Genomic DNA, 72,089 nt, shown 5'->3' with positions numbered 1-72,089 from the left:
ACGAGTGTATGTTTTGCTCGCTCGTTCAGACTTAGAGGTGTGAACAGACTGCAATGTGCGAACGGATCATTTGAATAGCCACCCCTTGTTGTTGAATGAACGACCGCAAATAGCGAACGGCTCTGAATAAGGGCCCATGTCTTTATAGTCCTTGCTTTGTGCACTGGGGCACAGTCATGTTCGAATAAAAAAGGGTCTTCTCCAAACTGTTGCCACAAAGTTGGAAGCATAGCATTGCCCAAAATTTACTGGTATGCATTAAGATTGCCATTCACTGGAGATAAGGGGCCTAACCCAAACCCTGAAAACCAGCTCCGTACCATTACTCCTCCCCCACCAAACATCACAGTTGCCACAATGCAGTCAGGTAGGTAACGTTCTCCCAGCATCTGCCAAACCCAGGTTTGCCCAATCTGACTGCAAAACAAAGAAGCGTGATTCATCATTCCACTGCTCCATGGTCCAGTGTCGGTGTGCTTTACATCACTCCATCCGACGCTTGGTATTGGACTTGGTGATGTAAGGCTTGCATGCAGCTGCTCGGCCATGGAAACCCATTCCAATAAGCTCCTGCCGCACAATTTTTATGCTTACCTTAATGCCAGTGGTAGTTTGGAACTGTTCAGCTATGGAATCAGCAGAACATTGGTGACTTTTGCGCACCATGCGCCATAGCAGTCGTTGACCCCGCTCTGTGATTTTACATGGTCTTCCACTTTCTGGCTGAGTTGCTGTTCTATCTAAACACTTCAACTTTCCAATAATATCACTTACAATTGACTGTGGAATATCCAGCAGGGATGAAATTTCACTAACTGTCTTATTGCAAAGGTGGCATCCTATCACAGTACCACGCTTGAAGTCACTGAGCTCTTCAGAAAGGCCCTTTTTGTATAACAAATGTTTGCAAATGGAGACTGCATTGCTAGGTGCTTGATTTTATACACCTGTGGCAATGGATCTGATTGAAACATCTAAATTCAATAGTTAACAGGTGTGGCCAAACATTTTTGTCCACATTGTATATTATGATGGGACCCAAAAAAAGTGAGGTAGGACCCCAAATGTTTTATTGATAGGTCCTTGGGATCCACATCATTATAAACTTAGGATGTCATGACCAGGGTCTCGCGGCATGGAGGTTTGCGGTCCTTACCGGTGAGGGTGTTGTGGTGCGGTCCTTATGGTGGGGGAGCTGGCATGTAGAGACTGGCATTACGTGTATGCAGATGATGGCCAGCATTGGGCCATCTTGGCAAGGGTAAGTCTAGTGGTGTCTCCGCATCACGGCTGTCTGGGCGCCACTATGTTGTCTTTGGCCATGTGACATAGCAGGCCAATCGTCTGTGGGTCATCTGCTCTCTCTGGCCTATCACGTTCCATTACTGGGTACTTAAGGGTGTTTGGAAAGCCCTGTAGTTGCCAATGCAACGTGTTCACAGCGTCAGATGTGAGCGAGAGTTCTCTGCGCTCCTGAACCTTAGACTTGTGCTCCGGTGCTTGCCCTTGCTCCTTGTCAGCCTCCGGCTTCCTGCATAGCTTGCACCGCTCTGCCTTGCCTCACACTCCACTGGGATCAGCCCTGCACCTTCCACCAGACCCACTCCTGCCTGAACCTGTCTCCTCAGTTAACCCATTCCTGCACAGCCATCATCACAGCATTACCGGATTCTCCTTTCAGCCTTCATCACAGCATTACTGTATTCTCCTTTCAGCCATCATGACAGCATTTCTGGATATCCCTCTCAGCCACTATTCAGCATACCAGGATTTCCACTCACTCTTACAGTCTATCTGGATTCACCTAATTCATATCTGTCACTGATCTGGACATTCGTTTATTCCCACTCACTACAGTTCCCTCCTGCCACATATATTAGTTGTTATTATTGGACATTAATGAATGTTGGTAGACATGAGCAATAAGATAAACTAAACAACCCACCTTGCAGTTTAAACCTGTTCTGGTGTCTACTCCTGTTACCATTCTGGGTCCACAACAAACACAGGCCCTAACATGATGACTGTCTCTCACCCTGCTTATTGCATCTATATTCTGCATATAACTTCATGCAATCATGTGCGGATTTAAATGTATGTGACTGTCTCTCATCCTGCTTATTGCATCTATATTCTGCATAGAACTTCATGAAATCATGTGCGAATTTAAATGTATGTGACTGTCTCTCATCCAGCTTATTGCGTCTATATTCTGCATATAACTTCATGCAATCATGTGCGGATTTAAATGTATGTGACTGTCTCTCATCCAGCTTATTGCGTCTATATTCTGCATATAACTTCATGCAATCATGTGCGGATTTAAATGTATGTGACTGTCTCTCATCCTGCTTATTGCATCTATATTCTGCATATAACTTCATGCAATCATGTGCGGATTTAAATGTATGTGACTGTCTCTCATCCTGCTTATTGCATCTATATTCTGCATATAACTTCATGCAATCATGTGCGGATTTAAATGTATGTGACTGTCTCTCATCCTGCATATTGCATCTATATTCTGCATAGAACTTCATGCAATCATGTGTGAATTTAAATGTATGTGACTGTCTCTCTTGCATAGATTTGTTTTTTTTTTTTCCTGTATAGTCTGTATTGGTCAGTGAGGCATAGTTATGGTATATATCTGGCCTGGTTTTTGTTCCAACTCAAAGCAAGTTATCTCCTTTGATCAGCAAACCAATTGAGTCAGTTGTAGCCTGTCTTAGTCAAGGATACCACTCCTTTATATTCAGTCTAGGGGCAGCTGGGGTTAAATGCACCAAGTGTTAAATTGTGCTAACATAACAGTTAATCAACCAGTTGAACAAACAATGGCCAACATCTAAGGTAATTTCAGATTAAGAAACTAATTGCTTTAAAATTTGTCTAAAAATAACAAACCTAAAACTCACCATGTACTACACATTTCTTTTTATCAACACCCTCCTTTGTATTTTCTCTAAGGATATAACATCCTTAACTCTCCCTGCATCTCACCTCTCTGGGCACATTGCCGCCCTATTGAGTCACTCACCTCCTCTAAAAACTAATGAGCTTTCTTTTCATCGAAAATCGACTATTACAGCCTCATTGTGTCACTATAAAAAACTTTTACACACCTACAACTATATCTACTTCTCCATCCTTCTGCTTTTATTATCTGGTGACATATCACCAAATCCAGGCCCCACACACACAGCGGATTTACTATGGAATAAATATCCTGCAAACCTCACGTCTCCCATCACCCTCCAAATTAATAAATGTGCCTTATAGAATTCACACTTGATCACAAGTTATTATTTTACATCTGAACATCTCTTTACAATAACTACTTTCACCATTTTCTACATTTACCTGAGACTGCTGGTTCACACGTTAACCAAACTCTCTAAATAGCCCTTCATGAAGTGGCTTCAGCTACCCGTCAAACTTCACATAAACTGATATAACAACCATGGCTTTCCACAGACACCTACAAAAACTGCCTCTTAAAGTAGAATGTCAGTGGCGTAAATCTTAATTCAAATGACTTCCACACATACTGTAAAATAGGAATCCACCCATTGGTCATCCTAACCTTCTGTCCCATGCTCACTGTCTACCCCATCCGTGTCACCCGTCTGTGTGCCCATCCCCTCTAGAATGTAAGCTCTCACGAGCAGGGCCCTCTTTCCTCTTGTGCTTATCCTTTCTTTACTTATATTATCAGCTCTATACTCAAAAGCACCTAACCTGTGACTTTTGCCATCCTGCTACTGTTGCAGTAATGTTTATATACCATGTACTTGTCTTGCAGTGTCTTAAACTGTATGTTTTCTTGTTCTGCTCAACTGTTTATGTACTGTATTTATGTACTATGTAAGGCGCTGCGGAACCCTTGTGGCGCCATATAAATAAAGGATAATAATAATAATAATGGTGCAATCATTGCAGACTGTATGAAATGGCTCAATATAAAAATTATTAATCTTCAAAATTTGTGCAAAGCAGCATTAATAAGTATCTGTCAGTGTCACCACACCCAAAAGTATTTAAATGTAGCTGATTAACACAAAACTAGACACTATAAATAAATTAGGGATGCAAGGAAAATCTATACAATACATTTCTTTTCATAAAGGTATAAAGGTGATAGATGTTTGTAGTCTTATTCTTGTGCTTCTTGAATTCATTTAGCTATTGTTTCCATAGAACATGTGAAATAAGAATTAAAATATACAATGTGCAGTATTGTCTTTCAAATGTCCGTTAATATAAAGGAGAAGTATAGGTATTCAATGTAGCTCTTGAGGTATCACACAAATGATGGTAATAGCGTACTGTACCCAAACTCACAATTAGATAACTGATGTGAAGCTCATAAAGGTTTTTTGCTTGTTTTTACATCATGTGCAGCCTTCACCCAGAAGAAATATAAAAAGGGTAGCACACCCTGACTCACACATTAACAGGTAGAAACAGGTGTATAAAGGTTTCTTTATTTGCAGAAAAGGATGCTATGATGACGTACCACACTCACGGCTAAAAATGTGTAAGCCCTTCTATCTCGGTTTCTTTTTAATCCAGTCAGTGTTAATTATGTCTTTCCACCATATTCAGTTTGATATTTAAAAGCAAGCCAACATAAATGGGGATGTAATCCAATGTGTATAATAAAAAAAATTATTTTATACATATTCCCACATACAGTAGTTGGGGTAACATATACAAAATTGACAAAGGCTCCCATTGAGCCGAAACTGGTCGACAAAACATCTGAGCCACTGTGAAACATTTTAACAAATGGAATTCCTGAGGTAAACTTGCATCCACTTATATTTTATGGTCCGAGTTCCATTTTTTAATAGTGGGTGTACTTCTGTTGCAGCTTTATTATGTTGTCAAAGAACATACCTTTTATATTTTTTTATTTTGTAGAGCCATCTACAATTTGTGCATGCACTAAGTTTTGCACATTTTAATTGTAACAAGTATTTCGTTTGCACTATTTTGGACAGACTTGATACTCATCTCAATTACATATACCATACTGTTAAATAAAAGACTCAACTACATTTCACACTTATCTTCAAGAAAGTAAATTACATTTTTCCAGGGTTTAACAGCTAAATGCAATTGCCATTTAGTGGGTTAACTTAAAATACGATTGAGTTTCTCTGTGATGATAAATTGTGAATATAAATGCACTGAACTGTAAAATAAGTAGATTGAACTGGAAAAGCAGTAATAAAATACTTTACAAAGATGTAACAGTGTTTCTTCTTCAAAGTCTCTGTCTTTTGCTGACTCGAATGATAATGGGATGGTAAAAAAATCACTTTTACATACTTTGAGTATCTGTGCTGCAAAACTATAGTTAAGTTATTGTTTTACTGCTATATTTGAAATAGTCAGCATAATGTAATACTAATGATACTAACAGGTGATGAGTGGATCTGGATTGTAGATATAGCTGACTGATCTATGCACACACTATTCTGTTTCCTCATATTGCAGCTGATGAAATGTATAGTATTCAGGAAATATGGATCTTAAGGAATTTAATACATCTAATGCTGGGCATAAACTATACAATTCAGGGGCATTTCTAGAGAGGAGGGGGCCCGTGTGCAGTCTCCGACACGGGCCCCCTCCTCTCTGTTCGGCGGCCCGCCGTGCACTGAGCTGTTTGCGGCCAGTGCAGGAGTTATAGACTCTGGGCACTAGAGTGCACCCAGAGTCTATAGAGTATGCGCAGGTCACCTGGAAAATGGCCACAGCAGCCATTTGCCTGTACTGTGCATGTGCAAACGGCGGGAAAATGGCCTCGGCGGCGGACAGCGCCGGACCCCTGCGCCGACGTCGACTCCGGAGAGGTAAGTAATACTATGGGTGCAGGGTGTGCGTTGCAGTGCCCCCCTGGACCCAGGGGCCCGTGTGCCCCGCAAACCCTGCACCCATTATAGATACGCCCCTGATACAATTATCTGTTAGATATCTGTTAAATCTGGCTGGTTGAAATGAAAACCTGGTAATGTATGTGAGCAAATGACAATCGGCCATTTTCTCACTAACACTGGAAAACAGACAAAAATGGTCGTTCAGACAAATTGGTTAAAACTAGAGATGTGCGCCGACCCTCGTGTTTTGGTTTTGGATCTGGATCTCCCCTGGTTTTAGATCTGAATCTGGTTTAGGATTTTTTTCCTTAGTGTTTTGTTTCCGTGTTTTGGTTTTGGATCTGGATTTTTTTCTTAACAAATCAAAAAACAGCTAAAATCACATAAAATGTGCCTTTTTTGTTCCTACATTATTAATAAACTCCAATAACATTTATTTCCACTTGTTTCCAGTCAATTTTGGTTACCTCACTGCTCACAATATTGATTTTTTTTTCATATAGTTAAAGGGTCAAAAGGTTGCATCCAGCTTGCTGGCTCAAAACTGATTGATAAAATTATTGAATTGAGGACTGTGCAAAGATGATGGTTGGGATACCCTTGAGGATTGAAGGCATGAGCCTTCATAGAGGACAAGGAATTTGATGGCCTTGCATTATCATGATGACTGCTTGCGGCAGCTACAACATGTGGTTTTTGGCCTTGCTCTCCTGTCATGTGACAGCCCTCCATATTTTCTGCAGTCTTGAAGCAGTGTCACAAGCACCAATAGTGTAGCCAAGGTTCGGTCACAAAATTCACACATATGCAGTCGTGCGCACACAGAAAAAAATATACAACACACACAATTTTTTTTTCAGGTTCAGAACTTGGGCCCATTGTACAGACTGGTGACAACTGGAGTCAGGCAGCACTAGGTTGCATTGCTGTATCTTGTGTGGCTAAGGCTAACACGAACACACACACAGAAAATAAATAGACAAAAGACACTATTTTTGGGGGGGGTGTTTGGGTCCAGAACTTGGGCCCAGAGTACAGATTGATGACAACTGGAGTCTGGCAGCACTAAGTTGCGTTGCCGACTTGCTAGATCTTGTGCGGCTAAGCCTAACATGCACAGACACACAGACAATTTTTAGAAAAAAAGACAGTTGATTTTAATTTTTTTTATGCTCCAGAACTTGGGCCCGCAGCACAGATTGATCACGACTGGAGTCAGGCAGCACTAGCTTGCAACTTGCGTTGCTGGTTGTATTTTGTGTGGTACTGTGGTTAAGCCTAACACACACACACTCACACAGAAAAATATAAAAGACACTTTGATTTATTTTTCTTAGCACGACTGGAGTCGGGCAGCACTAGCTTGCAACTTGCGTTGCTGGCTGGATCTTGTGCGGTAATGCAGCTACGCCTAACACACATGCACACACACAGAAAAATATAAAAGAAACTCTGATTTTTTTATTTTTTTTAGCACGACTGGAGTCAAGCAGCACTAAGTTGCAACTTGCGTTGCTGGCTGGATCTTGTGCGGTACTGTGGTTAAGCCTAACACGCATGCACACACACAGAAAAATATAAAAGACACTTTGATTTTTTTGGGGGGACTAATATATATATATATATATATATTTATTTATTTATTTTCTTTTGGGTCCAGAATTTGGGCCCAGATGGACACAGCACCAGCCCAGATGTATCTACAGTTCTGCTCCAGCCCAGATGGACACAGCAGAAATGAAAAACACCAGCCCAGGACACAGCACAGACAGCCCAGATGGATCAGCAACAGCCCAGATGGACACAGCAGACAGCACAGTGACAGCTATCACAGGCACCAGCTCAGAATGGATCAGCAGTCACAAGCCCAGGATACAGCAGACAGCACCTCTCCCAGCCCTACACTACCTACCCTCCCTGTTCAGTCTCTACAGTCGAAGTGAAATGGTGTTCATCGCGTTGTCCCTTACATACTACATTGATCATAGAGACGAAAGCTCGCGAACCGCGAGATTTCAGACTCTATCGGTTTGCCTCAGTTTCGATATCCAAGTCAGGCGGGAAACTCCGAGCCTGCTTGGATCCGACTTGGTTCTGAAAAAATTCGGGTGGGTTCTGATCTCTGGAAACTGAACCCATTCATCTCTAGTTAAAACACACGAATTTAACCCATTTGAACAATTGTTTTTTTGTCCGTTTTCCAGTGTTTCAAACCATATGATCGACTGTCATTGGCTCCCATGCATTATCAGGTTCTCATTCCAACCAGCCAGATTGGACAGATGTCTGACAGATAATTGTATAGTGTATGCCCAGCATTAGTTGTGAGTATATCTGCCAAGATTCCGATCACCGAACCATTTTGTCCTCTGGTCAGAAAATTCTGTAAAACAATGTCTTCAGAGAATAATTTTGTCTTCAGCAAATATAAGCAGGGAGTGCTTAGAAACTGTGAACTAATTAATATGCAAAAATATTTCTTCACCTTCTTCATTATACACATTCTTCTCTGTAATAATAACTGAATTATTGCATGTTTCCAATATGTATTATTTTTAAAGAGTGTTTTGCATATGCCCAATACATTTATAAAACAACATGCATTAGGAAGTTACTATAAATATAAGTGAACTTCTTTAGTTAATTTAAATGATAGTTTTCAGTGATTGAGAAAATATAAGTATCAAAACATGTAACTAATTGTAAATACTTTAGTAAATATCAAAACATTTTTGGACAAAGTTACAACAGTAAAGGAAGTTAGGCAAGGTTTAACAAAGTATAGTATGGTGCTCACATTTACCTGAGCTTCCGCAGTCATTTCTATAACTAGCAGTTTGGATTTTTCATTTAGCAACAGTGCTTTAGTTTGTGTTAGTGTTTTTGTCCTCTGCATAACAAGTGTGTCTGGTTCCTGCGCTGTGGGAAAAAAGACTGAAATAGCTCCAGCTACCCATCACACACCACGTAGAGTTAGACGTCAACCGTGGCATTCTAGCTTAACAAGACATCTACAAAAACTCTCATGTAAAGTTGAACGTCAGTGGCGAAAGTCTCATACTCCAAGTGACTTCCTCACATATAAGACTATCTACAACTCTTATCGTACTGCTGTGGACACTGCCAAACAAACATATTTCCAATCTCTAATCTCTGCTCAAGCTTCTCACCCCAAGCGACTTTTTAATACATTTAAACTGCTTCTTACCCCTCCATCACCCATACCACCTGCCACTATCTGTGCACAAGATCTTGCTTCCTATTTTAGGGACAAGATTGATAAGATCCGAAATGAAATGGTAGACTCTTCCTCAGCTAGTGACCTGCTCAATTCCCTACCTGAACCCTCTGGCACATTCTCTTCATTTGATCTCACAAACGAAGATGAAGTATCTACACTCTTCTCATCCTCCTACTCTATTACCTCTCCTTTAGATCCTATACCCTCAAAAATCAGTAAAGCTCTGTCTCCTGTGCTTATCCCAACCCTAACTAAAATCCAGTGGCGTAACTAGGGCAGGGCAAGCGGGGTGCTTGCCCTGGGTGCCGTGGGACCGGCGGTGCGGGGGGGGCGCCGCCGGCCACGGAACCGGCCCGCTCGCCCTAGTTAGCCAGTGTAGCGCCGACCGCAGTGAGTGCGGTCAGCGCTATACATTTACACAGGACCGGCACTAGGCTTCCAGCGCTGGTCCTGTGCTGCACGCCTGAGCCCGTTCCCTGCCCCTGAGCGCTTGCCCAATAGCGCCAGGAGGCGGGCTCAGGCTGTGCATAACACACGCATCGCCGCCAGTGCTGGCGGCGATGCGTGTGTTAAACAGCAGCCAATGAGAGTCAGATAGACTCTCATTGACTGCTGCAGCACCCACTGCAAGAGCCGGACTTCCGTCCGGCTCCTGCAGTGGGTAATGGGACTGACGTCATGATGTCATGACGTCATGACGTCTGTCCCATTATGCTGACCGCGCCAGCCCGGGAGGGCTGGAGGGCGGGAGCGGCGTCGCAGACTGGAGGAGCATCAGCAGCAGCGAGGATTCAGGTAAGTAAGTTTTTATATATGTATTTTTAAAAACCTGTCAGCACTACTGGGGGCACAACGGGGGTGGCTACCACTGGGGGCACCATTATTAGGAGGACCTCTACTGGGGGCACCATTATTAGGAGGACCTCTACTGGGGGGGGCTAATACAGGGGGCACTTAATTGGGAGGTGGAACCTCTGCTGGGGACCACTACTGGGGGGGGGGACTACTACTGGGGGCATTATAAAAGGGGCCTACTGCTAGGGGCACTGCACTGGGGGGACCACAACTGGGGGCAATAAGAGGAAGGACCACTACAGGGACCACTGGATAGGGGGGGGTCACTACTGGGAGCCTGCATCAGGGGGACCACTACTGGGGGCACTGCATGGGAGGGGGGGGACTACTGCTGGGGGCACTATATAAGGGACTTACTGCTAGGGGCACTGCGGGGACCATTACAGGGGGCACTAGATAGGGGGGATCACTACTGGGTGCCTGCATAAGGGGGACCACTACTGGGAAACCTGCATGGGGGGGACTACTGCTGGGGGCACTATATAAAGGGCACTGCATAGGGGGTGGGGACTACTACTGGGGGCACTATATAAAGGGCACTGCATTAGGGGATACCACTACTGGGTGCACTGCATTGTGGGGACTGCTACTGGGGGCACTGCATAAGGGGGAACACTACATAGGGCACTGCATTTGGGGGGACCACTACTGGGGCACTGAGTAAGGGGGACCACTACTGGGGATACTGTATAAGGGGCACAACTATGGGCCTGCATAAGAGGGACCACAACTGCATACTGGGGGTACTGTATAAGGGGTACTACTGGGGTTAAGGTGCATATGGATGGGAATGTTCAGCGTGAAAATAATCATTTTTAAGTGACCACACCCATTTTTTGCCGCGCGCGCCTTAGGTGCGCGCACATATCGGGATTTGGGGGGGGGGGCTCTGTTTTAAAATTTGCCCTGGGCTCCAAATACCCTAGTTACGCCATTGCTAAAATCTGTAATCTCTCTCTCTCTACTGGCAACTTTCCATCACTGTTCAAGCACGCAGTGCTTATATAGCACAATATATAGCACCTATCCTTGTGTATCAATGCCTATTTCCCTATAGATTGTAAGCTTGCGAGCAGGGCCTTCCTACCTATATATCTGTTTGCTATTACCGAGTTTTGTTCTGTTAATGTTCCAATTGTAAAGCACAACGGAATATGCTGCGCTATATAGGAAACTGTTAATAAATAAATAAATAATAAATAACCAATTCCTCGGGGTAAATTTACTAAAGTGAGAGTTTTTAGAAGGGAGTTTTGTTGCCCATAGCAACCAATCAGATTCTAGCTATTATCTTCTAGAAGGTGCTAGTTAAATGTTAAGTAGAAACTGATAGGTTGCCATGGGCAACATCTCTTCTAAAACTCACTTTTATAATCTCTCACTTTACTAAATTTACCCCCTCATCTGTCATTCATTCAGTCCATTATTTATCTTCATTTCAAACAATCTCAACTGTGGCTGTTTAATAATAGAACTGAGTGATCTAGTAAGAATTAATTTCAACATTGTTACAAAACAAAATTTGTTTATAGACTGACTGATTTGTTGAAATAGTGATTGAAACAGCATTTCCTAAAGGAAGTCTTAAGCGGGGCATATATATGGTGCGATAGCCACCATACGACGTGATGGGGATCCATCCTCCGACATATCGGGCAGTCCCCACATGATCAGGTGGCCGACCACTCGATATGCCGGCTCCCCCCTCCTTTACCTGCATAGTGCTGCATGGGATCGCACATTGTATCCCCTGATCAACTGAACCTGCAGTAAGATCTGGGGGTGCGATGTACGACCCTGGGAGTGCGTACTCAGTCCGACATCATGCCCATACACGGTGCGATATAGCAGCCAAATCGTACCAATCTGTACAATCGGCTGCTTTATCGCACTGTGTATGGCCCGCATTAGTAAATTTATGTCTCTAGCCCCAGAAACATATATTATTTATCTTAAATGTCACTTTTGTGAATAAAAGTAAGGGGTAGTGTGAAATAATGGACTTAATCTACCACTTTGTCAATCTCTTTAACAATTTATTTTATATAATTAACCCGTCAGTGTGGACTATGTCTACTTAGTCTGATGTCATTCGTCCAGACATCCAGACACTCGCCAACTGTGTGTCCCAACAGTGCACTAATATTGGGAGAAGAGTTTTTAACACCACCAGGCTTCTTCATTGGCACCTGGAACCACACTTTTGGGTGTTTGTTGGTGACTGACTGGTAATTCCTGATTGCTTATTTTGGATTAGAATTGCTGGGTAGGAGGCAGAACGTTGACTCTAGATGCCATATTAAACAAAAGACAAGCAACAGATTAGAATTTAGCTCTTCTCTGTACATCACATAAGTACAGCAGGCACTACTGCAGGTGTCATCCTGAATCTTGTAAGCAAAACAGTGTTTATTTCTCATAACAGCCCAGACAAGAGCTGTTACATGGCAGCCTGTGGAACTGATGATCATCCAAAAGTGCAAGATACTGTAGTATACACACTTCACATGGGGCTATAATGCCCATATTATCTAGGCTCAATACATAGGTTATCAGGGAGTAATTTATATTCCTGTCCATTTAATCAATCCAGATTGATTGACAATCTTGAATTTGAATCCTCTTGAAGCTTTTCACACATTGTAAATTTGCCTTCAGTGTCAGTCTTCTCAGGCCACTCTCCACCTTGGTAATGTCTGGTGTGATATTTTACATATTTATATTATTTATGCATCAGGAGGCAGCTGTAGTCACAGGAAGCAATGCATTAACTGCAACTATAAAAATGAGGTGCAAGGCAGGTACTATATCTGGATGAGATGTGTTTGAATTGCAGTTTCCATTAAAGACATACAGCTTTTCAAAGTTACCTATTTAGGTTTGAGGGGTGTGTTTTTGTTTACTTATAAGCAACTGTTTGTTGGTAGCTCCCCCTCTTTTCTTCTGGAAATGTCCCCAGTAAGAGGGGTGCTGCCTTAATATCATATTGACTTTTTTATTACTGTTTTTCTTACAGTATCCGTCTCCAGGCTGTTTCGGCAGGCTGCTGTGGGGCTCTGGAATGAGGTGGATATTGATGCATCTGCTTCTTCCAAGATGGTGGTAATTGTGGGAGCTGCAGTCTCAGTTACTCTGGTTCACGCCGCACAGACTGGAGGTATTTTCTGTTATGCCAACGCGCTCCTCTGCAACTACTAACATGGCCGCAATAGAGTTGAAAGTCTCGGCTGAGACTTTTATTGATGCTGCCAGCAATGACATCACTGACAGCTCTTGGTGATCCTGGGTGCAGCCTCCATCAGTCTCAATCGGCTCTGATCCCTCATCTGCAAGCTGGCAGCAGGACTCCCTGGAAAGACAAATCAAGGAGAGTTTTAATAAGACTTTATTAATTTTAAATGAAGCAGGTGCTGGGGCACCTGTTAATTGTAGGGGCAGGGCGACTCCTTTAAAGTCAATTGGAGGCTGGGATACTGAGTGTGATGTCTGCACCAACACAGACTACACAGGTGCAATTTTGTTGACCCATTGTCGCAGAGAGCTTGTTGTGCCTGGTTGCTGTAGGCAAGTGTGCTTCCAGTGGAGCATGTTGCTGCCCCCTCTCAGGCAAGAGTAAACATTAGCCCAGTGGATCTATCCTTGCATTTGGTTACAGTGCTCAACCCACTGGCTGCAACTAATGTTTTAGCCTCTTTGGCAGTTGCACTGGCCCTCTTGTTATCTATGCAGGCATCTGCATTAGTTGAACCAGCTGGCTTGGCTTCCATGGCATGAATACAAGAGCAGCTGTTCCCCTTTGCAAGCTTTAGGCTTTTTATTTATATTTATTTTTATTTTTATCTTTAATATTTTTAATTTTAATTTTTATTTATTTTTATTTTGGTATCATTCTCTTTATTCTAATCACTTTATACACACTTATTTATATCTACTATTTATATATCTGTATGTTTGGTATTAGCATTTTTGCATAACTATTTTTGCTGCAAGACAGACACTTCAGCTACTAGTCAGGTTTTCCACCTTAGCCTGTTAGCCTGATCGTTATGAGCTTCATCTAACCCAAACACTCCCCCCTCTTATGACTCACTCCCTCCTGTTGCTGTGGACCAATAGAGGGAGTTAACACTTGGACCTATTGACAAGGGTATTGCATCTGCAACACACAGCAGCTGCTCTCCCATTGGTCATAACGCAGGTTAAAGATCACCTGTGTATCACAGTCCACATGCATCTGACTGAGGAAGTGACATTTTCTTTATTCTAATCACTTTATACACACTTATTTATATCTACTATTTATATATCTGTATGTTTGGTATTAGCATTTTTGCATAACTATTTTTGCTGCAAGACAGACACTTCAGCTACTAGTCAGGTTTTCCACCTTAGCCTGTTAGCCTGATCGTTATGAGCTTCATCTAACCCAAACACTCCCCCCTCTTATGACTCACTCCCTCCTGTTGCTGTGGACCAATAGAGGGAGTTAACACTTGGACCTATTGACAAGGGTATTGCATCTGCAACACACAGCAGCTGCTCTCCCATTGGTCATAACGCAGGTTAAAGATCACCTGTGTATCACAGTCCACATGCATCTGACTGAGGAAGTGACATTTTCTTTATTCTAATCACTTTATACACACTTATTTATATCTACTATTTATATATCTGTATGTTTGGTATTAGCATTTTTGCATAACTATTTTTGCTGCAAGACAGACACTTTAGCTACTAGTCAGGTTTTCCACCTTAGCCTGTTAGCCTGATCGTTATGAGCTTCATCTAACCCAAACACTCCCCCCTCCTATGACTCACTCCCTCCTGTTGCTGTGGACCAATAGAGGGAGTTAACACTTGGACCTATTGACAAGGGTATTGCATCTGCAACACACAGCACCTGCTCTCCCATTGGTCACAACGCAGGTTAAAGATCACCTGTGTATCACAGTCCACATGCATCTGACTGAGGAAGCGACAGTGAAACGCGCCTCTCAGACCCGCGAATCCGGCTGTGTACAGGCGGGATTCGTCATGGCAGCATACTGACAGGCTCTTCTAGTGGCAGATTTTCTATACTACACACCGGCTCCCTGGAGGTGAGCGCTCAGGTACTTTTCATACTACACTTTCTTTAGCGCACTGAGTGGCTTTATTTAACAGAGACAAGTTTGTGACCCTGCAATACCTTTAGGGCAACAGAGCTCCACTTGTCCTGTACTAGCCATAGTGCAGCTACACTCATACTCTTTCTTCCTATCACTGCATATGCGATCTGGGTTTCCCACCACTCACCACTACCTTTGGTATATGACTGGCAGCAGCACAGATCGCAAACCTATGCTGTGTTATTTCATTACGATAACTATTGTCTCTATGAGTACTCTCATTGGGGTGCGCCTATTAGAGGTTCCTGCAATGTTTACACCAGGACCTTCTTTTTAACGCAGTCCAACAGCAGATACTCATTGTACTTATTCCCTACCCTGGGAGTACCTTTATAGTACGCTCACATGCCATTCAATGGTTATACAATGGCATGCAGCAGCTGCTATTTTGTAAACTCCACATAAAGGAGTAGCTTTACTTTTTCCTATAATCTTACTGTCTACAAGTACCTGGGTGGCATCACAGGCGACCTACGTGTGATCTGCCTCTCATTACAACCTGTGATTTACTTATATTCATTTTGATATTTGCAGGGTCAGCTATTATTTCATCTGACTCCCTTATCATTGTATTTCTCTGATTACTGTTCAGTGTTATTGTGCTGTGATATCTCACGTAACCTATATTGAATATTGTATGGTTATTATCACATTCTTTTCTAGAAGATTTCCTTGTATGCTTCTGCCGTAATTCTGATTAGCCATTGTGCTATGACGACATTATGAGGTCATTGAACTAGTATATGTTTTATATAGGTCTCAATATTGTATGAGACAGAGAATTATAGACCTATTTGTAATATTTCACTTAGCTTCACATAATTGTGATAAGTATTGTATTATATGTTGTCTTATGTTCTATGTATGTTCGTGTTCTGCTTGTGATAATTTATAGCTGTTATTCCAACAGTAATGCCAATAAGTAACAGGCTCAGACTTGTTTTTGGTATTTTAAAATATATCTAATAAAAGTTATTTTTTATATATTATTCTTATTATAACCTTTACATTCGAGTGCCCCCAACAAGAGAGTTTTCTTCTTCTCCCCCATACTATGTTTATCTATACTCTCATGGGGAGCACCTCCACACTTTACAATATTTTTGCTTGACACCTATACTAGGGTTTGATATTTATAATTGTGGATTTTCATTATTCTTTTGACTAATTATATCCAATATATTATATCCTGTGCTCAAACTATATCCCCCTATTCCCCCCTTCCCTGGTCATTTATGTTTAAACTTTTTCTGGGTTATCCCAGCCTTCAGTTTTTGATGCACGGATGTTTATCTAAATCTTAGCGATATACTATGCAAGTAACATTTAACAACCTTATAACACGATCTGACTCATCATTGGCTCTGAATTATTACTCTCTATACGGAGAGAATAATATGGCATTCAGCCTTAAAAATGAATTAAGTTCCAAACGGAAAACCATCGAGGAACTAAATAACATATTTCCCAGTGAACTAGCAGGTTTACCACACGAATCCAATTGGGATGATAAATTTTTACTCCAAAAACAAACAAGATCTAATTGGGAGTTAGCTACAATAGAAAACTATTTGAAGCAAAAAATTGTTCCCCGTGGTTTGAGACCAAAGATCTTTCCCACCTTTGAAATTGCCACCAACTCTCTCAAAACTGACTGGGAAGCCTGCCTCCTCAAGTGCTCTCAAGAATTGATGAATATTCTACTCAAACACAATCTCCTTGTATTAGAAGAACTAGATAAAGAAGTTGATACCCTGGGCAAAACACTTGAACAGTGGGAAAAAGACGCTAGATTTCAAAGAGCCTTTGAAAAAATTAAAGAGGATCTCAATACCTATGAAGAAACTCTGATAGAAAGAAAAAGGAATAAATTTATCAGAGACATATTCAAGTGGAAACACAACACCACCACTAAAGAATACAAATATCCCGCTGGTTATAGCTCCTCCGAAACAGAGTCCTCTGGTACGGAAGATCTTGTATCACCACCTCGCAGGAACACACTCACTTTTTTAGAAGAAAGCAGGAGTATGCGTGGTTTCCGTACAAAAAGAGGAGGACGAGGAGAAGTATCAAGAAGGGGAAGAGACCCAAGGACTTGGGACTCTCCCATACCCCAGAGAACATCGTCCAGAATCCGCAACAAGAATTAGAGGTGACATTCAATTTGAAGGTTATCAATCTGTCACCTAGGTGCCTTACGACTACTGAGATGGAGGTACTAAGTAAGGGACTGTCGTTCTCTCCCAGCAAAACATTTAACAGATTTACATGGGAAAAGGACTTACGTCTCTTCGGACGCAAATTACTTTAAAAAATTTTTTTTTCAAATAAAGACAAAAGTGATTTGACGGTTATTGATACACAAACTCAAGGGCTATTTTCTGGAGATACTCTCCCACCCTTTCATACAGAGGAAGAAGTACAAGCTTTGATAGACTTAGAGGAACTTATGGAAGTAAATGAATCTACCAATAGCCCTCCAGAAGTGTTATCTACACGCAGAAACATCTGTAAAAAGAAGAGCACGTTCACACCATCAGAGATGATATGTCCTGAAGTTAAGATCTTTTTGGACCTAATCTCCCGCGACATGGACAAAGCACACAGTAACAAAGATACCTCTCATTCGAGCGACAATCTTAATCAGGATGAAAGACAAGCACTTATGGTGATAAATCAATGGGACGATGTAATTATCAAACCCTCAGATAAAGGGGGTAACATAGTCCTTTGGCCAAAGGATATGTATTTAAAGGAAGCATATAGGCAATTATATGATAAAACCTGCTATAAACAAATGATTTTCAATCCCACAGAACTATATAATTTACTATATCATAAACTTGTCAATGATGTTTTCACAAAAGGCGTCATTACCAAACAAGAACACGCCTTTTTAATTGTGGACAAACCTAAAACACCCACTTTTTACATGCTACCCAAAGTGCATAAAAACATTCACAACCCTCCAGGATGACCAATTGTCTCGGGAATTGGGGGACTATCTGAACAAGCCAGTATCTTTTTAGACCAACACTTACGACATCACGTCGATACCTTACCATCCTATGTCCAAGATACTAGGGATGTCCTCAAAAAGATACATGATGTACAACTTGAAGAAAACCAATTATTGGTCACTTTAGATGTGGAATCTTTGTACACGAGTATCCAACATGACATCGGCATCTCAGCAATTCGATATTTCCTACAGATGGAGGGGATGGACGAGTTTAAAGAGTTCTTACTGGATTTATTGGAGTTCATCCTTTACAAAAATTTCTTTACATTTGATGACAAATTCTTCCTCCAAATCCGAGGAACGGCGATGGGTGCAGCATGTGCACCGACATATGCCAACCTGTTCCTCGGTTGGTGGGAGAGGGAAATTGTCTTCAAAGAGTCGAATGAACGATTTACCAGCCATATAACCACCTGGCTAAGATATATTGATGATATCTTTATGATATCGCAGGGAGATGTGAACGACCTACTTACCTTTATCCAGGAGTTGAACAAATACTCAATAAATTTGAAACTTACATATACCTTTAGCAGAGATAATGCCACCTTTCTTGATCTTCACCTCTTTACTAATGAGAATGGATACCTACAAACAGAACTATTCAGAAAAGAAACAGCTACGAATAGTCTTCTTCATTGCAGTAGTGCTCACTTTCCGCCTACTATCAAAAACTTACCTAAGGGTGAGTTTCTGAGACTCAGAAGAAATTGCACAACTGATGAGACCTTTCTGCGCAAAAGTCAAGATTTTTCTGAACGCCTCCTAAGCAGAGGTTATAGTAGGAAAATGATTAAGAGTGCCCAATACCAGGCTCTCAAAATGGATAGACAGACTCTGATCTTCTCCAACAACAAATCTAGTGAAACTAAAAACCAAGTACGTTTCATTACAAATTACTGTAATGAGTGGCGAGAATTGCAGGAAATCGTCACACGACATTGGCATGTCTTACTCATGGATGATGATCTGAGAAATTCTCTGGAGAGTAAACCCACCTTTAGCTGGCGAAGATCCCCAAATCTCAGGGATAGACTGGTAAAGAGCCATTTTGTAGGAAATCCCAGAAGGCAGATGAAATTAAAAGGTACTTACCCATGTGGTAAGTGTAAAGCCTGTGGCTATATCACCAAAAAAGATAATGTTATCGATAGATATGGCCAGACTATCATGCTAACACAATTTATCAACTGTGATGCTATGGGGGTTATATACTGCTTGGAGTGCAGTTGCAACCTTAGGTACATAGGCATGACAAGTCGCATCTTTAAACAGAGAATCTTAGAACACGTGGGGAATATCAAAAATGCAAGAAGCGACCTCACTAAAATGAAGAAACTGACATCTGTCGCCAGACACTTCTTAAAATACCACAATGGAACAACACAAGATCTGAAAGCCTTTGGGCTAGAACATATTAGATTGGGCATAAGAGGTGGCAACCTGACAAAAATATTACTACAGAGGGAAAGCAACTGGACCTTTAGACTCAATACTGTGAGCCCTAATGGACTCAATGAAATGATCAACTACAGTATCTTTCTCTGAGAGGTCTTTTTTCATTAAAACTTATGTCATGTCTGACTAATTTTTATATGCAAGCCGCAATGGACGATCATTGGAAGCTTAACTCCAACACAGACATCATTTTAGTATTTTAGTGACCAATTCTTAAACTTGATATTTCACATATTTCTTAATATATATTTTTTTTACATTTTTTTACACTTTTTTCTCTCCCACCATCTCCACATACACTTATTCTCTATGTATAAATACATATCTCAGCATTATTATTGAATACTCATTACCCCACACTGTTTTCATTTGTCTTCTCATTTGTTTATCTTAGCCATGTTCTCATCACTTTGATGTTTCATCAATTTTATAACCTTAATTCCTGATCACTCTATACATCCAACATATCCTTTTGGTATTTACCTTATACTTCATGTCAACTTATGTCAAGGTATTTCTGCACACAATCTGTATTCACATTTGTATACACTTTTCTAGAATATATAACTGTCATCACATCACCATTCATATTCATATATTTATTAATTATTTATTATCTACTCATTATTATTATTATTATTATTATTATTATTATTATTTTTTTTTTTATTATCTTTATATTTATTTTTATTTTTATTTATATTTATTTTTATTTTTATCTTTAATATTTTTAATTTTTATTTTTATTTATTTTTATTTTGGTATCATTCTCTTTATTCTAATCACTTTATACACACTTATTTATATCTACTATTTATATATCTGTATGTTTGGTATTAGCATTTTTGCATAACTATTTTTGCTGCAAGACAGACACTTCAGCTACTAGTCAGGTTTTCCACCTTAGCCTGTTAGCCTGATCGTTATGAGCTTCATCTAACCCAAACACTCCCCCCTCCTATGACTCACTCCCTCCTGTTGCTGTGGACCAATAGAGGGAGTTAACACTTGGACCTATTGACAAGGGTATTGCATCTGCAACACACAGCAGCTGCTCTCCCATTGGTTATAACGCAGGTTAAAGATCACCTGTGTATCACAGTCCACATGCATCTGACTGAGGAAGTGACATTTTCTTTATTCTAATCACTTTATACACACTTATTTATATCTACTATTTATATATCTGTATGTTTGGTATTAGCATTTTTGCATAACTATTTTTGCTGCAAGACAGACACTTCAGCTACTAGTCAGGTTTTCCACCTTAGCCTGTTAGCCTGATCGTTATGAGCTTCATCTAACCCAAACACTCCCCCCTCTTATGACTCACTCCCTCCTGTTGCTGTGGACCAATAGAGGGAGTTAACACTTGGACCTATTGACAAGGGTATTGCATCTGCAACACACAGCAGCTGCTCTCCCATTGGTCATAACGCAGGTTAAAGATCACCTGTGTATCACAGTCCACATGCATCTGACTGAGGAAGTGACATTTTCTTTATTCTAATCACTTTATACACACTTATTTATATCTACTATTTATATATCTGTATGTTTGGTATTAGCATGTTTGCATAACTATTTTTGCTGCAAGACAGACACTTTAGCTACTAGTCAGGTTTTCCACCTTAGCCTGTTAGCCTGATCGTTATGAGCTTCATCTAACCCAAACACTCCCCCCTCCTATGACTCACTCCCTCCTGTTGCTGTGGACCAATAGAGGGAGTTAACACTTGGACCTATTGACAAGGGTATTGCATCTGCAACACACAGCACCTGCTCTCCCATTGGTCACAACGCAGGTTAAAGATCACCTGTGTATCACAGTCCACATGCATCTGACTGAGGAAGCGACAGTGAAATGCGCGTCTCAGACCCGCGAATCCGGCTGTGTACAGGCGGGATTCGTCATGGCAGCATACTGACAGGCTCTTCTAGTGGCAGATTTTCTATACTACACACCGGCTCCCTGGAGGTGAGCGCTCAGGTACTTTTCATACTACACTTTCTTTAGCGCACTGAGTGGCTTTATTTAACAGAGACAAGTTTGTGACCCTGCAATACCTTTAGGGCAACAGAGCTCCACTTGTCCTGTACTAGCCATAGTGCAGCTACACTCATACTCTTTCTTCCTATCACTGCATATGCGATCTGGGTTTCCCACCACTCACCACTACCTTTGGTATATGACTGGCAGCAGCACAGATCGCAAACCTATGCTGTGTTATTTCATTACGATAACTATTGTCTCTATGAGTACTCTCATTGGGGTGCGCCTATTAGAGGTTCCTGCAATGTTTACACCAGGACCTTCTTTTTAACGCAGTCCAACAGCAGATACTCATTGTACTTATTCCCTACCCTGGGAGTACCTTTATAGTACGCTCACATGCCATTCAATGGTTATACAATGGCATGCAGCAGCTGCTATTTTGTAAACTCCACATAAAGGAGTAGCTTTACTTTTTCCTATAACCTTACTGTCTACAAGTACCTGGGTGGCATCACAGGCGACCTACGTGTGATCTGCCTCTCATTACAACCTGTGATTTACTTATATTCATTTTGATATTTGCAGGGTCAGCTATTATTTCATCTGACCCCCTTATCATTGTATTTCTCTGATTACTGTTCAGTGTTATTGTGCTGTGATATCTCACGTAACCTATATTGAATATTGTATGGTTATTATCACATTCTTTTCTAGAAGATTTCCTTGTATGCTTCTGCCGTAATTCTGATTAGCCATTGTGCTATGACGACATTATGAGGTCTTTGAACTAGTATATGTTTTATATAGGTCTCAATATTGTATGAGACAGAGAATTATAGACCTATTTGTAATATTTCACTTAGCTTCACATAATTGTGATAAGTATTGTATTATATGTTGTCTTATGTTCTATGTATGTTCGTGTTCTGCTTGTGATAATTTATAGCTGTTATTCCAACAGTAATGCCAATAAGTAACAGGCTCAGACTTGTTTTTGGTATTTTAAAATATAGCTAATAAAAGTTATTTTTTATATATTATTCTTATTATAACCTTTACATTCGAGTGCCCCCAACAAGAGAGTTTTCTTCTTCTCCCCCATACTAAGCTTTAGGCTTGGCAGCACCTCTTTTAACTGTATCACAATTGTCTGGTACTTCACTGTCCCCGGTCATTTGTCCCCCTCTCATGATGGCCTGGGGGTGTTATTTCTGCTTCAACATCTATAGATTAGTCAGATATAGCTTTGTCGGACATCAATCCTGGTCCGATGGCTGAGGTTTGCGAGGGTGGTGTTGCCCATGGTCCATCCAGTGAGTTGGAGCAGCAGTGAGTTGGACAGTCTAGTCACCGGCTCCTCCGTTTCTTTCTCTAGTATCAACTCAGTGGAGTTAGAGGAGCCCATGAAGAAACCGGCTAGGCGCATGGGTAAAAACATAGGGATTGGGAGAGTAAATCACAGTCTTCCAGTACAAGCAGTTCTGGATCTGCGGTCATGCTTAGAGGTGGTGTTTCCCATTGTGACAACACAGCCGTACGATGAGGTCTTTGGCCATGTCTGAGTGATCGAGGAAATGGCAAATATGTAAATGGTTGTGCCCATACACGAAATTCTTGAGTGGACTTGGCAGCTGTGAAGCATAAAGTGGGCTTGGGTGAGGAGGTATATGGGTCTCATCCACATTAGTTGGCTGAAATGTATGTTCACACTGCACTGGTGTGAAACAAATGACACTAATAAATTGTGTTAAAATTAAGTATTTAATAAAAACATGCACATATAGCCATAAACTTAGCACATTCTATATCCTTACTACCTAAAAGTTCAACAATTAGAAAGTATTTATATTGCAGCATCAATACCAGCCTTCAATTGGATACAAAGTTATATAGTAAAAATTCAATTCTGATACAATTTTTATTACACTTATATCCTAATATTGTAACTAATAGAAAATTAGTCAATTATTAGCAATTCAGATAAATAAAAATAAAATATAAATAAAAATGCTTCTTGTTTAAAGTAATGGTAATTATTTAGAGTCCTGTAGCTTTTAAAAACACTGCTAGTACAGAAGGGCTAAGGTAAATATTGTCAATTGCTGCAGCAGTTTTTCAGTCCTTAATTCCAGCCAGCAGGAATGCTATTAATACTTTCAAATATAGGCCCTGATTCAGAGCCGGACGCTCTGACAGAGAGCTCGCTCTGAATCAGGGCCGTCCTTCTTAATTTTAGAGCTGCCTCCTGGCCACTCATATAGCTGTGGGTGTCCACCCACAGCTATAGCGAGCGGCCAGGAAGATGGTCGCTATGGTCAAGACCATCGTGACCATTGGGCTTGCGACGAGACCCTTGTGGTAGGGTCTCGTTGCCACAAGCCCTGGAGTGCTTTTGGCTCTATCAGAATCGAAAGCACTCCCACTGACATCACTTGTCAGTGGGGCCGGCCCCAGCCACGCCCATGGCACGCCCACCAAAGAGGGCGTGCTGTCACTCACCATCGACAGCACGCCCCTTTGTAGCGAGACCCATAGCAACAGCTTGCCTGTCGCTGTCTGGGTCTCGCGCATGCGCATGACGGAGCCGCCTCCGTCGTGCGCATGCGCACTTGGGCTAACATCAACCTGCTTGCGAGTGCTCAGCGCTCGTGAGTGGGTCTGAATTAGGCCCATAATCCAATGTAACAGACTGAGATATAAATTTAATATGTAGTTTAAAAAGCGGTTACCATGCTTGTAATTACCTGTGGTCCCGCACAATCCTTTGTACTACCTTTATGGGCTAGATCCACCAGTCAGCCTTCGGGTAGAGACACTCTTTCCTGGATCTAGCTCTGGCTCTGTGATTGGCAACTAGTTACAGGCTCCATCAGCAGCGGCCGCTATTTGGGTGACCTGTGCACCTTTTGCAGGGTGTTTGTCACCTGCTGTATTAAACGATAAAAGCTGGAGACCATACATCTATCCCATCTCTCCTTAGCTGGGGGTGGTATAAAGGGAGAGCACGTTACCAGGGGGCCCAGTCAGTCTTAATTTCATTCAGCAAGCGTCCACCAGTACTACGCTTATTTGGAAAACAGTGATGCACTGCTGTGGCCTTTGTCAAGCTGGTTGGTTCTCCTTCAGCACAAAGGAACCTTTAATAGCACAACGTCCATAGCCTAATTGTCTAATCTTAATCCAGTGTGTCTCATTACACTTAATTAATTTAGTAAGCTGAGACAGCAGCTATAACTCATGTTTATGGAGTTTTTTATAACCATTATATGTGTGCATAATATACCACTGTACTGCACATACACATTTACATACCATATTTACAAAATACACAACTTTCTAAAATCACCTTTATTATCTTAAAAATTGTCGGTTATATAATCATATATATTTTTTTTATCATAGCAGAGTTTCATGTTATTTTGCTATTTGCCTGCAATTATTGATGTAACAATAGTATTAATTGTGTATAAGGCAATAGTGGAGGGAGGCAAAAAAGGCCAGTTACAACCACGGGGGAATAGACCCACTATAATGTTAAGGCTCTGGTATGACAATAGGGTACTAGCCCCGCAACAGCCTTGAGGGCTGGTATACCTTGGCTAGTGTAGCAGCTTAAACAGCTGATAAGACTTAGAGTGATGGAAGCCAGTGATGTGGCCTTCAGGCCGTGCAACAGCCTTGAGGGCTGGAAGTGATTTGGCTTGCTGTAGCCTTTGGGCCGGTAGCAGCCCTGGCTGGCTGTGGCCTGAGGGCCAGTAAGATGAGGTGTGGCCTCTCTGTTGGTAGCAACCTCTGGGCTGAATGGCAGCCTTGAGGGCTGTGTAGCAGCCTCTGGGCTGTGTAGCAGCCTTGAAGGCTGAAAGACTTGGCAAGATGATTCTGAGATGCGCTTAGTGCCGCCGGGATGACACTAGCGTAGTACACAAGATTGCGTACACAGGATGCTGAGGTGTGCTTAGTGCCGCCAGGATGACACTAGAGGCAGTACACACAGTCGCGTACTCTGGTGTGCGACCTGTGCTGCCGTGTTGACACAAGCCGCTGGATGCTGGGTTGCGCACTCTGGACACTGAGTGTGGTCTATACCGCCTGGATGACACAAATGGTAAAGGGCATGAATGCAGACCATCCCGCCAAGAAGACACGAGCGGCAGGTAGTACAAATGCGGACCGTGCCGCCTAGATGACACAAACGGCAGGAACAATAAAGCTGTCTGGATACGGGAACTTAACTGGATACAGGAGACCATGTTTAGAACTAGAAACACGTGAAACCGGCATCGGAGCAGCATTCACAGGAGAAGGTCATGGATGCAGGAGCCAATCCGGGCCGATTCCAGAATGATGGACATGAGGTAGGCGGAGTTGCAGCCAGCGTCTGCTTTGCACAACAATAGCAGTGTGGCGGCTTGTGACAAATATATAACTAATCTACTTTTATATTTATATATACAGAGTTTTACCACCCTATAAATCGCTGAAATTATTCATTATAAATTTTACATAAGGCAGAAAACTAGGCATTTCTGGATTAACAGTAGTAATTTATGTATAACTGTGTGTATACACAGATGTAACATATTATCAGAAAAGGAACAGATCCCATAATAGAGCTAGACTCCCATCCTTAAGAACAAACTACTATCAAAATAGCCCCATTGTTACAAGAAGAAACAAAATAAGTCAGGATAATAAAGAAAAAAATCAAAGTAATGACCCACTAGCAGATCTAAACTATAAATATAGGAAACCATTCTCTCCCAATTCCAATATGGGGGCCAGACCAAAAATGAGTACTATACAACATGTGCAGGTTTTTCAAGTAAAGGAAAGAGATTGGAGAATACCTACAGTATACATCGAAACCAATATTAGATTTTGCAAGAAAAAACTCCAAAAAGACTACAGAGAGCAAGGGGAAAGAGATGGATGGGAAGAACATGAAGAAAGAAGACCCAGGTTCCAATAAATACAGGGGTATTTTTAATCTAAAATAAAACTGACCCCTGCTTAAATACAACTATTATCTAAAGGGTTGAATTTTGCCCAGAGTAGTAACCAAAATTTGTTTAACCTTTATACTGATCTAAATAGGTTTGTAGACAAAGATATTTTTTTAATAAGAGAACTGATAAAATAGAAGACCATGTAAATCCCATTAAATTTGATATTGACGATCAAGAATGTCTATCAATGCTTGAATCATTGCAGGAAGAAAGAGGATAGTAGTAATCTAATAAAAATGTATGCTATTAACAAATGCGAGACAGAGGTGAATTGGAATATATTTAGTAAAAAGTCTAATTTTTACCCACTCACTTATAAGAGTCCAACTGTTCAATCATTCTGTAAAAACACATTAAATGATTTTCAAAACCTCTAAGAATAATTGGAATATGAACCTGGGGAAATGAAACCTAACATTTAATGAAAGATGGGCCATGGATGTTGACTCCATCATTATTAAATTTGTTTTCTTATCACCATGTGACACCAGTTTTTTATTATTTACCTAAAATACATAAGTCACTTGACACACCACCGGGTAGACCTATTATTTAGTGTTTTGGTTCACTTACTTCTAATTTGTCTTTTTATGTTGATCATATTTTGCAAGGATATGTCACTTCTCAGAGATCACACATCCGTGACACCACAAATTTATTACAAATGTTAGATAAGGTCAGATGGCATCCAGGGTATGTTTTTTAACCCTATACATTCAGGTCTTATACACTAACATTCCTCATGAGACTGGTCTTTCAGCTATTAAGAGGAAATTAGAACTTGATGTAGTGATTTCTGAGAAACAACAAAATTTTCTGTTAGATGAAATAACATTTATTTTGACACATAATTATTTTTTGTTTGACTCCACTCACAGGTGCATGGGATGGCCTTGGGCACCAAGTTCACCCCAAATTATGCTAATCTTTATATGGGGTCCTTTGAAGATCAATAAATATGGAATGGACTGGCAGGAGCAAACCTGGTGTACTATGACCGATATATAGATTACTTATTTTTTATTTGGGATGGGGATCATGAATCAGAATCTGAGTTTACAATTTCTATAAATCACAATGATATGAATATAAAATTCACTTCATAGTTTAGTCACGTTTCGTTAATTTTTGGGATATAACCCTCTCTGTGGAAAATGACAGAATTATCTCGTCTTCTTATGTTAAACCAGTAACTTGTTGCTCTTATTTATATTTTTATAGTGGACATTATTGCCCATGGATCAATAACATACCGAAAAGTCAGATGGGGAAAATTAGACACACTGTACAAAAGATTGTGTTTTTGAAATTCATGCGCAAAATATGTGGAGGAATTTTATAGAAAGAGGCTATCCTGAGAAGTTGGTAGATGAAGCTAAAGAACATGCTACCCTGGTGCTCAAAAACAACAAAGACAAATTGGAACTATCATCACTAGAAACATAAGAAAAAGAAAGTTCCTTTGATGTTTATATCTCAATTTATTAATTCCTCAAAATGTGTGAGATCTATTATCAACAAAATTGATACAATATTACAGCATGACCTGATTCTTTCGAAAGTGTTTGACGAAACTCGACGTGTTTAAAAAGAATCATAATTATTATTTTTTTGGCCCTAAGTATGTTTGGAACTAGTAAGAGAATAATGAATGAAACTAAGATTAAAACATGCTACCAAGTAAACCTATAGGATGCTTCCGGTGCAATCACTTGAGGCGTTTGACATGTGAAATGAAAAATAAAACAAACATAGTATGCATAAGTAATAGGGTAGATGTGTTGAACATTCAACAGTTTATTAACTATCATTCGATCTTTGTTGTATATGTATTGAGTTGTACTTGCTCTAAATTTATATGTAGGTTGCACAACGAGAAGTCTAAAAGGGAACATCGACTTAATAATCTTTAGGGTCTAGAGACAGATAGTGATTCTTTCTAGGCACTTTAAGGAAGCACATGGTTGTGACCCCCAGGGACTAATGGTGGTGGGTGCCGAAAATCATCGAACCCACTACTAGAGGTGGGGATACATTTCACAGCCAAGTCTTTTTTACATTTTAGAGCCGAGTCTAAATGGATCTTTAGATTACAAAGTTTGCAACTAGATAGTCTTAATGAGACTTTAGAATTTATTGATGAGGCAGGTGCGGACAGGGGCTGCTGTCTCCCTCTCCTTATTTATTGTCCGATCAAAGGAGGGGACACTGCACTCCCCCTCCACATCTATATACTTTTTTAATTAATATTTTTAATATGGTCCATCTAGACATTGCTTTTTTGCTTTTGTTCTTTTCTTTTCTCTTTCCTTTTCCTCTATATGTCTAAATACACAAATAGAGGTATGTTTATGGTACTAATATGTCACATCTGAAGAAGAAAGAAGATGGCGCCCACCATCCCCCTCCGCCTGACACCGCCGGCAACCCCACTGGCAGCATCCCCCACTGCCGACACCACTGCTGCCGGCACCCCTGCACTGCTGCCCCACGTACTGAGGACACCGTCAGCGACCCCCACACTGCCGGAACTGCCGACACTCCCACACTGAGGACACCACCAGCACCTCTGCACTGCTGACACTCAGCACACATACACTGAGGACACCGCTGGCACCCCCGCTCTGCCGAAACTGCCGGCACCCTGCACTGAGAACACCCCTGCACTGCTGACACAGTCAGCAAACCTGCACTACAGACACCGCTGGCACCCCCGCTCTGCTGACACCACCAGTACCCTTCACTGAGAATGCTGCCAGCACTTCCATTCCATGTACTGAGGACACTGCCAGCAACCCCTGCTCTGCCGACACAGCCAGTAAACCTGCACTAAAGACACCGCTGGCACCCCTGCATTGCCGACATCACCGGTACCCTTCACTGAGGATACCGCCAACACCACAGCACTGCCATTCCATGTACTGAGGACACCTTCAGCAACCCCACTCTGCCGACTTTGCTGTCACAGTAAGTGCACTATTGGTGTATCCAACCCACACTGTATAACACACTGTATACGTGTTGGAAATTAGAAGTTGAACTGCAACATGTTAGTGCCACCCACTGTGTCACTTAACTTAGTCAGCCAGCTAGCTGCATGCAACCTTTTGGCCTTAACTAGATGAAGCAAATAATATTGTGAGGTGGTCAAAATTTAATTGGAAATTACTGGAAATAAATGTTATTGAGGTTAATTATACTGTAGGAACAAAATCAGGCCCATTTTATGTGATTTTTAGCTGTTTTTATGGTTTTTTAAGAAAAAATCCAGATCCAAAACCAAAACACGAAAACAAAAGACCAAGGAAAAAAATCCAAAACCAGATTCACATCCAAAACCAGGGGAGATCCAGATCCAAAACCAAAACACGAGGGTAAGTGCACATCTCTAATATATATATAAATATATATATATATATATATAGATGCAGCACTGTATCCGGCACTCTGGGCTGCTGGATGCCACTGAAAATTATGCTTGGCTGCCTTCCCAGCAGGTAAGAACCCTCCTTAATAGCACAAACAACAGGCGGCACACCACGGCTTTCATTGGTGAATATAAATTCCGCTTTAATTCATCAACATTTCGGTGACTGCTACCCCATCATCAGGACAGACATGAGTGAAGGTGTAATACAAACATTCTTATATACTTACATATAAGCCCGCTCACCTGCCTCCAGTTGGGCGCCGTCCCTCTACACACTCTGGACGCCGGAACCCAGTCTGCCAGCACATGAAGGATGATGTATATCCTTGAGACTGTATCCAAGTGGAGGCAGGAAGTCACATATACATTGCTGTAGCAACGGCATAATATACAATATTGTACAAAGTACTAAAATGTTAGACATAGGAACATATGACGAAAACATATAAGGTGTGCATAGTGAACATATAAAACATGAGGACTCACTACATTGTTCAAAAATTATCATAATAATAAAATGATAAATATAGAAAAAAAGAAATACATCACAACTAACACCACCAGGGTAAATAACTTATACTATCTCCTAAAACATTAGATCTATTAATATACTGACATATAATAGCCATAAGAAATCACACAACAATAAGTCAAATATATAAGACAAAATATACTAAACTAATAATAATGAAATAATATACAATCTAATCACCAAAATAAACCCCAAAAAATGTCTGCATTGCATATACTGGAAGACTTAAAATGTAAGACCAACCTAAGACAATGACCTCAAAAGAATAGCAAAAAAGGAATTATTAAAAAACAGGAAAAAAAATATATAAAGACATATAAAGGGGAATGTCTGCATACAGATACATACAGATAAGCATGCAGGGATACAACAACAAGTGCACAGCTTGTGAATGCAAATCACAGTACAAATTGCAAAAAAACAACTTACAAAATACAACTAAATCCCAACGCTTTATTTAATCCCTTGGGGTTTACTGTGTCAAGGGTGTAGATACATTTAGACTCAATTTGTAACAGTAATTTCGATCTATCCCCTCGTCTAAGTTTGAAAGGCACTTGATCTATCATTCTATATCGCAGCATTGCCATGTTGTGCTTGTACTGTAATGACTAATTTTCTACTTTATGTACTGTAAGCTTTATAATGAATAAGTTCAGTGATTTATGGGGTGGTAAAATAAATATATATATATATATATATATATATATATAGATTAGTTATACATTATAGTGGGTCTATTTCCCCATGGTTGTAACTAGGTTTTTTTTGCATCCCTCCATTATTGGCTTATATATGATTAGTACTATCGTTACAACAAAAATTGCAGGCAAATAGCAAAATAACATGAAACTTTTCCATGATAAAAACCCTTTTTTGTGATTATATAACCGACAATTTTTAAGACAATAAAGATGAGTTTAGAGAGTTATTTGTTTTTTGTAAATATGGTTTTGTAAATGTGTATTTACAGTATAGTGGTATATTATGCACACATATAATGGTTATAAAGAGTTCAATAAACATAAGTTATAGCTATTATCCTGATTTACTAAATTAAATTAATTAAGTGTAATGAGACATACTGGATTAAGATTAAACAATTAGGCTATGGACGTTGTGCTATGAAAGGTTCCTATGTGCTGAAGGAGAACCAACCAGCTTGAAAAAGGCCACAGTAGTGCATCACTGTTTTCCAAATAAGCGTGGTACTGGTGGACACTTGCTGAATGAAATTTAAGACTGACTGGGCCCCATGGTAACGTGCTCTCTCTATATACCACCCACAGCTGAGGAGAGACGGGATAGATGTGTGGTCTCCAGCTTTTATCATCTAATACAACACATGACAAACACCCAGCAAAAGGAGCACAGGTCACCCAAATAGCGGCCGTTGGAGATGGAGCCTGTGACTAGTTGCCACTCACGGAGCCGGAGCTAGAGCCAGGAAAGAGTGTCTCTACCCGGAGGCTGACCGGTGGACCTAGCCCATAAAGGGAGTACATACTGTAGGAGTTACACAACAATAATCACAGTAAAAATACTGAAGGAGCGCTAATACAAGGGTAGATGATCCGTAGGAAAAAGCAGCTGTATAAAGAGGTTAGTCAGACCTCTAAGGAAAAACATGCAACAACAAAGATAACAGTGCTAAGAATCTAATCGAAGTTGCACATGATTTTACTCAATAGTTATTAAATTATTTCTTTGCAACTTCGATTAGATTCTTTGCGCTGTTATCTTTGTTACATACTGTAGGAGTGTCCGGGACCACGGGTAATTAAAAGCATGGTAACCACTTTTTAAACTACATATTAAATTGTATCTCAGCCTTTTACATTGGACTATTTTTGGGAGCATTAATAGCATTCCTGCATTCCTACATGATAATAGGGATTTAGAGGTATTGGTTACACATATTTGCAAATATATGAATAAGCGCCAGGCCAATCGTCAAGGCTCCTCTATACTGGCGTCCCTAATATTAAGGGGCTCACGTCCGAGAAGCAAGGCACCCCAAAAAAATTCTCAACCAAGGGCCACCTATCACCTTTTTCCCTTTTTCGTGTGATGCCCTGGGGATGGCCCTTGGTTGAGAATTTTTTTGGGGTGCCTTGCTTCTCGGACGTGAGCCCCTTAATATTAGGGACGCCAGTATAGAGGAGCCTTGATGATTGGCCTGGCGCTTATTCTTATATTTGCAAATATGTGTAACCAATACCTCTAAATCCCTATTATCATGTAGGATTTAAGTATTGTTTTTGCTACAGTGTGCTGGAGGGCAAATCTCTTTTTTTCTGTCGCCATTCTGTACTAGCAGTGTTTTTAAATTCTACGGAACTCTGAATAATTACCGAAGCATATTTATTTTTATTTTATTTTTATTGTATCTGAATTGCTAATAATTGACTCTATATTTCTATTAGTTACAATAATAGAATATAAGTGTAATAAAAAATGTATCTGAATTTAATTTTTACTACAGTATATGACTTTGCATCCAATTGAAGGCTGGTATTGATACTGCAATACAAATAATTTTTAATTGTTGAACTTTTAAGTAAGTTTATGGCTATGAGGCGTATTCAATTGGGGGCGAGAGTAGCAAATATCCCGCACCTGCGAGGTTTTTCATGCAGGTGCAGGATTATTGCTATTCAATTAGTTGCATATTTTTTTCTATTTTAGTTTTCAATTAGTTTAATTAGTCCTATCGATACCTAATTAAAACCTCTATGCAATCCTGTCTATACCTTTTAAAATCCTGCCTATGCCTTCTAAAATCCTGCCTATACCTTCTAAAATTGTCGCTATTTAGCGTAATGAGTCGCACAGTAAATAAATGCTTTCAGACTTTGAGTGTGGTCCCAAAGCACAAAAAGTTATTATTCAATATAAAAATAGATGGTTACACGGTGTGATCTAAAGACAATTAGCGCAAATAAATCATACAGACCCAAGGTACAGTTGTTATATACGCACACGCTCTGGGCCCAGATACCGGCATAAGCATAGAAACCTCCGTCAACAGCACAGCAAGAAGACTCTTGACTGGGGTCAGAGAGCGCATATACAGTATATATACTCTTACCGGGATAGGCAATACAATAGACAAGTTTGCCATGATTCCATTGGTTCTTCTTAAAGGTGCTTCTGTTACAGTTTAGTTCATAGGTCAATTCGAATGGACACAAACAGCCTCTAACAACCCTTTGTGTCCTTTTTCCCGCTGCATGCTAATCTAAGCTGCTAACATTACAGAGTACATTTTAATGTTTTAACTCTCTATAGTCCATAGTTTACAGATGCATGTTGCGATCTTCTCACCGATGATACTGGAAATCTGTGGAGACACAGTGGATCAGTACAACATCAAACACAGTCTGCTTACCATGTACTAACCCTTAGATATCAAATAACCTTTATTACACAACATTAATAATTACTGCATAAACCTTGGATATTACACTTTAATACTAGTGAACCTTTTATGTAAGTGTGCAGTGTGTAAGTATTGGGGAATTGGGAAAAGACGCTAGTTAGCACTGTGCAACTATATGTTTTGAGGAGTACACCATGGTACGTGTTTTGCAGGGATAATCATTTTATATGTATTAGTGACTGTCTGTATTTATGTGGTGAGGACTTTTAACTTCTTTCCATTGCGTGGGAATCGCACGATGCTAAATAATAGCATCGCCGCATGTACTTATAATGGCGAGTTTCACTAAAATGGCGCTGGGCGGCCAGTCGCAAAATGGCGTTTCATTACCATTTGCAAGATGGTGTCACCCCGATCTAATTTTAAACCGATCCTGTCTCAGCCAATTATCTGGCTTTGACAGTCCTTATTTACTTACCTTCTACAGCGCTGTTTTCTGAATCACCTTCTGCATCCACCGTCGGATCTGCAGCAGCGGTGAGTGTGCAGTGTGTGTCAGTGTTTGTTAGTGTTTGTAAGTGTGTATGAGTGTTTGACTGTGTGTGTGTGACCACCAGTGTGCCCCCCCGCCAAGTGTATGTATGTCCCCAAGGACCAGCAACAGACATCTTGGGGCCTGGTGCACTGATATCTATGGGGGCCCCCACCTTCTCATCACCAGCCCCAACCTCGCACCAACACATAACTCCCCTGCATGTATGATATGGGAAGATTGATGATGTTAACTGAAAGCCTTTTAATAAAGTAAAATACATTATGGCTTACCACGCTGTCACTGATGTTGCAGGCAGGTCTTCTTAATCACAGTGCTATGGATGCCTCAGGGGTAGTAGGGATGGTGTCTGTAGCCAGCCATCCTTAGTCCTCAGCCCCTCATCACCCTCCTCAAATGCAGCCTCTCATCACCATTCTGAGCCCAAAAGTCCCTCATCACCTTCCCCAGCCTCAGACCCTCATCACCTTCCTCAGCCTCAGACCCTCATCACCATCCTTAGCCCACAACCCCCTTCACCTTCCTCAGCCCTTAGTTCCATCACCTTCCCCAGCCTTCAGCCCCCTTAACCTTCCCCAGCCTTCAGTCCCATTCATCTTCCTCAGCCCCCAGCCCCGTCCTGATTACTCAGACTCTTCCTCTGCCCCCATACTCTTCCTCAGCCTCTTCCTGGACACTCAGCTCCTTCCTTTGTCCCCAGCCCCTTCCTCCGCACACAGCCCCTTCCTCCACACATAACAGCACCTTTGTCTGCTCACAACAGTCCCTTTCTCCACACACAACAGACCCTTCCTCCACACACAACAGCCCCCACTCCATACACAAGTGCAGCGCAGTCCACTGTGTGCGGTGTGCCTGACCGATGGAGACGACATGCAGCAGCATGACCTATCACGTCACACACCTGCATTGCTTGAAGAGGTTGTGTCCGGCCCAGGTCGCGTCTGAGGCTGAGCCACTGGTAAGGTAAGTATACTACATTGTACTCTTTTGTACTCTGCCTGGGCCAGAGTAAAAAAGAACAGGGCGGCGGATACAGGTACCGGAGGTCACGGCTGAAGCATTAAGGACCTCATTCAGAGTCAGTCGTTGCGGCCGCTTGGTCGTACGCCACCGATGTTCGCTAAACTGCGCATGCGTAAAATTCGCAATGCACATGCGCAAACTATCTATTACGATCAGAAATTTCTCTCTCCTTCGACTTGGCCAGGTCGTTAGTTTGAGTGACAGGATGAGGCGTTTGTGGGTGGTAACAGGGGAAGGTGCTTGTGAATGGGGGAGTGGAGATCCGAATGCAGGCATGCCTGACTATGCAAACGGCGTTTTATGGGAGTGCATAATTAACTAAGTAGTGTCATGGCACATGTGACATGGGAGGTTTTTACACTGACTTGATCGTAGTGCTTATGAGAGGGTATGGTCTACCTTAAGCTCTGCGACCAGCTCCGATGGTTCCCGATGGTCTCGATTAATCCTTATATGCCCGGAGATGATGAGTATTGCGAATGAGAAGTGGGCGTATTTTTAGTCTTACGGCCGCATCCTCCCCTCGCTCGTCCAGCTAACGACCCCAACTTAACGACGCAACTTGCGAGCGCTTCATTTGCATATCCGGCCCCTTTTACCTTACGACCGAGCGGCCGCAACTACCGACTCTGAATGAGGTCCTAAGTCTTTCCATCCGCGGCCTCACTTTGTGCCCGTCTAGACCTCAGGTCCCCTCTTGACCGCGGGGCCTGGTACGGGTGTACCCTTAGTCCCCCAATGTCACTGGGCCTGATGTCCCCCCCAGAGTGGTTGCTGGGAGAACTACATCTCCCAGCAGCCCTTGTTCCACCCTGCAGCCCCTGGGACTCCCAGCAGCCCCCTCAACAGTGAAAAGATGTAGGGGAGTCCACCAATAGCTGCAGAGACCACCGGAGAGCCCATGGCAAGGAAGTGTAATTTTGTATTTATTTATTTTTACACGGCACAGGGCTTTCAGAGCTGAAAACCTCATGACCACATTTTGTAATTGGATACCATGGGTATCGGGAGCATGCATACCCGTGGTAATCCAAAATTGGGCACGAGGGGCGCAAGGTTTTTTCCTCACTAAACCTTGCGCCCAATTGAATATGCCCCTTTATGTGCATGTTTTTATTAAATAATTAATTTTATCACAATTTATGAGTGTCATTTGTATCACACCAGTGCAGTGTTTTTATTTAGTTTTGTTTTTTTCCTAAGAGATTGACAATTCCTCTAGCAATCTGCTGCAGGTATGAAATAAATACACTGGTTATTTACTGTGTAGAACAGGTGATGAGGTGTTTTGATTTGATTTGCTTCCTTTAACGGACCTGGTGATTTTGCTGATCGGGGTAGTTCCTAAGAAAGCCCAGAGAAAATATCAGTTAATTCAACATCTGCCTTATAGGTCCTTTTGGCCCTGCCACTCTGTTGGCTTAGATTTTGAGTCTTTTTTTCATCTTTTGCCCTTTTATCTGGACTTATTCCATTTTATGAACTTTAGATTTAATGGAGAGTATTTAATTGGCAAATGTTTACCTATGGGCTGCTCTCTCTTTCTTTCTTTGAGTGAGTTATTAGCCACAGCAATGGATCACAATGCCCACAGCATCCCAGACATTACTAGGTTACCCAGATGTTGTAAGACGCAGCACCGCATTGCATTTCCGGCCATTGCTTCTGGCTGGGACACTGTATGACATGGTGCCTGCACTGCCTGCTAGTCTAGGCTGTTGACCAGCAGCCAGGGACACTCTTCTAATGCCACCTTCGCCTCCCTGCTTACAGCTGCAGCTTGTCATGCTAATTAGGGAGCCTGTCCTAAATGCGCATTCCAGATTGGCTAAACACACTCAGGACTTTGCTTCACTGCCAGTTACAGATACCAGCTCCCTGAACCTTTCTGCTTTTTACTGGAATCCTGGCTTTCTTGCTTCAGTTCCTACTACAAGTAAACCTCTAACTTGCTCCTTTCATCCTGACCTTCCTGCACCTTGCCAAGGCTCCAGACCAGCCTCCTGTCATGATTATCTTACAGCTAATACCCGTCACATCCTGTGTGTCCTTATACTTGCTAGTGTTGTTATCTCTGGGGTCCGTCCGGCAAGTAAAAGGGGGCGTGTCCAACGCATTTCACCCGCTAAGGCCCGTCAGCCCTGACGAAGCCTGCACGTCTTTTAGCAGGTGAAACGTGTTGGATACGCCCCCTTCTACTTGCCGGATGGACCCCAGAGATGACAACACCGGCGGTGAGATAATGTGCACACATACCGTCGTAGCGCCCCTAGGACCAGCTGTAGCTACTCACCTAAGGCAGCGGCCACAGTGCACCCAGAGAATGGGAACACAGCAAGGATGCAAACACTCAACGGCACATGATTGTGCCCAACTGACAGCTAAGAATTAACAGCACAGCAGGACGAGGTAGGAGATGCATGTATATATTTTTATCCATATTTTTATCCATTTTCTGTATTCCAAAAGATCTATTTCTTCAATACCTATGCGCATATATTATAATCAGCTGTACTGTTTTACCTATGAATTGTTACTCCAACTCATGCTTTAATTAACCACAATAAACTTCTATACTTTTAACATTCTACTAAGAACTACACTTTATGTTGCATTATTAATTAGACACACTACTATATCTACATGCTTATTTATTGGTGCATTCTGATGTGGCCGGTGCTTGGCTAATCCTCGAGCATGGGTTCCCTTTGACTGAGTACCAGTTTGTTTACATCTTGAAGCAGGCCATTGCCCTTTTGGATCTGTCTCCCACTGATTTGGTACCCCTTCAATCCGGATATGTGCGGCCACTTCTGCTGCTGCAGTGGGTTTCCCCACTTTCCGAAGTCCAAGCTTTGGGCCGTTGTAAGTCATTGGTTTTTTGAAAATATATCTGTCTGGGCAAGGCAATTGCTCCTTCTGATATGTCATCCTAACCAGAAGTATAGGACTATTCACTGTTTTTTACAGGGATTCGTTAGAGATTTATTTTTTTCCTACAAAAAGGCATCAAGCATCAAGTAGTTTAGTTTAAACAAACAAATATATAGAAAAAATCCTGTAGGTTTGTTCCAGTCTAGTTACCATTCCTTGTCTTATGAACCAATATAGCTGTCTCTTTTTGTGACTGTATCTTGTTATTGAGAATGTGATGTTTGCACGTAGTTTGATGGTTGTTTGATGGCACTACGAGTATCTCGTCATGCCCTTCGGCCTTTGTAATGCCCCAGCTGTTTTTCAATTCTTCATCAACGAAATCTTCCGGGTTCTCCTATACAAGAGTGTGGTCATCTACTTGGATGACATCCTGATCTTCTCACGGGATTTGACGACCCATCGGATCCAAGTGAAAGAAGTCCTCCTGAGGTAATGCTCCAATCAAATCTTCTGCAAATTGGAAAAATGTGTATTCGAAGTAACCAGTGTGCCATTTCTGGGTTACATCAACTCCGGAACTAATCTTCAGATGGACCACGTGAAACTTCAAGCCATCCTTGATTGGACTGCTCCAACATCTCTGAAATTGATACAGCTGTTTTTAGGGTTTGCCAACTACTTCCGCAAATTTGTAAAAGGGTTTTCCACGTTGGTGGCTCCCATCACCGCTCTCACCCACAAAGGAGCGGATCCAACCATTTGGTCTGTGGAAGCTGCCTCGGCCTTTCAACTTCTGAAACAGGCATTCATCTCTGTCCCTGTTTTAAAACAGCCATATTTAACATGACCCTTCATTCTGGAGGTCAATGTCTCTTCTGAAGATGAGAAACTCCATCCTTGTGGATTTTATTCCCAGAAATTTCTACCACTGGAGAGGAATTATTCCATCAATGACCAAGAGTTACTCGCCATGAAATTGGCTCTCGAGGAATGGTGATATCTTCTGGAAGGGCTCAATACCCGATCACTATTTAAACAGACCACAAGAATTTACTTTATTTAAAATCTGCTAATTGTTTGAATCCATGGCCGGCCAGATGGGCGATGTTCTTTTCTAGGTTCAACTACAAATTCTCCTATCGTCCCGGATCACAAAATTGTAAATCTGATACTCTTTCTCGTTCCATGGAAAGTTATTCCAAGCAGCTTCCTGAGCAGTGTCATCCCATCCTGGATCCAAAGTTGTTTGCTACTGCCAGCATCTCCTTTATGCCTTCTGTCGGAAAAACGTTTGTTGCATAACATTTCCACAAAAGATGTTACAGTGGGCACATGTGCCTCATTTCTCTGGACACTATGGTATTGAGAAAACTCTTGAATTTGTTCGGCGATCTTATTGGTGGCTGTCAATGAAAGCAGATGTTGTCTCCTATATTTCTTATGTGTGAAGTGCGCCCTGCACAAAGTACCTCGGCAGCCTCCTTCTGGACAACTCCAACCATTGGCTGTCCCTTCCCAGCCATGGACACACTTGTTGATGGATTTCATCACTGACCTTCCTCCATCTCGGGGTCACAACACAATCTTGGTTATCGTGGACAGGTTTTCTAAAATGGCCCACTTTGTACCCCTTACTGGGCTTCTGTCTGCATCACTACTGGCCCAGAATTTCATAAAAGAGATCTTTCGACTTCATGGTCTACCACAAGAAATCATCTCTGACAGAGGTGTACAGTTCGTGGCGAAGTTTTGGAGGTCATTTTGTTCAGCCCTTTGGGTGAAACTCAAGTTCTCCACCGCTTATCATCCTCAAACTAATGGACAGACCGAAAGGGTTAACCAGGATCTGGAACAGTTCCTTCCCACCTTCATTTCCTCCTCCCAAGATGATTGGATTGAGCTTCTCCCTTGGGCTGAATTCGCTCACAACAATCAGTATCATACATCCACAGATTCAAATCCATTTCTTACAGTCTTTGGCCTTCATCCTCGGATTCCAGACTTCCCTTTACTCCCGGCTATGGATGTGCCTGCTGCCAAAGTATCCCTTCAACAATTCTCTGACATTTGGAGAAGGGTTAACTCCACTCTCACCAAAGCTTCAGCCCGGTATAAGAAATTTGCTGACCACAGAAGACGAGCTATTCCAAGTCTTCAAACTGGAGATATGGTCCGGCTTTCCACTTGAAACCTCAGACTCTGAGGACTCTCAATGAAATTTGCACCACATTATATTGGTCCTTTTCCAGTTATCAAGGTCCTGAATCCAGTAGATAACAAACTGAAACTACTGCCTTTTCTTCGGATACCCAATTCCTTTCATATTTCTCTCCTGAAGCCACTGGTCCTAAACAGATTCCAGAAGGATCTTCCCAAAGCTTCTAGTGTCCAGACTCAGCAAGGAGAGGAATTTGAGGTTGACAGAATCCTAGACTCCTGTTGTCAATACAATCATCTTCAATACCTCATCGATTGGAAGGGATATGGTCCGGAAGAAAGGATTTGGATAAATGCTTCCAATGTTCATGCTCCTTGCTTAATCAAGGCCTTCCATACGAAGTTATCTCATAAACCAAAAAAGTGTCCAGTGGCCACTCATGAAGAGGGGGGGTACTGTCACAGCCTGCAACAGAGACCTCAGATTCAGACCCCGGCACTTACCTTTGCGGGCCCTATGCTGCTGCTCTTTCCAGCTCCCACAACATACAGCACTGCCTGCTGTCCTCTCTGATGGGTCCTGCTGTCTTCTCTCCTCCATGTCAGTTTTGGATGGCCACTCTGGCTCCAATGCTTACACGCTGAAACGTGCTGTTCTCCGGTCCATGGGCGTGGCCATCTTGGATTTACCCACGTGATTCCACTACCACCAATGAGGACGCTTCTGCTCAGCCAATTAGCATCCTGTACTTCCTATAAAGGGATGGATCCTGCTCCCACAAGCTGCCAGTGCAACAAGTCTCTTAGTGTAACTAAGTGGGCCTCCTCACTGCACTCCCTATAGGTATTTACTACCTTCTAGTGACTTTGCTCCTCATGGCTTCCTAAGCCACTACAAGTAGTGTCTGAGCTACCATCATCACCTCATGGCTTCCTAAGCCGCTCCAAGTAGCCTCCAAGCTACCATCGTCACCTCACGGCTTCCTAGCCACTTCAAGTAGCCTCCGAGCTACCATCGTCACCTCATGGCTTCTTAAGCCGCTTCAAGTAGCCTCCAAGCTACCATCATCACCTCACGGCTTCCTAGCCGCTCCAAGTAGCTTCTGAGCAACCATTGTCACCTCACGGCTACCTACCCATTCCAAGTAGCGTCTGAGCTACCATTGTCACCTCACGGCTTCCTAATCCACTCCAAGTAGCATCCGAGCTACCACCATCACCTCACGGCTCTCTAGCCACTCCAAGTAGCTCTTGTGCTACCATCAGTCATCTCACGGCTTCCTAGCCACTCCAAGTAGCTCCGGAGCTACCAACAATCACCTTACGGTTCCTTAGCCACATCAACTAGCCCTTGTGCTACCTTCATCCACCGTATGGCTCCCAGCTACATCAAGTAGTCCTGTGCTGTCGAGGTTCTCTACCTACCATCCTCACTCACTCGTAAGTCCTTTCTGACCTGGTATATCTTTTCATGCATAGGAACTTTATTAAACCTAGTCTCCTCCAGAGGGCATCTGAGTTGAATAGACCTAATTTAAGACCCAACCCGGGTACACAGTCTCAAGAATCCACAGCCGTGACATGTTTTTGATGGTATTAACCAATGTCCGGGTGTTATTTAATTTCAGAGAGTTGAACACCAATGTGTGAATTGTATGAGTGGTGTTTGTCATGTTATTTTTTTCTGTCATCCATTCTTAGTCCTTCACCATACTAACCTTAAATTGCCCAATTAAAAATAAATAATTAAAATATAATGCAATTTGTCAAATTAATTTGACCTCAATTGGAAATGCCAACTCCTGTGTTGTCTTTGTATTTGCTTATTTATATCCAAGTTATAAATGTTAAGTATTAAAAGGGGGTATGTGGGAAGAACATAACGGAATTTAACACCATCTACAGAAAGCTTGGACTCCCAAATCTGCATTTGTCCTCAATGGGATGGTTTCCCTATTATTTTTAACAATTGCACACAGGAAAGCCCTAGAATGTGTTCAAACAAACTGATAGTGATCAAGCTAACACTGATCGCCCCCCTCCATCTCCTGGAGGCACCCCAGTGCTGAGCATGTTGTGTCAATTAGAGGCTCCATGCATAGCATTTTTCTAAATTTTTGGGGTGGGGGTGAGGCCATGTCTCCCATAAATGGCCACGACCCCCAATCCTGACTATATGACCACAGTAAATGACACTCTTATGTTTGGGCACACCCATGAAGACTAAATAGGTGCTCATACATCTACAGTGGTAAGACGAAGGGGTCTATTTACCACAGAGTATTTAAGATATAGCTCCAGAAATTAAAAACATTTTTGGGGTACCTACAAATATTAAGTATCCCCTAAATGCATCTATGGGGAACTGTAGGAGATATTAGGATTATCTACTGCGATCCCTGATTTTCTATTGTAAAAGCAGTCCCCATAGGTTTATGGTGGCTGCTTAATTACCAAATTTTCCAAGCTAGGCACCGGTAACACCATTTCAGATTGTAGCCTATAATCTACAATCCACAAAAGCTACAGAGAGAGGGATACCTCCCCTGCACTCTTTGCTCACACATGCAAGATGTCACAACCAGGGTTTTGTGGTGTGGAAGTTTGCAGTCCTTACCGGTGAGGGCGCTGTGGCGTGGTCCTTCTGTCGGGAGAGCTGGCATGTGGAGCCTGGAATTGGCTGTATGCAGAGGTCTGCTAGCATTGGGCCATCCTGACAAGGGTAAGTCTAGCGGCATCTCTGTGTCACAGGTGTCTGGGCGCCACCATGTTGTCTTTGGCCATGTGACATAGCAGGCCAATTGTCTGTAGGTCTCCTGCTCTCTCTGGCCTATCATTTTCTGCTACTGGGTACTTAAGGGTGTTTGGAGCTCCCTGTAGTTACCAGTGCAACGTGTTCACAGCATAGCTGTGAGAGAGAGTTCTTTGTGCTCCTGAAACCTAGACTTGTGTTCCAGTGCTACCCACAGCTCCTTGTCAGCCTCTGGCTCCCTGCATAGCCTGCACCACTCTGCCTTGCCTTGCTCACTGCTGAGCTCAGCCCTGCACCTTCCACCAGACCCACTCCTGCCTGAACCTGTCTCCTCAGTTAACCCATCACAGCATTCCAGGATTTCCAATTCAGCCAGCATCACCGCATTACTGGATATCCCCTTCAGCCACTATTCAGCAAACCAGGACTCCCACTTCACTCTCACAGTTTATCTGGATTCATCTCTGTCACTGATCTGGACATTCGTTACTCCCATTCACTACAGCTCCCTTCAGCCACATATATCAGTTTGTTTATTACTGGACTTTAGTTTATGTTATATTACTCATGTCTACAAACAGTCACATTAAACAACCCACCATTCAGTTTAAACCTGTGTCTGCTCCTGTTTCCACCCTGGGTCCACAACAAATACAGACTCTGACAGTTTGCACTGGCCACATGGATTCGTCTACTGGACAGGAGTCCAGAACAGATGTAATTCACGGCATGGCTTCTTGTCTGGAAGGATTGGGAACCATGCAACAGCAATTAGCACAGTATGTGCAAGAAATGGCATGCCATCAGGATAATTTACAAGCTATACAAAAAAGGGTGGTAGCGCTATCAATCAATACTTTTGACTCCAACATATAATGATAGTATAATGGTACTTTCAATATATTTATTAGATGAATAGAAATAAAAATAGATTCATTATCAATAAAAAATTTACATATTAATGTTACACAAATAAAAATATATATGAATATGTGTACATATAGGATCTCACCTACAACCTCAAGTCCTTTATGGTCTAAAGTCCATGAAGCCACTGAGGGGGAACAAGGTGTTGACACAGTAATATGGGAGCCTGTCTGCTGAGAATAAATTCTGGTGTCCGCTAGAGGGACGTGCGTTCCAAAATGTTGTATGCGTTGGATAGTGGGTCCTCACAAATTGCGGTGTCCAGGAGTAGCAGATACTCAAGTCCGTTCAAGTCTAGTGTCCATGAAGCCACTGGGGGGAACAAGGTGTTACCACAGTGATGTGGGAGCCTGTCTGCTGAGAATTAATCCTGGTGTCCGCTAGAGGGATGTCCCTTCCAAAATATATTGATGCGTTGGATAGTGGGTCCTCACAAATTGCGGTATCCAAGAATAGCAGGTGTTTGGCTGTGACCAAAAGCTGGCATTTTCCTTGGTGGCTGATTTCTTGGTGTCCCAAAGGCTGCTTACGACAAAGTGATAAATCCAAATGGATATGACCAATAGAGGTGAATGGATAAAGGGTGATGATCCTAAATAAAAGTCTGACAAGTTTCACTGCATCTAGGTGCAGCTTTATCAAAGGTATAATTTACAAGCTACACTAAATTCTCCAAGTATGCTTGCAGTTACTCCTGCCTTCACTTCTCTGGTTTCTGCCTCTGGAGCTCCTTCTCATTTGTATTTACCTACACCTGGCAAGTTTGATGGCAATCCTAAACTGTGTCGTGGATTTCTAAACCAGTGTGACATACATTTTACTTTGCAACCCTCCAATTTCCCTACTCCTAAAACCAAAGTGGCCTATATTGTGTCACTGCTATCCGGCTCAGCCTTAGATTGGGTTTCTCCACTATGGGAGTGATCAGATCCACTACTGGATAATTATTAGGGATGTGCAGGCTCGGTTCTACTCGGTTCCATTCGGTTTTTTTAACCGAATCTTATTGGCTATCCAAAACTCGTGACAGCTGAAACCAAATAAGATTCGGGAAAAAAAACCAAACGGAACCGAGTAGAACCGAGCCTGCACATCCCTAATAATTATCCAGAATTTTTAACATCATTCAGGAGGATTTTTGATGAGAATGGAAGAACCACTTCTGTTTCATTCAGTGTTATGAATTTGAAACAAGGTATGCATCCTGTCAGTCAGTACGTCATTCAGTACCAGATGGCATCAGAGCTCAGATGGAACGAAGAAGCCCTAACATCGGCCTTCTGGCACGGACTATCGGATCATATAAAGGATGACCTAGCCACTCATGATTTACCCTCTAGTCTTAATGATCTAAATCCCTCTGCAACAAGGTTTATATATGCTTTAGAGAGCGCCAAGCTGAGAAGCACAGAACAGCTTGTTTTACGCCCCATCCTCAACCTTCTCCTACCCGTTCTCCTCCCTCTCTTACAGATGAAGAACCCATGCAGGTTAATCATACCCATCTTTCTAAAGAAGAATGACTGAGACGCATTCAAAAGAACCTTTGTCTATACTGTGTAGACATGGGTCACCTGGTGGCTTCCTGTACCCGCAAGCCGGAAATGCCTATTCCTAACTAGTCCTGGGGGACACTCAGTTAGGAGTAATACTTCCATCCCCAAAGCAAAATGACTCTGTCTTGTCCATAGCTCTAGACATTAAGTCTAGTCCTGCATTTGTATCTGCCCTCCTGGATTCTGGGGCAGCAGAAAGTTTCATGTCCTCTCGTTTGGCAGATAAATTACAAATTCCTTGCATCTCCTTGAATCCTGCTATCTCCTTGACCTCTATCGATGGTAGACTTATTTCTAATGAAAATGTGTCTAAAAGAACCCAATCTATTCTAGTTCATATTGGAGCCCTCCGTGTTGAACATAGCTTCTTAATCATACCCAAGGCTTCACATGAGATTATACCGGATACCCGTGGCTGCGTAAACACAATCCCAGAATTGATTGGAATACTATGCAGGTTCTGTCATGGAGTGATGAATGCCATGGGTCTTGTCTTCCGAAGATTCAACCTGTGAGGAAAATTCAGATGTCAGAGGCCCCATCTATACCTATAGAATATCAATCATTTATCAATGTTTTCTCTGAAAAACAAGCAAACATCTTACATCCCCATAGAGAATGGGATTTATCCGACCATCTACATCACCTGCTGGAGCAGGATTCTTCTTTGCTTCTAAAAAAGATGGAGGCCTGAGGCCGTGTATAGATTATAGAGGTATAAATGATATTACAGTAAAAAACAGATACCCTCTACCATTGATCATCGAATTATTTGACAGAGTCAAGAGATCCACTATATTTTCTAAATTAGATCTCCAAGATGCATACAACCTCATCCATATCCGAGCAGGAGATGAGTGGAAAACAGCATTCAACATGAGGGACGGTCATTTTGAATACTTGGTCATGCTATTTGGGCTGTGTAATGAACCTGCTGTTTTTCAAGGATTTGTCAATGAGATTTTTAGGGATCTCTTATATGTCTCAGTTGTTGTCTACATAGATGACATTTTGATTTTTTCATCTTCTCCTGAGGAACACCATAATCATGTAAAAGAAGTCTTGTCTCATCTGAGGAAGAACCAACTGTATTGTAAATTGGAGAAATGTATGTTTGGTGTACTAAGTATTCCATTTCTTGGATATATAATTTCAGGATCGGATTTAGAAATGGACCCCAAGAAAATCCAAGCAATACTGGATTGATTCCGTCCCACGTCTTTGAAAGCCATGCAGATATTTCTTGGTTTCTCAAATTACTATCAGCGTTTTATCAAGGGATTCTCCTCTTTGATGGCTCCCATCACAGCCCTAACTCTTGAAGGTGCCAACCCTGCTCTGTGGCCCCCTGAGGCAGATATAGCTTTTCAACTTCTCAAGCAAGCTTTTCTAACAGCTCCAGTTTTGAGATAACTGGATACCAATAGGCCCTTTTTGCTGGAAGTAGATGCTTCATCTGAGGCAGTGGGAACTGTCTTGTCCCAGCGTTTTGAGGATAACCGGATTCACCGGTGTGGTTTCTACTCAAAGAAATTCTCCCCTGTCGAAAGAAATTATGCCATAGGCGAAAAGGAGCTATTAGCTGTCAAACTGGCCTTGGAGGAGCGGAGGTTCCACCTAGAGGGTGCTAAGTTCCCTTTTACCATTTTTACAGACCACAGGAATCTTCTTTTCTGGAAAATATTCAACAAGTAAGTCCTCGTCTTGCCCGGTGGGCAATATTTTTTGCCCGTTTTCATTTTTTCCCTGTCTTAGTGCTCTGGGGCTCTCAATCAAAAGGCCGATACCTTGTCATGGTCACTGTCCAATGATAGTGGTCCAGAAACTCTGTGGAATATACCCATGCTGGAGTCAAAGGTGTTCGCCACTATATAACTGCAACCACCTGTTGGGAAGACCTTTGTGGCCCCAGAGTTGAGGAAACCATTGCTGACGCGGACCCACTCATCTTGTTTTGCTCATTCAGGCATTCATAAGACTTTGGAGTTCCTGAAGAGATCCTACTGGTGACCATCAATGAAAACCGAGGTAACCAAGTTTATCTCGTCTTGTACCCAGTGTGCCCAGCATTAGTTTCCTTGACAGTCTCCAGCCAGTGAATTGGTGCCTCTTCCCATACCATCTCATCCGTGGACACATCTGTCCATGAATTTTGTGACAGACCTGACGAATTCTAATGGATATTCCACAATCTGGGTTGTAGTGGATCATTTCTCCAAGATGGTCCATTACATTCCACTAGAGAAGTTACCCTTAGCACCTGATTTGGCTCACTTGTTTGTCCACCGTCTTCATGGACTCCCTTCAGAAATTGTCTCAGACCGGGGTGTCCAATTCATGGCAAAATTCTGGAGAGTTCTCTGCTCTGTCCTGCAAGTGAAACTTAATTTTTCCATGGCCTATCACCCTCAAAGTAACCACCGAGAGGGTGAACCAGGACCTCAAGACTTTCATGAGAATCTTTATGTCATCATCCCTTCCCTGGGCCAAATTTGTGCACAACGCATCATACCATTCTTCTACAAACCAAACTACTTTCTTCATTGTGTATGGTCTTCATCCCAGGGTCCCTGAGTTCCGAAGTTTACCCGCCCTTGATGTAGCAGCTGTGGATGCCACTGCACAGAACTTTGCTTCAGTTTTGGCTAAGAGATGCTCTTGTGAAAACTTCCCTGCGGTACAAGGACCAGGCTGATAGGAGACAAAGTAAAGTCCCTCAGATGTGGGTCAGGGATCAAGTATGGCTTTCTACCCGCAATCTTCGCCATAGGGTACCATCCATGAAGATCGCCCCCCCGGTTTATTGGACCGTACTCCATTACAGAAATAATCAATCCAGTCTCCTATCATCTTCAACTCCCATCTTATTTGAAAATTCCTAATTCATTTCATATCTCTCCTCAAGCCATTAGTTCTGAATAAATTTCTCAGCATTCACCCTGTTCCCCCCCAGGATGCAAACTGAAAAAGGGGTGGAATTTGAGGTGTCTCAGATTCTGGACTCTCATATCCGTCATGGTCATTTGCAATACCTGCTTGATTGGAGTGGCTATGGTCCGGAAGAGAGTTGTTGGACCAGTGCTGAGGATGTCCATGCTCCCAAACACATCAGCAAATTCCACTTGGCCCTTCCTGAAAAGCCTGGAAGGTGTTCTGAGGCCACTCGTAAGGAGGGGGTACTGTCATGACCAGGGTTTCACGGTGTAGAGGTTTGCAGTCCTTACCGGTGAGGGCACTGTGGCGTGGTCATTCTGTCGGGGGAGCTGGTATGTGTAGACTATCATTTGCTGTATGCAGAGGTCTGCCAGCATTGGGACATCCTGGCAAGCATCTCTGTGTCACAGGTGTCTGGGCACCACTATGTTGTCTTTGGTCATGTGACATAGCAGGCCAATCGTTTGCAGGTCATCTGCTCTCTATGGCATCACATTCTGCTACTGGGTACTTAAGGGTGTTTGGAGCTCCCTGTAGTTGCCAGTGCAAATTGTTCACAGCATAGCTGTGAGAGAGAGTTCTCTGCACTCCTGAAACCTAGACTTGTGTTCCAGTGCTACCCCCAGCTCCTTGTCAGCCTCTGGCTCCCTGCATAGCCTGCACCACTCTGCCTTGCCTTGCTCACTGCTGAGCTCAGCCCTGCACCTTCCACCAGACCCACTCCTGCCTGAACCTGTCTCCTCAGTTAACCCACTCCTGCCTGAACCTGTCTCATCAGTTAACCCATCACAGCATTTCCAGATTTTAATTTCAGCCAGCATTACCGCATTACTGGATATCCCCTTCAGCCACTATTCAGCAAACAATGATTCCCTCTTCACTCTCACAGTTTATCTTGATTCATCTCTGTCACTGTTCTGGACATTTGTTACTCCCATTCACTACAGCTTCCTTCAGCCACATATATCAGTTTGCTTGTTACCGGACTTTAGTTTATCATATTACTCATATCTACTGATAACACAGGAATATGCGGACTGTACACATCTCATCAGCAATTCACGAATATATGCATGCTTATGTATATCACTATTACTTTTATTACAATTAAGAATGTATAGAAATAATTGAGAATATATAAATTAGTTGTGTGAGTTGCAGAAGACCGTATTTGTCGAATGGCTTCAGCCTAAAGCAGATAGGGCCTTGTCTATACCCTTTAAAGTAGGCAAATCCTGTGCTTGATGAAGCAGCCATCTTGTTTAGTGTTTAGCAATAAGATTTGTAAGCCATTTTGTTCTAGTAGTAGGAATCATGGGTTTAAAGTGTGTCAGTATTTAGCATGTGCAGAACAGCAGACAACAAGTCTCAGTTTTTCTAAATTAAAGGGCTAATTAAGATAGCCTTGGCTTACAAGAAGCAGGAACTAGAAGCTACATGAGAACAGACCAAGTGAGATAACATTATATTATGGTTAGGACATATAACCATTTAGTGTCTAGCACGTATGAATATTAATGTAATTAATATTCACCATTTTCATATTGAGAGATGATATTATAAAGTATTGACCAGGGACAGAGGAGGAGGGCAATGGGGGAAGGAGTTGGAGGACAGAAGAGAGAGGGAGCACACAACAAGGGTCTGGGGGTGCTGGGTGCGGTTGCCATATGTATGAAATTGGCTGACTGGGTGTCTCAAATTTATTTTACAAATATTCCCTACTGCTGCTAATATAACCTAAGTGTTCATGTTGTAACTCTGCATTGGCAAAATACATGTATAATTACGTTGTCTTTAAGTAAAAACATTGTTATTTTTTTAGAATCTGTATTGGTGTGAATTATTTAATTTCTTCTTATAACAAGTAAGGTTTATAAATAAATCTAGAACACATTGCATTATCAATTTTGGAGGCCCCAGCGAGATACATCAGTTGACGCTCGCTGTGGGTGAATGAGGGAGGGAGAGAGTGAGTTATTTTTCTCATAAAATAATTTAAATTTTTTTATTATTATTATTATTAAACGTGCAGTATTGTTTTTGTTCTTATATTATTGCTCCCTCAGTCTCTGATTTAGTGGTAAGTTAACTGTGATGTATTAAATGAGTGTTTTGGATTTATTTATTCTTGTTAGAAGTTTTTTCCCTGTTATTTTAATAGTATGATAATAAGTGTAGTCTTTCAGCCGTTTAGAAAATGGCGCTGGGGGCAGATGATTCTCCCCTCCTTCTCAGTCTGGGCAGTGTGCCAAGTAGATAAGGAAAGTAAATGCTGTGTTTTTTTTTCTTCCCGTGCACTGAAATATGTTAAAGAGTAAAATATTGGCAGTCTTTACATTTGCAAGTTAAGTGATTGTCTTTGCATTATTCTTTTTGTTGAGATATTAATTTCTGAATTATGCATAAAAAAACCCTGATTAGGTAGTTGAAGTAGATATGTTTTAGTTGTTTGTATTTTGCTGTGTTAGATTTAGCAGACAGTTTAATTAACATAGATCAGTTTCTGCTGATGTGTTATGATATATTGTAAACTTGAGGTGTTTATTCCTGACTTTGAAATATTGTTTAAGATTTGTTATGTGTCAGATACATGTTTAGGGGTTGAGGGAATAGGCATTGGTAACATGTTTTTTTTTTATTTTCTTTACTGTCTTTTCTGAAAGGTGTGTGTAGAGAGACGTGAATCTGTTTATGTGGAATTTACAGGGGCAATATTATAGCCAAAGAAAAGAAATCCACGTGTCTAGATTATGTAAAATCAATCTGCATATATCTGATAATCAGATAATATTGATGTGAAAGTGCTAAATCTGATAACGAAGGGCAGATAAGCACAGTATAGGTACAAATCTGTTAACGAGGTCAAATTGTACATAAGAGGTGTTTGACCTGATAACAAAAAGACAGGTAACACAAATAGGGTATTTTTATTTAGGGTTTTATTTTGACAGACGTGTTACAATCTTGAAAAAAAAAGAAGAGTTAATCTCATTTGTCTTTTAAAGGGTAGCATTGTCTAAGTACTTGTATGGGATTGAAGGAAGTTCCTGTAAGTGATATGGAGGCTATGCGCAAGTGATTTGAAGGTGCAGAGGTTGATTGTAGCCTGAGAGGACTGCAGAGTATAGGGAGAAGGGGACGTGAAGCACCTGGATTGTAATGGTTATTTGAATGAAGGTGAAGGAATTGGTTTGGTAAAATGGAAAACTGATATCAGGGTAGTTTACTATACATTGTATCGGATCCCACTAACACACTTGTGCTTAGGGAAGCTTCTCATTGCAGGTGTAAAACTTGTGTGAGATAGAAAGACAGTGTACACATTTCAAAGTCAGGAGATAGGCTATTTGGAAAAAGAGTTTTATTTTTTCTTGTGTATGGCATCGAGTGAGTTGCCATGGGGTTAACCAAGTTATTTAAAAAAAATGTTTAGAGCTTGTTAGAAGGGAATGAGATTAGCGCAATGCGGGATCTAGGGATAATAATTAAAAAAAATGCATATATGATTAGGAATGACAAGTATGTATGCAATTATGAAAGACTTGTATTATGATGAAAGTGTAAAATATGTCTTTAAATGGTCACCAGAACCTTTCCCAATATCTGGCATATTTAATCTGTTTTAAGAAACTTTTAAAGCAATAATTATTTTATCCAAATTGGCCAAATTTATTTCATCAAACAATTGTATTTTTTTACAGTGTAGCAAAAAGAAGCTACATAATGACACCTACAGTGTGGTATGGCAGTCAGCCTACCCTCCTTCCCCAAACCCCCTTACTTATTCCCTATAGAACTTTTGTTATTTATCCCTTCTTGTCTTTTTATTCTGTTTAATTCAAGATGTGAACCTCAGAGACTGTCTCTGATGATAACAATGCTGATGTAACGTCTGAGCTTATTGCTATATCTATGCTTCCTTATTTTAATAAACAATACCAAGATTTGTATCTCACAGACTATTGTCTCTGAAGATGCTGATTTAATGTCTAAGCTTACTGTTATAGCTATGCCTGCTTATTCTAATCAACAATTTGTTTAGGAACATTCCCCAGAAGTGAATTGTTAGATCTGATTCAATTGATATTTATTACTGATATCCGTGTCCTTCCTGCAACTAATCTCACTATCATTAGCAGGTTCAATGTGTCCTGGATACCATGCATTTATCTAACCATTTATTGTTTGTGAGTACTTCACAGTTTCCTGATGAAGTAACCTGGATGTTGTCACATAAATCTGTCATCATGTGCAGCATCATTCACAGCAAAAAAAAAAATGTGCAGGAATTTGTGTCCAGATATAGTATCCCATGTGTTGTTGAAAGTGGCAGAGGTACACATTTTACAGGGAAGGTATTCCAAGCAATGTGTCAACATATGGGTATAGAAAAAACAAAATTAAATGTGTAAACACAGACATTAAGTACAAGTTAGATAAGGTGGGTGTGGGGACTGCCATGAGTTGGCTTGGAGCTTTACCTCTGGTTTTGTATCGCATCCACACCACTCCAAAACAGCCACTTAACCTGTGCCTTATGGGCTACTTTTTGGAAAACTGCTTATCCTCATTGTATGTCCAGCAACAGACTTGTCACTGTTATATGATTTAACTACGGACTATGTTATACAATTCTCATAGCATCTGAAGACTTTACAAGAAATGCAAGGAAAGCTTATGAAGAGACTCCCAGAGGTACCTTGTCATGGAGTCCAGCCTAGAGATGTAATGGTGAGAAATTTCTTATGTTCTGGTTGTCTCATAGATCGATGGCAAGGCCCGTTCCAGGTTCTGCTAACAACCTCGATGTGGCTGAAAAGGACAAATGGATTCACGCATCGCACTGCAAGAAGGTTTCTGATACAGCAGTGAGGTCAGTTAAAGCCAGAGAAGATGAGGACATTGACTGTGATTTAAATCTAATAAACTTATTTGATGATGGGCCTGATCAGAGCTGCAATTCAGACAAATATATGGTACACAGAATCGGTGACATTATTAGTAGTGTTCTGCGGATTGTGGACAAAGAAAAGGAAAGATTGCTATTGGTGATCAAGTCTCTGTGTATCCATTGAATAGAATCAGTTATTTTTGTTGCATTTATCATTTTTATTTTTTCTAGTGAATAAGAGCTGTCAAGGACTGGTAGTTGACGAGGACAGTGTGGAGAGTTATCCTAGGGGTATTTTCTGTACTCATAGAGAAGCCTCCTTCCTCCATTTCTGTGCCCTATGCCAATGTGGAGATGAGCAGCACATATCAAGAAGTTGCTAACCTAGACATTGAGGATGCTACGGTAGAAGTACAACAGGATGGGGGGGATATTTGTGCAGCTGACACAGGCGCTATTGAGGATGTTAATGATGAGGATGTTCTTTGTTTAAGTGAGGCACCATTAAAAGCAGTTCTTGCCCGTGATAAGAAGAAGGCCATTGTCATGCCTGGGCAAGTACTATATGTGTGGAATTATTTTTACCCAAATCCAGACAATTGTCTTGTCATCTGTAGCATTTGTAAAGCCACAGTCAGTAGAGGTAGGGACTTTTACCATCAAGAAACTCCTCCTTGTTACATCATTTGCAGCATGTGCATGAAAACTTTGTGTCAAAAGCAGAAAATTATGCTAAAAAAGTAACAACAACCAGTCCAGCATCAGCTAGCTCCCTTTTCTCTGCCAGATCCAATCACCTGCAATCTCCACCACCATCAATATCCTGAATCATGATCAGAAGTAGTCCTGCATCCAATTTGATAAGGTTAAGTCCTCCTATATCCAGGATTCCTTATAAGAATTCATGAGTGCTATGACTGCTGCTGCTAGGGGTGGATCTTCATCCCAGAAGGGGACCAAGAAGACTACTACTAGTAGTAGTTTAAAAAAAACAATTGACTGTTAAACAATCCTTTGATAGAGGAAGCAAGTATGACAGCTGTCACCCAGTTGCACAGTGGATCACTGACACCATGATGGCTATGGTAGTATTAGATAGTGAAATAATAGAAATTGGGAATGATAGTGTGGAGGTAGTGCAACAGGAGGATGTGGGGGATATATGTGTACTATCTGATGCTAATGAGGATGTTGATGATGAATGTGTTGGACAAGAAGAAGTTGAAAAAATTTAGGTGGCAGAGGTTGTTTGTGTTAGTTAGCCACCAGTAACAGCAGTTCTTGCTCATGATAAAAAGAAAGCCTTTGTAATGCCTGGGCAAAAGACCAGAAAAGCCACTTCTTGGGTGCAGAGAATTCATGCAATTTGTTTAACAAAATTATAATAATTGGTAAAATAATAATGAGCAGTCCAGTATCAGCTTCTGTCAGTTTAGACCAGCACATGCAGTTTCCACCACCAACACCCTCATCATCAATCTCCCCAATTAATTGCTTTGAGGGGGCCCAAACAAACCAAGAAATTCAGCCACAAAAGTGTTAGTCCTTGTCACTGAAGTGCTTGGTTTATTAAACTGTGCATGTTTTTTTTCAACATAATCCCAAGGACAATTCCATCCTGCACTATTTTTCTTTTCATAATGGGCTATATTTTTGGGGGGCATTTGGGATGATCTTTCTTGCATAGACACACATTTTTATTGGTTATTGCTATAATGCATTACTACACATTTTTTAAAAGAAAATATTAATAATACAATCCTAATAGCCAATGATTCCCGACAAGGTTAGAGAACCCGTCACATTAGATCATATTAGGAGGCTGACTTGCTGGCCATACTACCCCCTCCTTCCTCATAAATTTTCTTCAGCAATCAAATAATTAAATTTAACTTCTCAATTATTTCTTAATTTACCTGCTTTCCACTACATGCATACTCCTCTATTTCCCTACACTGCCCTAAGGCCTCTGATCTAGTTTTACTGAAATGAAAAAATTCTTGTTTCTATGAGGTTGCATAGTTTATTAAACTGCCATCCTGTCTGCCACTGCTGTGTGGCAATGTTTCTCAGATGTGCTATAGTCTTTTAAACTGCCATGTGTTTGTGCCGCTGCAGCCTTTGGACAATATTGATGAACAATATTGTGAACTGGGAGGTGGTCAAAATTGACTGAAAATTAATATTATTGAGGTTAATAATATTGTAGGAACAAAAACAGGCCCAAATTACATGATTTTAGCAGTTTTTATCAATTTAAAAAAAAATACAGATCCAAAACCAAAACATATGAGGTTTGTTTTCAATCAGCGCTTCCCCATAGACTTCAAAGGGGCAAATGTATGCAAGATGGCAGCGAGGACAGTGCCGACACAACCGCACCCCAGAACTGCCAACACCATCAGCAACCCTGCACTGAGGACACCGCCAGCACTCCTGCACTGCTGACACTGCTGGCACCCCCACACTGAGAAAACTGCCAGCACTCCTGCACTGCCGACACTGCCAGCACCCCTGAACTGCCAATACCGCCAGCACTCCCACACCGAGGACCCAACCACCACCACCCCCCGCATGGCCGAAAGCCCCGCAAAATGCCAGCACCTTTGTCACAGTAAGTGCACCATTGGCGTATCCAACCTGCACTGTATTTGACCTGTACTGTAACCCACATTGTATCCGTTCCACGTTGTATCTGACCCACTCTGTATGTGACCAGGTCTGTATGTGCTCCGCACTGTATCCAACCCACATTGTATCCCACAATGTATCTGATCCACACTGTATCCAACCAACACTGTATCCTGCACTGTATGCGACCCGAACTATATCCAACCCACACTGTATCCTGCACTGTATGCAACCCAAACTGTATCCAACCCACACTGTATGCTACCCACACTGTAACCTGCACAATATCCAACCCACAGGTATTGAATGTTTTTTTTATGGTTGGAGAACTGCTCAACAAAAAGGCTGATTGATCACATTACTAATTTGCTAAACATTTTTAAACAGAAATAACTATCGTGTTTGTGCTGCTGCTCTATTTCTTAGTTTAGCCAGCCAGCCTTTGGATTATATTGGTGAACAATATTGTGAGCTGCGAGGTGGACAAATTTGAGTGGAAATGACTGGAAATTAATGTTATTGAGGTTAATAATACTCTGGGAACAAAAAAGGCTCAAATAAGTGATTTTAGCTTTTTTGTAAAGTTTTGGAAGAAATCCCAAACCAAAATCAGTCACAGCTTTTTGGCAAAACCAAAACCAGCTGACAAATTACAACCCAAAAAAGCAAAAATAGCCTGGCGCACATCTCTAATTGCAACATGGTTTATCCAGGTACACAGTGTACTTACTCTATCTTACTCTGGGTCTGCTTCAGCAAGGATCGCTATTCTGATAATTTGCACGCAACACAGTTGCTAATATCAGCGATGATATGCAAATGTTTGCATTCACATTGCGATCGCAGCCTAACATAAGGATGCCCACTTCCACTTGCTCACATCCGTATATTTTGGCAATTTAGCAAAATAATCGGTAACATCGAGTAACATCGGGCCCGTACGTACAGTTAAGTCAGGTCAGACCTTACTCAGGAACTGCAACTTCAGCGCAAGCTTTGAGACCTCAGGCTGCATATGGTATTGCAGTGGCTAATTTATGCATGCCCATGCAACGGCGTTAAAACTCACTGTCATGTCTGCATTCGCCCAACCACCCCCCGTTACCACCCACAAATGGCACTTCCTGTCAATCACTCTGTGATGGGTCTGTGCCACCACTGCGATCACAGGAGCTCATTCAGACCCGCTCGCTAAGATGCATACTCTCGCTGCTGCCGATGGTATGCAGTGTGCGCATGTGTATGCATCGAAGTGCACATGCGCATACCTTAGTGAAAGTACACAATGTAATCGGTCGCTGCACATAGACAGCCCAGCAGAGTGAGTGACAGGGGAAGCCGTTTGTAGGTGGTAACAGGGGCTAGCCATTAAAAACGGGGGAGTGGGGGTGCAAATGCAGACGTGCCTGAGCATCTCAATGGTATTTTAGAGGTGTTCATAATTAAAAGACAGCATCATAGTACATGTCACCTGGCTTGTTTTTACACTGAAGTGCTCGCAGTGCTTGTTGCAGGGTATGGTCAACTTCAAGCGCTGCAATAGCATCCGATGTTACCTGATGTAGCAAAGGTTGCATAACCTTCCTGGACATGACGTGCACAAGTGAGCGTCTTAAAACAGGCTGGTGGGTGTCTGCATACACTCTGTGATTGCTGTCTAAGAAATACTGGGCATGCTAATGCATTGTAGTGCAGTAGCACTGCCTACACAGAGCCGTAACTAGACTTTTTGGTGCCCTGTGCCAGAACGAATATTGGCACCCCCCTCATTTTTCAAAGGTATATAATGCACCCAAAAAAGGGGAATGGCCTCATGGGGAAAGGCCAGGGAAGAGATAGGAGAAGCCAGGAGATGCTGGGGAGGAAATAAGAGGAAGCTACAAGTGAGAATTATAATAAACAGAAATTTGACAGGCTCAAACAGCGCCCCCTGACCTGTGGTGCCCTGTGCAATGGCACCGGCCGCACTACCCTAGATACGGCCCTGTGCCTATGCAATTTGCATACACATCGTGCAAGCGATCGCATCTAGCGAGCGGCTTTGAATGAGGCCCACAGTTCAGATCGCAGTGTCTGGTGCGCGCACTGCGATGCATATGTATGCGCAGTGCTAAACAATCGTCCGATTATGTGCATATTAGCAACTGTGATCCTTGCTGAATCAGGCCCTCTATTTCCAACTCTGAATCATGCCCAGAACCATTTGAAATTCTATGTATTCCTAAAGATAAATCACCAACTTGCTTGCTATCTGTACACCATCACAGTTACTCTTATGTTCTCTATAAATGCATACTGTATAAAGTTAGAACAAGGGATGTCCTGAAACCACTCTTAACATTCAGACAAATCCCAAATCCCCAGAAATGGATCCAGCCAAATCCTGCAGCAAATACAAACCCCATTAAAAACTTACAAAGTTAAAAAAGGATTTGAGAATTAATTATGAAAGCTGTGAAAATTGCCTAGAGGTGGGGATTAAAGAATTTATAGTAAAATAGATGCTGATGGTTATATTTAAGCTGTAGGATAAAGTAACATTGAATTATTTGAGCCACATTACATCCTGTTTCTACACTTCTTTTCTGTTATGTACAGTTTACACTATTTATTGCAATGTGCAAGTTTTTTGTACCTGAGAATATTTTGTCATCATCAAAAGTCTCTCTCTTGTTCTCGTTTGCAACTGTAATTGTTAACACTTCTCCCGCATTATGTATGTTTGCCTTTTGACATCCTTACCCTGTCATTGGTGCTGTCCCCTACTCCTTTATATATTTGAAGTGTTGTCACCACCTATTTTCCATCCTGCTGTCATTATTTTTTCCTCATTTATAGCCATCAGTCTATGCTTTACATCGCATTTCAACTAGGGATGTGCAGGCTCAGATCAGTTCGGATTTTCCTGCCAAGTTCAGATTTTTCCTGCCAAAAATCGGGTCTCAGAAAGAGACAAAACGTCATCTTTCATGGACAAACATCATCATTCCTGAAAGATGATGTTTGTCTATGAAAGATGACGTTTTGCCTCTTTCTGAGACCCGATTTTTGGCGGGAAAAATCTGAACTTGGCAGGAAAATCCGATCTAATCCGAGCCTGCATATCTCTAATTTTAACCTTCTGAATTTTGTGGTGCCGGCATAGTGCTGCCGACAGTTACACTGTTGATAATATCACTGTCACCATAATGACTGCATCCTGTCTGTGGAAGGTGGTAGTTGTGCCCTCTGATACTAGCAGCCTGACTTCTGATTTCTATTTGTAAAAATTCACTCTTTTATAGTTGTCAATTATAATGCTTTAAATGCACTACAGAATTCTAAGTGCACCCTCTCTCTTCAATTTCCTCTATACTCAAAACTTGATCTATCCTCTACACCAGTACTATTATCTAAAATATGCAAATGCACTCAGCTTGCGTCTATCACACACTGAAATTCCCACATAATTGTTTGAGTATATAAACTAAAGGACATGTCCCCCAAGTGCTTTGACATCATGAAGGTGTATTTGTGTATAATGCATTTATCTCTAAGTAACCCTATATGGTTTTGCTTGGCAAGATGCACAGTTTAAGGCTAGTTGCTTATTTGTACTTGGGATTCCAAATCTAACAAGCTTTTATTGGACTATAGCTGCTGCCCATCAAAATTGGCATTATGCAGCTACCATGCCTTGATACAAAATTAAGTACATATGTTGCCCTGTCCTTTGAGCCACATGAAAATGTACAAAGAAAAAAAAAGAGGCAATAGCTCTGCAAACTTGCATGCAAAATAAATGTCAGTGCAGTATGGTTAGAGACCGGTAGTTCCATGACAGTTTCTTTTACTACTTGGCTGCATCTATACAGTATTCGCACAGCCTACCCATATTCCTGCATACCCATCTCCAAGGAAAGCTGCTAATAGCAATCTACAGTGTATAAGAAATGTTATGCTTCTACATATATAGTTATTATTTTTACATTTCTTGGGATGTATCTCCAGAGTTTTATGTAATGTACATAAGTAATTCAGCTTTTTAATGATTGTACTTAACCAAGTAAGTGTTTACTAACATCATTTCTAAAATCCAGCATTCATGTGAGCTATTTACCTGAAGCTATCAATCATTAAATATAATTGGATTAATTTATCATTGCCAATATGAAATAATTATTTAGCCTTGTGTATGGCATTGATAGCATTAAGTGTGTGTTATCGCCATTACTTGTGCGATTTGTTTGGATTTTTAGTCAGCTTTTAAGGGCTAAACTTACCATTAAAATAAAAAATAGTATACTGATTAATAACCTTAAATGTTATTTGCATTAAGGCTAGTTAAGAATGCAAATGGCTATGAGAATGGAACGTGTTCCAAACATCGGGATGCCGCTGTCGGTATTCTGACAGGAGGCATCCCGACAGCCGGCATTACATACAAATTCAATAAATATAGAAGCTGCACATGCTCATCAGGAATGATGTGTGTCTACCCCTACCTTTAGCAACATCAGGCATATTCTAAGCATCCAAAAGAACATAAGCTCAAAACCAGATAGCTATATAAAAAAAACAGCACCCAAAATTTCCAATTTTCCTGTTTATCAGTAATGACCACTATCTTAATTATGGTCACCACCGTAAGGTCAGGTTTATCCCAATATCTCTGGCTAGCTGCATTAACTGTACAGGAAATAACAGCCTTAGATACAGGTAAATTGCAGATATTGTACATATTAGATACATTGTAAAATTATTATATGAGATGAAACTGAATTTTCAGATGTGGAACAACTATCCATGGCATATTAAAAATTTAACACAGCACCAGGGATCAACCTACAGAGAATGAAGTATGAAAGTGAACAGATTTTATATTAAAAATGGGGATACAGGAACAATAAGAAATAATACAATGCTTGTTGAAGGAGTCACATGTAAAAAATATGCTGCAGGATACAGAAAAGAAAAGAAAGTAACCCATTGTCCTGAATTGGATTATCTTACATGAAGGAAAAAAAAATAATCTAGGTCAATTTATAAAGACTGTATTCAATTCAAGTACTCTGTGTTAGTATACGTTGTGCTTTGTCCTGGAAGATGAAATACCATTATTGTGCTTCAAACATAGGCCAAGTAATTACTTCATTAGTGATGGGACAATGTACTATAGTTTCATTTCAATGTGCATGTGTTTTTTTTTTTCAAAGGTGGCGTGTCTTCAGTCGTGAGAGTGGGACTTACATTTTCATCATAGTCTTAAGATCATACCATTTCCTGCTTTCAATTTTTACAGAGGCTTTAACAACAAATGAGGATTCAATTTAGATATTACTATAGTGTGGATGGGCATCTAAACAAATATGTACTGTGCCTACCTTACACGACAGCCCATCTCTTACCACCATTAACTATGTCATGGCTGATAGATGTTTTGATGAGTATCCTACCATTATATTCAGGAGAATAACCACAGGATCAGAGAGCCATTACTGGCACGTGAGGAGGTGCTGGAATGCTGCATGAGAGATGAAGATAAACATGTTGTTTACAGAGATCTCCCCACACAAAGAGTAAAGGTGCCCACAGACATAGCGATGTGGTCACGATCTGACATGGTGAATGATTTCCCTGAACTCTCCCCGGGAGCTCCCCGGCAGTCGTGGTCATGATTTGGTCATAAAAGCTGCCAATTTGACTTCTGATCTCACGATCTATCGGATCATATGCATTGTGAGATTCTGCAGGATAAATCATGAGTTTCCCAAAACAACAGAAGAGGCTCTTCATGACTGGTGGGAAATTTAAATAATAATAATAATAATGGGAGGGGCAAGCCAGGGGGTATAAATAGCAGGCACCATTTTAACCCTGTGCACATTCTGCTCTGCTACTAGTGAGGCTAGGTGTATACCTGCTGATCCCTGTACATTGCTACTGTGCTCTTTGTATTTGACTTGCCTTTTACAAAGTGTCTTCTACCTGCAAGTATGTGCAACTGTATTCTATCCTGTTCCTGAATTCTGTGCTGATGGATCCCAATCGGTATAGAGTGTTGGTTGCCCAAGCTGGGGTCAAGGTGATCCTAGAGAGGTCCCACCAAATAACAGCCTGGCGCTAATAAACTAAAATTGAATAATAGACCACAGCTGCAAACACCTATGGGTCTGTGTAAACCCAATAAAAGATCACCTGCTGATGATCCCAAACAAAGATAATACACTGATGGTGTTGGGCTAATTGGATTTGTAATTACAAATAAATACTTAACGTGGCAGAAATGAATTCAAGAAAATAAATCTACCATGAATTTAATAAATACACAATAAGCATATTAGTAATGGTATACAAATGACATATAACAATCACCTTAAATAAATACTTAACGTGGCAGAAATGAATTCAAGAAAATAAATCTACCATGAATTTAATAAATACACAATAAGCATATTAGTAATGGTATACAAATGACATATAACAATCACGTTAATATTGTAAAAGTCTTTACAGACTATCATATATTACCATGGATCCTCTTGATTCCTAATAGAAACCTGCATAACTGACAGGTTTACTAAAGAAAACATAAAAATATAAAAAAATTGTGTATTGCATGTAAACTGTGACCAATCTTAATCTGACAGTTCTCACCCGATCAAAGTCCACATATGAGAGTCCTAATAACCCCTTTGATTTTACCTCTGGGTTTTGACAAGGGGTAACGCTGGAATGTTTTCCAAAGGTGTAAACAATACAATGTTATTTAGGAAACACGGACTCCATGCTAATTCCAAGCGCACATATAATCCACCTGTATATCCTGAAGAGGTATAGTGGTTATTGGTATCTCCTACCGCCTGGCCAATAGACAAGGTTATCCTCTGACGGGGAAATCCTGAGGCTGTAATATGGTCAACAGATGACCGCCTGGTTATCTTTCACCGTCTTGAATCCAGCAAGCGGGAACCGTCACTGCAATGTGTAGCGCTTATGGCTCTCCGTGGAAATAAACGGGTATCCAAAGTCAGCAAAACGACTGTGTCACTTGATGAAAATCCTCTAACTAGTTTTGCTTCCACTACATGAAGCTTTATCAAAGCTCTTTGAGCAAATCTTCCTCTGACTCTGCAGAGCATTATAAATGGTCTGCCTTGTGGTTGGGGTGCTGGGTGAGGGAGTAATCTCCAACTGGGCTTGGGGGGGCCTGACATAGGTAGTTGGGGCAGGTGAATAAAGCAGTGGGTCTGCAATGTAGGTGTTGTGTAAATTGCTGTAGAGTGACCTAATTAAAAGCTCATAGACGAGCCTGTGGAAATTTTTCTTAGTGAGCTCATCCATTTTTCTCATGCGACTGTTAATATGTGCAGTAAAATATCATCCGGCCGTTTCTGAAGGATGTGTTCAGCTTGTTGGAGAAACAAGTCCTCCTGTTCTGTGTGCTGCTGCTTTCTTCCCTGTTTTTTTTTTTTTTCTGGGGTGATACCAAAGAAGATGATGGTCCTGGCAGAATGGGTGTTGATATTGGTATATAATTTTCCACCTCGCTGTCCCCAAGCAAACTTAGGTCCGGCGTGGAGGATACATCAGGCTCTTGGGTGGGAGTCTATATAGAAAAAAAAGAAAAAAAATATTATAGTCATGTTCTAACACATTTTTTACTATTTTTCCAGTTTTCTAACACCGGGGATTAGTGGAAGAGCATCGCTGAAGAATTTGAACAACATTGGAATTTCCCTAACTGCGGAGTAGCCATCGATGGACAACGATGGACAACACATCCGCATCAACCCACTATCCATAGACATTGCTAGGAAGAAAAAATAATATTTCCAGTATAGTATTTTTATTGTATTGTAATATGTATTTTTACAGGAATGTAATGTGTTTTTATAAGTATTGTAATATGTTTTTTTCAGGATTTTTAAGTATTGTAATATGTTTTTTTTCAGGATTTTAATGTATTTTTATTGTATTGTAATTCGTTTTTTTATAGGAATGTAATGTGTTTTTATAAGTATTGTAATATGTTTTATTTTTGTTGTTGCAATGTATTTGTTTATGTTGTTGACATACATTTGATTATGGTGGTATATTCAAACATCATAAACATGTTATATATGTATTGATGTTGTTGTAATGTTTTATTTTTTGTTGTACTAAATTTGTTTTTGCCATTTTATTTTATTTAGAGTGTTTATTGGTTTTGCAGTTATTTATTAGGTGGCCTGTGACATTGGTGGCCAGTGAGTGGGTAGGTGGGTGGCACAAATTGGTGGACAGTGGGAGGTTAATGCATGACCCAGCCACCGCCCGCCTCATTCCAGCAAGCGGTGGCTGGGTCATGCATTTATAAGTGGGTGGCACACATTGGTGGGTAGGAGGGTGGCACACATTGGTGGGCAGTGGGAGGTTAATGCATGACCCAGCCACTGCCCGCCTCATTTCGGCGGACGGTTGCTGGGTCATGCATTTATAAGTGGGTGGTACACATTGGTGGGTAGGTGGGTGGCACAAATTGGTGGACAGTGGGGTTGCATTAAACACAGTACCAAAACTCACCAAAGTGCTGCAATCCAGACTTCAGTGTGCAGGCTCTATCATGCTTCCTTCTTCTATCCATGATGCTGCACAAGATGGCAATTGGGCATGTACAGGGTCCTGTCAGTCAAATACTCCAACCTACGATGAATCGTGAGATACATCGTGAGTAAAAAATACTCACGATCTGCATCACATTGTGTCCCAGATTGGCAAATCTGGCCTACGTCATGGCAGATCTGAAGATGCGATGTACGACGAGCGAGGACGTACATTGGCATTGTGAATGTGAGTGAAAACTCACGATTTTGGCATATTTTTCCCAATTTGTCATCACGATTTGTCAAAATCAGCCAAATCAGGTAAAATATCGCTATGTGTGTGGGCAGCTTAAATATACATGCTGTTTATGGGGAAACCATTATGAAGGTAATATTATAGTTCAATATTAACCTAATTTCCCACAGCAGCTCTGTTAAGTAATGCTTAATACACCTAATCATACAGACAGCTGAATTGGATCAAACTTTTGTATCTTTAGGACAGTTTCCAAATGGGATTTTATGCAGGTGCTAAGCTAAATGCTGAGACTACAAACAGTAGAGCTGGTGGGACATCATTGCACTGTTCCTGTGTATGAAACTACTAATGTACATGTCATCTACAGGGGTATTTTATTCACTTAATTCCAAACATTTAAGTGACAATTCAATTTTATGTGAAATATTACGAAATATACTCCATTCCAAAAGTTTACTTACCTGGGGTCCAGCATTTTTTGATAGATATTCTGATGTACTCTCTCCTCACATCTGCACACTTCTGTAAGCAGCATATTGTCAGTACAAAAACAGCAGACAGTCAAGAGATTTACCTGCTATCCCAGTCTTTTTGTTCAAGCCTGGCAGCTTGTAGTACACTAACAACATACTGAATATTTAGCTGTGAGAAGAGCACTGAGTGATGTACACACCAAAGACTTGGGCTATAACTGCTTCTTAATAAGGCAAATAAACTGTAACATTGCAGTATATGTAACACCTGATCACTGTAGTTGGAGTTTGGGAGACAGGTTACATCAATAAGATAAACTTATTCTCTTTTCCTAATCTATTTCTGGCAGTGCCTCCACCTGACTATTCTTGATTGATTGAAGGAATTAGTCCACCAGGGGTTGGCTCGAGAAAATACATATGGCCTCCTATAAAGGTGTGATGGTCTATGATCCCTCCCCTGTATATTTTTTTCCCAATAATTGATATGCTAAATCACAGGATAAATGAGATATACCTCTATTTAGTGGTTAATAGTAATTTTTATTATTACCAGTTTAATAATATTTCCTATCTAAGGGTATTTACAATAGAGTGCATTGGAAGTGTATATACCTTAAATGAGGTCAACACCAAACTCTCTAACCTTTTATTAACCTTTTTTATTGTAGTATTAATTTACTACTGAGCAGTGGCGGTTGCAAAGTGGGGGATGCAGCACAGTCCACAACTGCCAGGGGGAGTGCTGTTGAAATAATAAAATTAAGTCTACCCAGCTCCAAAAGCTGCTCCCGGGATCATTAAACTCATCGAGCATCAATTGGTCTCTGTGTGATTTACAGGTGCAGCAGAGTAACCCGCCCCCAGACTCCTGTGTCAGTTAGCTCATATTGGCTAGTTTTGAACAATGGCTGACACAGGAGTCTGGGGGTGGGCTAATCCAGCGCACCTGTCAATAACACAGATAACCAGTGGATTCTTCCATGGTGAGTTTAACTATAGATCCCTGACAGCAGCGTTTAGAGCAAATTTTATTTTATTAAACGGCACTCCCATTGCCAGTGTTGGTAAGGACTACAGCCTCCACCTTGCAACAGCCACGGGTCCATAGTATTGAAGTTTACTACTTTAGAATGTCTGCCTTTCTGTTGGTGATACAATCCTGTACATTAGGGTGATAGCTGCAGGGGCGTAACTATAATGGGTGCCGGGTGTGTGGTGTCAACATGTTAAATGTCAATCTTTTAAATACATGTCTACAGAAGTATGGTCAACCTAATGATCATGTTGACCTTTTGACTGTCAACATTCAGAATGTTTCAACCTTCTGAATGTGGACCTTTTTATGGTCGACCAATCAACTGGGATCCCCACCCACTCAGTCCAGAGTTTACACTTATAAGAAAAGAGTGTGCTAACAAGGGGAGCCTTTGCAACATAAATTCAATCAATTTACTACACTAAGAGTTGCCATATTTAGTTTCCTGCACATACAGTATTACAGTAGGTAAATGGAAATATTGCATAGTAGGTTTTTATATTGCATAGTAGGTTTTTATTGAAGCACTTCTTAAAACCAGGATAACAGGTGCAAGAAAACAAACATCACAATTGGCAAAAATAAGAACACAACAAACAGACTTGTAACGCAATGTATATTATATAGTATTTTAACAGTTTTCTATGTAAATTATTAGTAGTAGTAGAAGCAGCAGTAGTAGTAGCAGTAGATGTAGTAGTAGTAGCGAGGGGAGCTGAGAGGGGGGGGAGCGCGTACTATTTACCCAGACCTGGGCATCCTGAGGGGCCCAGCAAGGGTCCGGTCTGGCGCCACCCCCCCTCCCTTCTCCCTCCCTCACAGCAGCCCAGCACACTGCTCCCATGATTATGCCACACCACTCCGCTCTTCACCTGGGCCTGGCAGGGCTCTCTACACCCCTGGTAGTAGTAGTAGTAGCAGTAGTAGTAGCAGTAGTGGCAATAGTAGTAGTAGTCAGTGGTGTAACTAGGGTCTTCGGAGCCCAGGACAAATTTAAGATTGCCCCCCCCCACCCAACCCCACACACACAGGACAATATGAGTTTCTTGTCAGTCTGGGAACATTCCTTTCTACTCCATATGCACCCTAGCTATACGATGGTTTCTCACAATGTGGAACCTCTGAAGAAATACATCCTACTTGGGATGATGGCGTCTTCAGTCAGTATTCACTAATCATGTAGGTCACATTATTGGAAGATGCCTGATTGTGTAGGAATATTAACAAGGTTATCATAATATGATAGCGGTTCAATCAGACTCATGCCCCCTGTGTAACTTCCTTCCCCCTGTGTCTCTCAGCCACATCATCATCTCATTGCATCATCTTAGCCACACCATTATCTCCCTCCCTGTGTTGTCTCTTAGCCACACCATCGCCTCCCCCACTGTGTCATCTCTGAGCACACCATCACCTCCCCCCTGCATCAACTCTCAGCACATCATCATCCCCCTGCATCAACGCTCAGCACACCATCACCTTCCCCCTTGCGTTGTCTCTCAACACACCATCACCTCCCCCTGCGTTTTCTCATAAATACAGACATACACTGACGCATTTACATACACACACACTGACACATACACACTGACACATATACATACACATACTTACATATACATACACTCACTGACACAGATACACACTAACACAGATACACTCCGACCCCCCCTCACAGCAGTCCAACTACCCCTACTTACCTGGCTGGTCTGGAGCAGAAAGAGCACTGGGGAAGGAGAATCACCCTGTCACAGTCACCTCCAGCGGCAGCTCTCAGTATAGAGGGAATGGGATGCTTCTGCTGCAGCTCCCCCTACAGTCCCCCAGCAGCACCAACAGGCACACATGCCTGTTTGTTCATTATTCAGTCTGGAAGCAATGGAGGTGTGGAAGGGGACTGGGGGATGGGTACGGTGTCCTGGCCAGTGCGCCCCCCTCTGCTGGGCCTGTAATGGCACTCAGGGCATGTGCCCCGCTCACCCAGCTCTGGTTATGTCACTGGTTGTAGTAGTGGTAGTAGTGCAGTAGTAGCAGTAGTAGTAATAGTAGTAGTAGTAGTAGTAGCACCAGTAGTAGTGCAGTAGTAGTAATAGTAGTAGTAGTAGCACCAGTAGTAGTAGCAATTGTAGTAGTAGCAGCAGTAGTAGTAGTAGTAGTGTCAATGTAGAGCTGGTATGAGGTACATTTGTGGACAGCACAGTTTGTGCAGTTGTTAACATTACTGCATTTCAGCACAGAGGTCTTGCATTCAATTCCCACCAAGGCCCTATTTGTCTGGAGTTTGTATGTTTTCCATGTGTTTGTGTGGGTTTCCTCTGTGTGCTTTGATTTCCTTCCACAATCCACAAATGAACATATGGTACTGGCAGGTTAACTGGCTCCTATAAGAAAAAAATAACCCTAGTGTACATGTCCCCGCTACCAATTTTTATCTTGGTTGCATTGTACCAGAAAAGCATTTCCTCATCTGTAATAAAAAGATAATTCTTGGCCAACAAAATGCCATTGTACTCTCTGTCCCCTTAACTACAGATATGTTGACAAGCAGAACTGAGCAAATATTACATGAATGTGACAGCCCACTGGGTGGGTGTATCATGTTTTACAGCAGCAGTAGGTAACACAAAATGCCAGCTTATTCAGAGTCAGGCTACTCTCTGTATCACCGGCTTCATTAGGAGGCATACCAGTGTCAACCTGTTAGAAAAAGTAAGGGATGTCATAGCAAAATGGATGACTTTCCTCTTGGACTTTCCTCAGGATTTGTCATTTCTGATAACACCACAAATATTGTTAGAGCATTATAGTTGGGTGATTTCAAACACATCCCATGTTTTGCCCACACAATAAACTTGGTGGTATGCTTTTTTAAAAAAATTACAGGGCAATTCAGGAGATGTTGTCTGTGGCCATAAAAATATCTGGACATTTTCACCATTCTGTAACTGTATGTAGAAGATTGAAGCACCTGCAAGAAAAGTTAAATTTGCCATGCCAACAACTGAAGCAAGAGGTGGCATTCCACCCTTTATATGCTTCAGCGAATGGAGGAACAGCTACAAGCCATCCAAACCTACATAACAATCCATGACGTAGGGAGAGGAGGGGGAATGTACCTTAGTCCAGCACTTTGGAGATTGCTTTCTGTGTTGTGCAAGGTGCTGTAGCCATTCTACGTAGTCACCTATGAAGTGAGTTCAGACACTGCCAGTTTAAGTCAGGTCATTCCCCTATTTAGAATTTTGGAAAAGCAGCTCGAGAAACTGAAGAAGGAGATGCAATTCCACTAAGTATTTCATACTTGTTAATCAAGTCTTATATTCTCTTCACCAGGATCAAAGGATTGTAAACATCTTGCAATTGGATCACTACATTTTGTCGAGCGTGCTTGATCCTAGCTTTAAGTCATATGTCATGTCTTTCTTTCCAGCTGACACAGGGCCTGATTCAGAGCCGGACGCTATTTGCGGTCATTCGTTCTGAAAAAAGGGGTGGCTATTCAAATGAACCATTCGCTCTTTGCGGTCTGTTCACGCCTCTATGTCTGAACTAGAGAACAAAACTTGCGGTCGTTTTATTGGAAACTATTCCCCCTGGCCACTCGCATCCTACGTCATGTCCGCTATTTATTAGATTAATTGATTACATCGACCAGCGTATGAACTGCTCGCTATTCTTGCGGTTGGTTTTTCCTACCGCAATCTTGCGAGCAGTTCTGATTATAAAATAACCCAGTGACGTGGTCAATGACGCTGCTGTATTAATTATGCACACCCATAAAACGCCCGTTTTGACATTTAAGCATGCCTGCGTTCTGATCTCCACTCCCCGTTTTCAAGCACCTTCCCCTGTTACCACCCACATACGCCTCCTCCTGTCACTCAAAATAGCAGGCATTCGCTATTTAGCGAACAAACGATTTTCAGCCGCACTGACTGGTTTGCGCATGCATATTACGATCCGTATGCATGCGCAGTTGGGCAAACATCGCTCGGAACGAACGAGCGGCCGCTTACGAGTGGCTCTGAATCAGGCCCACAGATCTTAAGAGATTCAAGGAACTCTAGGTTGGCAGCTCAAATGGTGCATGACACAATGCTGTCTCCTCCTTCAGTTTTTCAGGCAATGTCTGCTGCCAGGAAAAAACTGAGCTTTCCCAAGAGACCCACTGGTGATGCAGATGAGTCAACACAACATTTTGACATCTGGTCAGGTCTAAAAGAATTGCCCAAAAGTAGTGACACCTCTACCATAACATAAACTAATACTGTCACAATCCATAGAATGGTGGATAATTATTTTAATGACAATGTACAAGTTGACATTTCAGACAGTCCATTTCACTACCGGGTGGCAAAAAAGGCAATTTGGAGACCCTTGTACAAACTGACTTTGATTTATTTAAGATGCCCACCCTCCAGAGTGTACTCAGAAAGAGTTTTCAGCACAGCCAGAAATCTTGTCAGCGATTATCCTAGTAGGCTACTTCCTCAATATGTGGAAAAGATGATGTTCATCAAAATTAGCTATAAATTCCACGAGGAAGACCTTTACTGCCAAATACATCAAAGTACAGAGACGTCTGTAATGGTGAACTTAACCATTAATGTTAATTAATATTGTGTGAAGATGATGTTAACACTGATGAGGGTGAGGAGGAGGATGACAATGATGACATCTTGCCACTGTAAAGAAGAGATCATTAACAGCACTGTTAGCTGTCATTAACAACTTTGGGCCTGATTTAGTAAGGATCGCTATTGTGGTCGCAACTGTGATTACGAACGTAGTCTCACTGCAAAAATATGCTAATGATTGCAATTGCAATGCTGTCACTGCCAAACATAAGGACACCCACTTTACCTTACACACATCCGTAATACTTAGCAAGTCTCCGAAACCATCGGTAACATCAACTAGCAAACGGTCTGACCTTACTCAGAAATTGCTAACCTCATTGCATGCAGTGAAAGCCCAAGCTGCATATGGATTTGCAGTGGCTAACTTACGTCCGCCCCTTTAAAGGCATTCAATTGCACTGACACGCCTGCATTTCGCTGACCCCCCCCCCCCAGTCACCTTACCCAAATGGTCACTTTCTGTCAATCACTCTGCATTGGGTCTGCGTAGTCACTGTGATTGCAGTCCAATCGCAGTGAGACCTTTGCGCACATGCATTGCAATGCATATGAATGTGCAGAATGCAAAAAACCCATTAGTAGCTTCTTTTGTGGGGGCCCAAACAAATCAACCACTTCACCCATAAAAATGTCAGTCCCTGTCGCTGAAGTGATTCGTTTGTTAAACTGTGCATGTACTTTTTTAATATACAACATAAGGGTGCTGGTGGGGGGGCTCAAGGACAATTCCATCTTGCACCTCTTTTCTTTGCATTATATGGTGACTGTCTTTTTGTCTAGATGACAACATTTTTATAGTTTATTAAACTGACATCCTGTGTGCTAC

The sequence above is a fragment of the Taudactylus pleione genome, unplaced genomic scaffold (assembly GCF_031769625.1).
Source record: "Taudactylus pleione unplaced genomic scaffold, aTauple2 ptg000539l, whole genome shotgun sequence".
NCBI lineage: Eukaryota > Metazoa > Chordata > Amphibia > Anura > Myobatrachidae > Taudactylus > Taudactylus pleione.
The sequence above is the reverse complement of the archived record's forward strand: the minus strand, read 5'-3'. Positions refer to the sequence as shown.